This window comes from Peromyscus maniculatus, chromosome 20 (genome assembly GCF_049852395.1).
Source record: "Peromyscus maniculatus bairdii isolate BWxNUB_F1_BW_parent chromosome 20, HU_Pman_BW_mat_3.1, whole genome shotgun sequence".
Classification (NCBI taxonomy): domain Eukaryota; kingdom Metazoa; phylum Chordata; class Mammalia; order Rodentia; family Cricetidae; genus Peromyscus; species Peromyscus maniculatus.
Window position 1 is genome coordinate 44,876,027 of NC_134871.1, and position 69,996 is coordinate 44,946,022.

Below are 69,996 nucleotides of genomic sequence, written 5' to 3' on the forward strand. Positions count from 1 at the left end.
CTCTAAAATCTGTCTTGGGTCAGACAGGTCTCCTGCCTCTGACAGCGAAAGGAAAAACAGCCCAAGAAAAGACACTCAGTGCTTCAGAACAGCTGGAGTAACGATTCCAATAGGAATTGCTGCTGTTTATCTCACACTCCTTTCCTTGGTTTTACTTAACTCTCTCCAACTTTTGCTAAAATATAAATTAATCTCAAGATTTGTAAGACTATTGTATCAACTTTCTGTGCCCTAAGGTTTGTATGTGTATTGAATATGGTTAACCATCTGTAAAGAAAACAAAAGCAACCTGATGTCAACATTTCCTGAGTTCCCATAGATGTCTTGTTTTTATAGTTTTCTGTCTAATGGCCTCTAGGTTACAGGTACTTAAGTTATTCTGCAACCCGATGACTTTATGAAAAGATATTTCTGAAGCTTTTCAGGTTGTCTGCCTCCATCTGCAGACACACACAAACTGGTTATAAAGGAAAATCAAACCCTCTGTCTAAAATCCCTCACTAGTAACTCCAAATATACCTGCTTCAAATCAGACCTGGGCTTGTTTAAGTATTAAAGGTGTGATGGCCCATGCTTTTAATTCCAGCACTCAGGAGGCAGAGACAGGCAGATCTCTGTGAGTTCAAGGCCAACCTGGTCTACAGAGCAAGTTCCAGGACAGCCAGGGGCCACACAAAGGCATCCTTCAAAAAGGCCGAGATAGACCAGGTCACTGGGCCTTCCCCTGAGTGTCCAGGCCCTCCTCCCTCCTAATGTATGCACTTAGGCCAAACTGCATGAAGCCTCAAGGTTTTCTGGGAAAGCTAGGGTACACAGGCTACAAACTAACAAGGATGGGGTCACCCCTGCAGCAGTGGGAAGGCTGTTAAATACACTGGGCAGAGGCCGCAGGTATTGTCTGACACCCCCTTAGGAAAAAGTCCTCACAACAAATGGTGTATTTACTTGTTACTTATTTAAATTTTAATCAAAAAAGACATAATAAAAATTAAAATGGGGGCTGGAGAGATGGCTCAGAGGTTAAGAGCACTGGCTGCTCTTCCAAAGGTCCTGAGTTCAGTTCCCAGCAACCACATGGTGGCTCACAACCATCTGTAATGAGATCTGGTGCCCTCTTGTGGCCTGCAGGCACACATGCAGACAGAACACTGTATACATAATAATAAATAAATAAATAAATAAATAAATAAATAAATAAATAAATAAATAAATAAATAAAATTAAAATGGCTAAATATAATTACAGATGTCTACATCTGACTTCTTCCCCTTCTCTTGGTTCTTTTTTTGTCTTTTTCTTATATGTGCACATTTGACTCTGTGAGGTTGTTGGACCCCCTGGAACTGGAGTTACAGACAGTTGTGAGCTGCCATGTGGGTGCTGGGAATTGAACCCAGGTCCTCAGGAGAAGAGCAGCCAGTGCTCTTAACCATGGAGCCATCTCTCCAGCCTCATATTTGTTGGTTCTTGTTAACAACAACAACAACAAAAGTGCCCCCATTCAAGGTCATGTATATGCAGAGCTCTTGATAAAATGAAAGACCAGTGGGGAAGGGTGGTGGGCTGTAAAATTCCAAGCAAAAAATTGCTTACTAAGATTTCCAAATTCCTATGGTCAGAGCGGTCTGCTCAGGGTAACAGAAACTTAGATAAGTATGCCTAACTACTTACGTCTTTGCTGATTGTGTTCAATACCAGGCTTCTAAAAATTTTTAGATTAAAAAAAAAAGTTTGATAAGTAGGATATATTTGATATATAAGGTTTATAAACTTCTTAGGCCTACTTGGGCTAGCAGAAACTGACTTAAAGATATAGGTCTAGTCTCTCTTTGCTAACTTTGTTAAGCTTTAGCTATTTGGATAAACTGAGTCATTCGAAAAATTGTGATACAAAAAGATTTTTTTTTTCTAAAAAAAAGTAAGGCTCTCAATCTCTCTGTGGACTGTATTTATGATTTTGTAAATTTCCCAGTCCCTCTATGGACTGTATTTATGGTTTAAAGTTTTATTTTACTGCCAGAGGATTTTTAATTAAATCTTCTATTCAAAATTTGAAGGTTAAAGGCCGGGCGGTGGTGGCGCATGCCTTTAATCCCAGCACTCGGGAGGCAGAGCCAGGTGGATCTCTGTGAGTTCGAGGCCAGCCTGGGCTACCAAGTGAGTTCCAGGAAAGGCGCAAAGCTACACAGAGAAACCCTGTCTCGAAAAACCAAAAAAAAAAAAAAAAAAAAAAAAAAAAAAAAAAAAAAATTGAAGGTTAAAACTTAACAGGGATAAAAGTGTAAAGTCTTAATCTTGTAAAAGTTGCTAACTTGTTGTAAACTGTTACAGAGAATTAAGATATGCAAGCTAATGGTCAGTCACCTAATAGATGATGGAATTCTTGAATGTGCCTAGACTGTTTTATAGTCACGCTAAGTCATTCATTTACAGAATGACAAGCTTTAGCTTAATGTGTATGTTTTCAAGGTTAAGCCTAAAGCAAGTAACTGAAAAAGTAATGGTTCGAGTTCTGCCAGCACCTGGTCTCTGAGCCAGGGAAGCAGTCAGGGGGGTCTTCTAAACATAATCAATACAAACAAATCAATACAAAACAAACAAATAAAGAGTAAATTCCTCTCTATTTGGGGTGCGGTGGCCCAGAAGCAAAGGAAGGAGGTCTACACACCCTTTGCTGAACTCTGAGTTTTATGGGGGGTTTTGGTTTTCTTGTTTTGTTTTTGAAAGCCCTGTTTGTTTGGTTTTTGTTTGTTTGTTTATACCTGCCCAGAATTCTGAGGTCTGTAAACACAATGGAATTGTTTTGTTTGAGACAGGATTTCTCTGTGTATGTAGCCCTGGCTGTCCTGGATTTTGCTCTGTAGACCAGGCTGGCCTCAAACTCAGAGATCTGCTTGCTTCTACCTCCTGGGATTAAAGGTGGCTCACAATGGAGTTTTTAATCTGTATCTAAAGCTTTAGCTAGTAATTGAGAGGTTTTGGCTATGAAAGCCAGGCCATTGTTGGGCCCCACTGCTGGGGGCTGGGGGGAGTAGGGGACAAAGCAGGGGACCAGTTCCCAGAAAAGGTACCTATAAAAGCTAGCAAGTACTTGTCGACTCCCCTGGCAGGCCTGATCTCAGTGAAACTGGTTTCCCAGAGTTCACTGGGGATGCTGGCCTTTCATTTGGACCCCTTCCTGGGTGAGAGCTCTCTGTTTCGGATTTACCTGAGCACAAACCTGGCATCTGGCTGAGAGACATCCTGAGCCAAGGTGTCCGGTGTAGGCGTAACCGACCTTCATCTGAGCAACTCAGAAAGTTTTGTGGACCCCAGATGAGCAGCCTGGTGAAGGTCAGTTCCTAGAGTCCTGCAGTTGTTTCTGGGAGAATGATCCTAGAATCTTGCCCTCTGGTGTCCTCCATCAACCTGTGACTTTGAGTTGTCCATTTGTTGACATTCCCCTTTTTTCTCTGGGTTGTACCACGGGGTCTCAGGCAACAGTGGGTCGGGGCATGTCACCGGAATATCACGAGGCCCCATTGGTTTTTGTCAGGCAGCCTGGTTACCTCCTGCCTCAGGGGGAGTCATCTTCTAATGTTCTCAGGAGTGGATAGCAATTCATAGGGAAAGCCAAATAGCCTGTTGGAGGGCCCAGATTTTCTCTTTGTTTTTAATGTCCTTCCCGACCCCACCCCCAGTGGTAAGAAGCCCTCTTCTTCTGTAGATCATACCATGGACATGCAAGGTAGCAAAAGCAGAGCGACTATCTGTGTATAGTGTGATGGACTTTCCTTTTCCCCTGCCTGATCCATCTCTTCTGCTCTCTAGGCTGAGGTGCCTGGCTTGGGCCAAAATCACTTCAGTTAAACTAACTATGGCAGCCCTCCTGTAGCTGGTTTCACCTTTCACCTTTCTGTGAAAATTCTGGAGGAGCACCCGTGGGTCATTAGCGGGCAACAAGATTAGCAGGGTCGGTGGCAGTGGGTTTCTCAAGCCGGACTTGATGGCTGTGGTGGTTTGCAAGAAAATGGCCCCCATAGGGATTGGTACCATTGGAAGGTGTGGCTTTGTTGGAGTGGGTATGGCCTTGTTGGAGGGAGTGTGTCCCTGTGGGGGTGGGCTTTGAGGTCTCCTATATTCAAGCTAAGCTTGGTGTGGCACACAGTTGATTCTTCTGCCTGTAGATCTCCAGCACCATGTCTGCCTACATACTGCCATGTTTCCCGCCAAGACAATACATCTCTGAAACTGTAAGAGTCCCAATTAAATGTTTTCCTTCATAAAAGTTGCCTTGGGGTGCTGGAGAGATGGCTCAGAGGTTAAGAGCACTGACTGTTCTTCCAGAGGACCCAGGTTCAATTCTCAGCAACCACATGGTGGCTCACAACTGCCTATAATGAGATCTGGTGCCCTCTTCTGGTCCGCAGGGACACATGCAAGCAGAACACTGTGTACATAGATAAATAAATCTTTAAATAAAAAAAAAAAGTTGCCTTGATCACAACAATAAAAACCCTAAGACAAGTATGGACCAGGAGTAGGGCCTGGTACTGGGTCACATAGGTGATAAGATTTCTAGCCACGGCCCCATGACTGAGCATGTGCTTAGTCATTGGGGGTGGCCTTACATCCTATGCATTCCATGCGTGCGTAGTCACGCAGTTTGTGCAACATGATCACATAATCTATGTGCCTGCTTGGTGTAGCTATGAAAGCCCATATGCACATACTGGAGGTGGGGGAATGGGAGGTGGAGGGGATGGGGAGTAGGGGGTGGGAGGAAGTCCATAAAAGGCAGATCCCACATACCGTCTGCTGGTTTTAAAAAACAAGTGGAGCTGGTTGCCGCGCGAGGAAAGGTCAGAGGCACAACAAAACCCAGGGTCAGAGCTTTATTAGGAGGAAGTGGGGAACAGAAGAGAGTGTGACCAGGCCTGGGGCAGAGACACATGCAGGAGAGACAGAGAGAGGAGTGGGGAGGAAATAGCAGAAGAGGAGGGAGGCATCTGTGTCCGGCTTTTTAAGGATTCCCCTGCACATGCGCAGGTAGGCTTACGGAGCTACACCACGCATGCACTGATTGCGTGACCACGCTGCACGCATTCGCACAATCACGCGGTGCACTGATGACTAAGACCCCTTACTGAGCTACTGAACTGCGCGTGTGCGGTCATCCAGCTGAAGTGGCAGGATCTTAACACTGTCCCCCTCCTCTTCCTGCACAAATCTTTCAGTAGGCCTAAGCACACCTTTTCTGTCCCCTGTTTCTCCCAATAAACTCTTATAGTGGGTTTTGTTGTGCCTCGTGACTTTTCTTGCATGGTAAACAGCGCCACATCATAACTAACACTAGGCATTAGACAGCCTTTGTTCCGATGTTCCTGAGAGATGAGCCTCGACAGCGTGGGGGTGCTGTGAGTATAAGGTCCTGACCCCGAGTTAACTTGTTTCGTTAGACCTGCAGGTAGCCAGCCACCATAGCTCTTAGACAGGTGGACCGCCCTGTGGCTACAGGGTCCAAGCCTTTGGACAGGTTTGTCACAGGGCACTTCCATGGCCCCAAGTTTTGGTTAACCCCCCCCCCCCCCCGCCCCTTTGCCGTGTCTTTGTTCCATGGACAAACAGATGAAAAGGTTTTGAGGGGACTGGAGAGATGGCTTAGTGGTGAAGAGTACCGACTGCTCTTCCAGAGGACCCAGGTTCAATTCCCAGCACCCACATGGCAGCTCACAACTGTCTGTAACTCCAGTTCTGGGGACCAACACCCATGGCACAACACCAATGCAAATAAAGTAAAAGATTTAAAAAAAAAAAAGTTTTGAGACATCTAGGGCAGGAGCCAAAGTCGGAGCTGCTTTTAAAGCCTCAAATAGCTTTGGTTTTAGTCTCAGTCCAGCTTAGGGGCTCAGTGTCTCCATCCCCCCACCCCTTGTGCTGGTGTATACAGACCTAGCTACTTCCACAGACTCTGGGGTCCAGAGGCAGCGATACCTGTCCACACCTAAGGACTCTCGAACCTGCCTCTTAGTGTTTGGAGCTGGGATCTGAAGGATGGCAGCAATCCTGCTCTGAGACAGGCTCCTTTTGCTCTCCTCGGCTGGTACACAGGTATTCTCTAATGCACAAAGTCGGGGGCTTTCTTAGCCGACATTCTGTACCCCAAGATCTGTAACTCAGCAGTCCCTCACTGGCCCTTTAATAATTCATTTTAGCTTTAGAGGCCAGGAGGAGGTATGGTAAGTGTATATATTGTAAGAATATGGTTCCAGGAAACTTCTGATGGACGAGCAGGAGGTCAGCATTTAATGTCTCATCAAACAGGATTGGAGAATTTTCAAAACCTTGGGACAACTTGATCCAGGTAAGTTGCTCACTGTAACCTCTCTTTGGGTCTTCCCATGTAAAAGCAAAAATGGGTTGACTCACCTCTGCCCATGGGAGGCTGAAGAATGCATCCTTCAGGTTCAGGACCCTATACACCTGTTTCTCTGGAAGAATGAGACTCATGAGAACCAGAGGTTCCAGGTTTCTTCACAGGCAGGAGAGGTGTGTTCCAGGGTGACTGGCAGGGCACCAGGATGTCTGTTTCTCTAAGCCTGGCAATGTGGACCACAGCTTCCCTTTTTGTTTCCAGGGTCACTGGGTGATATTGAATCTGCATGAAAGTAGATGAACTGATTAGTTGAACAATTACAAGAAGTTGGTGTTTGGCCAGTCCCGGAGGGTTAATTTTCCCCATCCCCCAGGAGTCTTTATTGTCAATCTGAGAGATAGTCCAAGCATATCCTTTGTTGGGGGCAGGACGGCAGGACTTTAAGCTAGGAGATATTTTTCAGACAGAGGGCAAGACACCAAAATTTTGCTGGGGATCTGTAAGTCTAACTGTGTCTCATCATCAGAGAAGGTGACGGTGGCTTTCAGTTTATGGGAAAAGTCTCATCTCTCAATCTGTTCTCTGTTGTTAAACCCCTTTGAGCTACCTCCAGCAACCGGGACCTTTTATACCTTTAAAATTTTAACTTTTATATTAACTAATATATTAACTAATATCTGGGGCTGACTGGGTGACAAAGGAAAACTTTTCCGCAGCTGTTTTTACTCTTCCTAAAAAGGACCTGGTGAAAATTGTTTAAAATCTCCTTGGTCAGCATTGGACAGAAGGGAAAATCCACTCTGTCCAGGCTGCGTTGTCCAGCAGTGATCTGCACCCCCCCCACCCCACCCCCTCCAGCCTGGGGGCAGTTTTTCTACTTTTTTTTCCCCCCAGAGAATGATGAGTTTTGGTTGAAATGGAGACATAAATCATGAGAGACGAAGGAGTGGAGCTTCCTTTTTTCCCCTTCCTTGGGGCTGCTTAGAACAGGCTGGGGAGCAGAGGAATGCACCTCAGGGAAAGTATTTCTCTCTCCCTGTGTGCGCTCTGCTTAGATGGCAGGGGGCTCTGGATGAGAGGCCTGGCGCCTCCCCACCTCCACACGGGAATCATGAGCAGGAGTCAAGGATGAAACAAACCAGTGAGCGTCAGGGAGTGGGGCAGGCAGAGGGTTTTGGGGTGTTGTTGTTTTGTTTTTTGGTTTCTCTGGGCAACCTAGCAGAACCAAAAGGATTCAGGTCTCCAACAAGAGGCACAGTTCTTAAATGGTGTGTGTGTGTGTGTGTGTGTGTGTGTGTGTGTGTGTGTGTGTGTGTGTGTGTGTGTTACACCAGAGAAAGCCACTGGTCAATACGAGAAAACAGAACTCACAGAAACAACAGCAAGACAGACAAAGACACACACACACACACACACACACACACACACACACACACACACACAGTAAAGACAACCAGGGGTAGCCACCAGACAGTCATATACTTAGACAGGAGGAATCCAGTGATGTCTCACATGGATCCTGGATACAGCCATATCTGATCTTTCCTATATGTCCAAACAGAACCTCCAGAGGTAACAGACCAGGTGACATTCTAATTTGTTTCCTTTTGGGGTGGAGGTGTCATACCCCTCTGAAGCATTATACAGCAATTGATCAAAGGAAGTCCTGGGGACCTGGAACATCTCAGGTTGCGCACCCCCTAAGAGGGCCTTGACCTCTGCACTCTTCCCTGGTCCAAGGACATCTGAGACCCCACAATGTTTCGGTCTGGCCTCTGGGGATCTCAGTGGGACCTCCAGAAATGTTGTGGAGCACCCACCAGAAAAGACTGCTTGGACATGACTTTAAGCCAACAGAAAGTCTTTGTTAGCTGGCCTGACAGCTACACTGGGTGCTCAGGATCCCAGTGTCCCCACGAGCCTTTCTCAGGGTGAGCTTTTAAGCACAAAAGCCATCTTCTGGGTTGACACACTTCAGTTAACAAGAACGGTTAGCCAGAAACAGAACTCCAGAAGCCAAAAAGCAAGGTTGGTACATTTAGAGACTTTCCCAGAACTGTGGACTTTGATGGATGAGGTCTTTGCTTTTGTTTTGGCAGGTGGGTAGTACCTCTGTGCTTAATTTTGTGGCCTGAAATGGTACTTCCATCATAGAGTCAGTTGTCCTAAGGTCTGGGGGCCTGCTACACGACGACCAACCATGTGTATAGGAAGGGCTTCCAGAACCTCTTATAAGTGATGCTGGGGTTGACTAGCTCTCCTGCCTGGGGAAGCTTAGGAAGTTCATGTGATGACTGGGTGAGAGGAAACCCACTCTGCACTCCCAAACACACCCTAGAGGCCCAGCTGGAATCAAATTAAGCTGGGTAGTGTTAAGCTGAGTGGCCAAACCGAATGCGTCCCGATTTTCTAACCTAACAAACCCAGCTGAGGCCTTTTCTACTACTTTGCATTTAAGAGTGCAAATCCAAGCACCGAGCCTGGAGGTTCTGCATCAACATCTGAGTGCAAAGGCCAGGGTCTGTCTAGGCTGAAACCTTTTCTCAGTACAGCACAGACTTGATCAGGGCAGGCTACTAGATTAGTATCTCTCCCTGGGTGGGAGTGGGAATGAGGGCCCTTGAACTTTAACCGCAGGGATCACAAGAGCCTGGTGTGATGGCTAAAGAAACCCCATTTTGTGCTAGGCATCCAATTTGGTACCTAATAGCTGTTTGTCATTGACTCACATTCTGAAAGATAAGGTCTCCCCAACTCTGACTCCAAGGTCACCACCACCACCCCCCCATCTGTTTGCTATATGACATGACTAACCGCTGGTTTGGCTTCTGTAACAGGCTTATGCAGACATTCAAGGGCTATTTTGAGGTCACCTTGACCATCTAATCTTGACAGAACAAAACAGCTCCTGTGGTTTTCTCCTTTAAAAGCCCTTCTTCCCGCACCCGTTTCTGGGCAGCACATCTCTGGTTTGGGTTAGACACCGTGGCCCTGCTAGCAGCCTTAAAATTTTTTGCTGGGAGCCGGGTGGTGGTGGTGCATGCCTTTAATCCCAGCACTCGGGAGGCAGAGGCAGGCGGATCTCTGTGAGTTGGAGCCCGACCTGGTCTACAGAACGAGATCCAGGACAGACACCAAAACTACACGGAGAAACCCTGTCTCGAAAAACAAAACAAACAAACAAACAAACAAAAAAACAAACAATTTTTTTTTTCTTGGAGCCAGGGGTGGTGGCACACGCCTTGAATCCCAGCACTGGGGAGGAAGAGGCAAGCGGACCTGTGAGTTCGAGGCCAGCCTGGTCTACAAAGCGAGTTCCGGAACAGCTAGGCCTTTGTTATGCAGAGAAACCCTGTCTCGAAAATTATTTTAAAAAAAATTTTTTTTCTTAATTATAATTTGAATTAAGTCTGGAGGTCTTTTCCCGTGGTCTCGAACTCCACCTGGCAGTGCCTCAGTAACAGCAGACAGCAGCCTCCTCCATCTTTATGCTGGTGCTGGTTACGAAATCGCATCGAGAATTGTTACAACCACATGCGAGGATGCACCCCGGCAAAGTCTGCAAGACTGAGTAAGGTCAGCTGCAGTCCGTAGCAACATGTGTGTGGTCCTGGTTGGGGCCAATTCCAATAACGCTATGACATCCTCCGCAGCCCAACACCCGGACTCTGACGCCTCCGTCTCTGCCGGGCTTTTCGGCTGGTTTGAAAACAGATGCTCCAGACGGATCTTTGTTGGGCCGTAGGGCAGGGACCCTCCGTGGGGAAGCCACACGAGATAAAGAAAGGCTTTGAGCGCCCAGAGGCCACCGAGGCGTGGTCCTCCGGGGTCCAGAGCGGCTCAGAATCGGGGGGCGGGGCCTCCCGGAGGCGGAGCACTTCCGGCCGATGCGCGGGCGGTCTTCTGCCGCTCGCAAGGTGAGTGATCGCCCCTCCCAGTGGGTTCAATGCGGACCCTCCGGTTCATTCGTGCGGATGTCCGTTTGCTTCCCCTGCCCGGACTTCAGTCAGCCCCGGCCCCGGGCCTTTGAGTGGTTTCAACCTAGGGGACCCGGCACGGTGGCGCCACAGCATCCGCCCTGCGCCTGCACCCAGCGCCTCCGTCTTCTCCCGGCGGGTGCTGCTCCACCTCGTCCCATGTATGTTTCCTGTCATCTTTTCTGCCCGTGTCACTGAGGAAGAAAACCAGCTTAGCTTCTCTCTTTGGGCTCCATGCATTTATGGCAAACCAAGTTAAGGGGAGATGTCCTCCCCTTTTTAAAATTTTCTCGGGTCGATTAGCTCAGGCTGTCCTCAAACTTCCTATGTAACCAAGGATGCCCTCGAACTTTTGTTTCTGCTGCCCTGACCTCCCAAATGCTGGGATTAGAGGCATGCTCCACCACACCCAGTTTTTGTGGTGCTGGGAATCGATCCGTGATAAGGCCCAAGGCGTCAGGCATGCTAAGCAAGCATTTGACTAACTGAGCCTCATCCCCAGCTTAGAAACACGCCTTGCACGCACGCACGCACACACACACACACACACACACACACACACACACACACACACACACACACACACGCACACCTGTGGATGGTGCTGTGAGAAATCTGGGCTTGGGGGTGGCAGCCTCAGAGTCTTTGGGATCCGAGGAAAAGGTTTCCCTCTGGAAATGTACCCCTTCTTATTTTCATGAAGTCGCCCCGTTAAAAATGAGATTTAGAGTTCTCATGCCTCCCACTCCCCGGAGCCAAAGTCCCAGCTGTGGTGCAGGAGTATTCTCTGGAAGAGTAAGCATGCTTTTCTCTGCAAGCTGTGTTGGGAAGAACATTTAGGGTACTTTCCGGAGAAGAGCTTTGGGACCGCTGTGCCTTGCTGGTGGTGCTGCCAGAACTGATGAGGGTTTCACACTGAATAGGCAAGCATGCAGACCCCTGTACCATGGGCCCTGCAACTCCCCAGGAGTTCTGCCTTTTCTTGGCAACCTTCTCTTGCTAAGTAGAAACGCTAAGCGTCACCTAGGGCTGCTCAGAAGCTGACATGATGCTCTTCTTCAACAGCATTCTCCTTGGTTTTCATTTTCCTTAGGTCCCGGGTGCATACTCCTTGAGCAAGGTCTCAGGAAGATGGCAACCTCAGAGGCTGTTGAGGAGGCCACTCCTGTCTTGTCACCCAGCAGTCTCTCGTCACCAGGGACACCTGGAGACCAGCCCCATGTGGCACAGCTGCCCGTCCGTGGGCATCCTCACGGTATTTGCCCTCTGCCCCACCTTTACCCCCACGAGAATGGTCTGACTTGTGTCTTGGCCAGCTGAGGAAGGAAGGGGGCACTGGGTAGCTCTTTCAGTAACGGGGCCTCTGGGGAAAGCCCTGAGGGAGCGATGGAAGTCGGCAATAGTTGAGTCATGTTCTAACTCCCTGGGGAACAGCCCCCTGGGTATGTTTCTTCCTCAGTCTAGAAGGAAAAATGGCCTCAGAATGGGCCCTATGCTAGGAAGAGAGGATCCCTCCACCCCCCACCGCCAACACCATGTCCCAGGCCAGGAAGAGAGACGGCTTTCTTTCCTGGCTAACTTGGGTAGGCTTGCCTCATGACTTACAGGGACAGAGCTGCCAGCCTGTCCACTCCAGCGGGGTGGCCTCATCGGTCAACTGGTAAAGCTGAAGTGTAAGGGGTCCTGACCCTGTCACACCATTGGACACGCCTCAGGTCTCAGCTGTCATGTAGTCCAGAGGCTTCGTCCCCGAGGTCCATAGGAAGCATCACTGCTCACAGGAGGTAGTGCCAGTGAGGACAAGATCCCACATGGGGACCAGCGCTCCCTGCAGGTCTGGAATTCCGGAGGCTGATACAGTGAAGCTGAGTTTTATGGAGGGCAGCTGTGCTCTGTGCTAGGCTCTCTTAGGTGATGCCAAAGTCCAGCCACAGCTTATAGGTGGACACTCACAGATAAGGACAGAGAGATCTCACATCCCTAGAGAGAACCACAGGGGTCAACCCGAGACCAGATAGGAGCCCCAAGCCCTGTCCTGTTTGCTGCCTAGCGCCAGGACCCTTCCGCCTGTTCCCAGAACAGTTCTTGGACAGGGCCTTACAGCACCCTGCTGTGCCTGGTGGGCCTGTGAACGACAGGACCACAGAGGGACAAAGGTGGGTTCTGGGCTAAGGTGTGGTTGTTGGTGGGAGAGATTTTTACCAAGTCATAGTGGAGCCCTTGGGAAGGCCCTGAGGGTCTGGAGGTCGATGAGGGACTGGCCATCGCCCCTTGCACAGATATACAGGGGATAGGTGGTCTCTGTGCCTGTTTCCTAGCGACCAGCAAGGCCAGGGCTGCCTCCCAGAGCCCGAGCTCAGTTCTGCTGCTGCTTCTGACGTGCTTGAAGGGTCCACGGATTCCATTTTTGTTTATCTTCTTTTGTTTTTATTGAGAGAGAGGTCTCACAATGTTGCCCAGGCTGGCCTTACACTTGAAATCCCCCCAGCCTCCGCCTCCTGAGTCTCTGGAATTATCATGTTGCCACACCACTCCAGGCTTCTTCCAGATTCCTAAGACCCCCGGTGTTCTGAAACCTGCCTAGAGTTCTCCTGCCAGGACCCCTGGGAACCTTGGGCTCCCACATAGGCCCGGCCAGGATCTGTAGGTCCCAGCAACCTGCAGTGCCACACCTTTGCGCACAGTCATTTCAGGGTCCTTCGGAAGTTGTGTGAGGTGAGCACAGGGCAGCGTAAGCCAAGAGTGCACAGGGGACCCCGGGGTCCTAGAGGAAAGACTCCAAGCCACAGCCCCGCCCACCCTCTAACCACCTCCGAGCAGGAGGCCTGGCTAGGCTGTAGGGGATAAAACAGTCCTTATGGGACCTCTCTGACCTTGCAGACACAGATCAGGAGCCATGACTGGCTTCTGATGCCGAGAACCGAGAAGATGGGACCTTGGGGCAGCTGCAGGGCTGAGCGCAGTGGGCACTGATGGGTGGGAAGGAAGCCAGACCAGAGCCAGCCGGGACTTGGGCCAGCATGGGGTGAGCAGAGGAGCTGTCTGGGCAGCTTGTGCCTGCCTACAGAACTGAGGGAGAAGGAGTTCCCAAAGCCAGGGCCTCAGGGGGGCTCCCTGGATGGGGAGGCCAGGGCACTGGCCCCACATCAGGCTAATCTTCCCTTTGGGGGCATGAGGAGATGCTGGGTAGGTGAAGGGTGTTCTGTGTGTCAGGGTCTTGGCCCCAGACAGAGCCTTGGAGTCTGCTCTAATTTCAGGAAAGAGGGAAGGGTCAGGGATGCTTCTCTCTGGAGGGTAGGGCATGAGCCTCAGTCCCCTGCCTCCAGGCTCCCCCTGTTCCAGTCCTGAGGGGCCTTCCCAGGCAGCAGACCCGGACCTCCAAGACACAGAGGAAGTGGAGGTCAGCGGAGACACCTCGCGTGGTGAGTGAGCAGCCCCTGTCCCACTCTAGGAAGCCTTGGGGACCCCAACTGGATGCAGCACTCAGCACTTCCCTGGATCTGCTGGTGATCAGGGCCATCCTGCTGGGATCCTGATCAAGCCTAGCTACCAGTTTTGTCTACCTGCAGTGGCTGGGTGGGCGGGGTTTGATGGTGTCTGTGATGCTGAGGCCATAGCCAGCCCCCATGGAACTGTGGGTCAGTTCCATAGAGAACCGTGAACCCTAGAACCATCCAGACCCCATCCCTTCAGCAGAGCAGGCCTCAGAAACTCTTGTCACCTGACTTTTGGGGGGTTGGTTAGGCAAGTGTCTTCCCAGCCATCTCCGCCTCTCTAAGCTAAGCTCCAGGTCCTTGCTAGCCCTTATTAGCAACCTGAACTTCCTTCTCCCAGCTAAGAGAGGCATCACAGGTCTAGTTAACCACCAGTGAGTGAGGCTCCTGCACAGGCTCAGGGCCTCCAACTGACGGGGGGCCCAGCTGCTCCCGACACCATCTTTATAAGTCTCCCCAATCCCGCCTCTCCCTCCTCCTCTGAATAGTCCCCGTTCAGGCGTCCCCTGGCCTCAGCTCCCGAGACCACCATAACCACAGTCGGGGTGAGGCTGGGAGCCATCTGCCATTTCTCCTTTCAGACTCTGAGTGGGAGCCCAAGAAGACTCCAGCCTCTCTCAATTCCCACAGCCCTGGAGATGGGCTGGCCGCAGATGGAAGGGCACTGAGGGGCCTCCTGAAGAGTCTTCCCAGCGTGTCTAAGTGTGGGGACAGCCCTGGCCAGGAATGCCCCTTGGGGCAGCCAGCAGCAGCCCTGCCTCCAGGGACCCCGCCCTGCCCTCAGAAAAGGGACGCTTGGCGCGTGGTGCTCTTCCCACCGGGAGCCCAAGGGGCTGAGGACAGCACCAAGAAGGCTGCCGAGCTGGACAGGAGTTTGGGTCGCCCTCCCCGGGCCACCAAGCCTCACCGCTGCGAGGCCTGTGGGAAGAGCTTCCAGTACAAGTCCCTGCTGCTGAAGCACCAGCGCATCCACACCGGGGAGAAGCCTTACGCCTGTCAGGCGTGCGCCAAGCGCTTCGGGAGCTGGTGGGGCTTCATGCAGCACCAGCGCATCCACACGGGCGAGAAGCCCTTCGAGTGCGGCCAGTGCGGCCAGGCCTTCAGCCACAGCTCCCACTTCACGCAGCACCTGCGCACCCACAATGGCGAGAAGCCCTACAAGTGCGACGACTGCGGCCACGCCTTCAGCCAGAGCTCCAACCTGGTGCGCCACCAGCGGCTGCACACCGGCGAGAGGCCCTACGTCTGCAGCCAGTGCGGCAAAGCCTTCATCTGGAGCTCCGTGCTCATCGAACACCAGCGCATCCACACGGGCGAGAAGCCCTACGAGTGCGGAGACTGCGGCAAGGCCTTCCGGGGCCGGTCCCACTTCTGCCGGCACCTGCGGACTCACACCGGGGAGAAGCCCTTCGCCTGCGGCGCCTGCGGCAAGGCCTTTGGCCAGAGCTCCCAGCTCATCCAGCACCAGCGGACGCACTCCCGCGAGTAGCTGCACACCCCCAATAAAGTCTGTCTGTGGGCAAGCCTGCGCCTCTTGGGTGAGGTGGCGGGACGTGTCCTGTGTCCAAGTAGGATAGCTAAAGAAACTCTTGTTTTCAGCTAGGCATCCGTCTTGATACCCACTAGCCATTTGTCTCTGACTCCAGGCCCGGGAAGATAAGTTTCCAATAACCCTGACTCAGTGACTCCACCCAGAAATGTACAGCCATGGCCACCTATTTGTTATGATATGATTTTGTTGGCTTCTGTAACCTGCTTATGCAGACATTCAAGGACTATTTTGAGTTCTCCTTGGCTGCCTAATCTTGGCAGAGCAGAACGGCTCTGGCTTGCTTGTGCAGATACTTAAGGTCTTCTTGTGGGTTTTGCTTTTAAGAATCTTTCCCGCTCCCCCTTCGCACAGCAGTCTCTAGTTTGGCTCAGATTTTTGTCCTGCTAGCAGTTTCAATAAATTCAACTAAGTATAATCCGGATTGAGTCTGTGGTCTTTTCCTGGGAGTCTCGAACTCCACAACATTTGGGGGCTCGTCCAGGGTCCCTGGAAGACCCCAGACTCAGGGCCAGGGGTTTCAGGATAGGCTCTAAGCAGGGTGAGGCCTGGGAAAGCCTGAGACCATGGCTGCCACAAATTAAAGAGTCACTAGTTAAGAACAGGCCCTAGATCGGAGCAAGCACATTGTGGACTTGGAGGCCTAGGCTAAACCCAGACTGTGACCACTGTAAATTTGTAAACAAAATAAGTAAAAATTGCCGGCCAATGCACATTTGAAACCCAGACCAATTAGTTCTGTTCTGGAAGTCCTGACATCTGGGGAGATAGAGATCAGACATGATCACAGACCCGGTCTCCAGGTACAGAGTAGGAGGCGTCCTCCTGTCTCCGGATTTAGTATTTAAGTGAAGATGGCCACCAGATGTCTGTCTGTCCGGTCTCCACTGACTGCTTGGACGTTCTGTGTTTTCTGGTGAGTTTCGCTGCAGACATGGGAAACCAAACCTCGCGGCTGCTCTCTCCCCCGCCCCCACACACACACACAGGTTCTCACTTCTGGAGCTTCGTTTCCCAGCTCCCCTCAGGGGCTTGCTGTCTCTTGCTCCGCTTCCTCTGCCTCTAACCATGGCCAACCACGCCTTTCCTCATCTCACTCCAGGAGCTACCTGCTGTCTGTCCCTCTCGATGGCTGGCTCACTGGAGCCCGCTCTTTAAATTGCACAGGTACAATCCATGCCCTCCTGTTGGCCATCCTTTCTCCCAGCTCTGCTCTAAAGGGTCTCTTTCCAGTAGCCCACACCCAGAATCTCTGAGCCGACTTTGATCTCTGCTTGCTTTGGTGACTGGATTCGATTTTTGCAGGAATTCAGGTGTCTTTGGGGTATGGATAATATTGTTTTATGCTGTTCTACTTTATTAAAAAGCTGGCTCTGGAGTTGGGTTATGGCCCTCCTCTCCTGACCCAAGCATGCCTGTTTAAAAGTTTCCTCTAAAATCTGTCTTGGGTCAGACAGGTCTCCTGCCTCTGACAGCGAAAGGAAAAACAGCCCAAGAGACACTCAGTGCTTCAGAACAGCTAAAGTGACGATTCCAATAGGAATTGCTGCTGTTTATCTCACACTCCTTTCCTTGGTTTACTTAACTCTCTCCAACTTTTGCTAAAATATAAATTAATCTCAAGATTTGTAAGACTATTGTATCAACTTTCTGTGCCCTAAGGTTTGTATGTGTATTGAATATGGTTAACCATCTGTAAAGAAAACAAAAGCAACCTGATGTCAACATTTCCTGAGTTCCCATAGATGTCTTTTTATAGTTTTCTGTCTAATGGCCTCTAGGTTACAGGTACTTAAGTTATTCTGCAACCTGACGACTTTATAAAAAGATACTTTTGAAGCTTTTCAGGTTGTCTGCCTCCATCTGCAGACACACACAAACTGGTTATAAAGGAAAAATCAAACCCTCTGTCTAAAATCCCTCACTAGTAACTCCAGATATGCCTGCTTCAAATCAGACCTGGGCTTGTTGAAAGTATTAAAGGTGTGATGGCCCATGCTTTTAATTCCAGCACTCAGGAGACAGAGACAGGAAGATCTCTGTGAGTTCAAGGCCAGCCTGGTCTACAGAGCAAGTTCCAGGACAGCCAGGGGCCACACAAAGGCACTCTGTCTCAAATAAAAAAAATTACTATTCCTTCAAAAAGGCCGAGATAGACCAGGTCACTGGGCCTTCCCCTGAGTGTCCAGGCCCTCCTCCCTCCTAATGTATGCACTTAGGCCCAAACTGCATGAAGCCTCAAGGTTTTCTGGGAAAGCTAGGGTACACAGGCTACAAACTAACAAGGATGGGGCCACCCCTGCAGCAGTGGGAAGGCTGTTAAATACACTGGGTAGAGGCCGCAGGTATTGTCTGACACCCCCTTAGGAAAAAGTCCTCACGACAAATGGTGTATTTATTTGCTAATTATTTAAATTTTTAATCAAAAAAGACATAATAAAAATGTCTAAATTTAAATGTCTAAATATAATTACAGATGTCTAGTTCTGACTTCTGCTTTTCTTGGTTCTTGTTACCAAAAAAATTGTTCCCCCATTCCAGGTCATTTATATTCAGGCTCTTAATACAATTTAAACTTTTTCTCAGGATCTATAAAACCTTTTGGGGGGGCTGGAGAGATGGCTCAGAGGTTAAGGGCACTGGCTACTCTTCCAAAGGTCCTGAGTTCAATTCCCAGCAACCACATGGTGGCTCACAACCATCTGTAATGAGATCCAGTGCCCTCTTCTGGCCTGCAGGGATACATGCAGACAGAACACTGTATACATAATAAATAAATAAATCTTTAAAAAAAAAAAAAAAAAAAAAAAAAAAAAAAAAGAACCTTTTGGGGGGCAGGATGTAAAATTCCAAGCAAAAAAAATTACTTAATGATTAAGATTTTCAAATTCCTAAGGTCATACAGGTCTACTCAGGTTAACAGAAACTTAGATAGAGGTCTAGCCTCCTTGTCTTTGCTAACTTGAAGCTTTAGCTACTCGGATAAACTAAATCATACAAAAAACCTGTGATATAAAAAGTAAGGCTCTCAGTCTCTCTGTGGACTGTATTTATGGTTTAAAGTTTTATTTTGATTCTAAAGGATTTTCAATTAATTCTTCAATTCAAAAGTTTAAGACTAAAACTTAGAAAGAATAAAACTATTAAATCCTAATCTTGTAAAAACTGCCAGCTTGTAAACTGCTGACGATAATTAAGACATTCAAGTTAATGGTCAGTTGCCTTATAAGTGATCAAATTCTTTAATGTGCTCGAACTATGCTTGTAGTCACGCTAAATACAAATGTAATTCATTTACAGAGACACTTTTTTAACCTTCTGTATGTTTTCAAGGTTAAGCGTAAAGTAACTAAAAAATAAGTTTGTATAAAATCAGGTATACTGAATAGACTAGAAGATGGGCTCAAACTCCTCAGAGAGCTGCTAAATAGAACATTTAATATGTTCAACAAGAAAAAACTGGGTTGGAGATTTAGCTCAGTGGTAGAGCGTTTGCCTAGCAAGCACAAGGCCCTGGGTTCAGTCCTCAGCTCCAGAAAGAAAAAAAGAAAGAAAGAAAGAAAAAAATTTCCATAATAGACAAAAATGTCAGCTCCTAGAGACAGCCCTAAGGTCTTCTCCAAGGAATACAATGGGGCACTGAGGACTCCATCTGGATTATGGTGACACTAACCACTGAGCAAATAATTGCTCCATGCTGCGCCCACCCCCAGGACCCTTTCTGAACTGTGGACAAACTGGAGAATTGACTGCCGCTCTTTGCCTGGCCAAGGTAGGCCAACATCTCAAGTTCTTCATCCACAGGAATGTCTCTCAGAACTTCTGAGCCTGGCACCTTAAGGCTGATGCTACCCTGTACAGACCTTTTCTTTTGGGTCTACCAACCAGCTCCGAAATCATAACACAGACTTATTAGTTTTGAATGCTTGGCCTAGTTTAGGCACGTTTCTGGCTAGTTCTTTTAACTTACATCAACCTGTTTCTCTTGGTCTACCTTTTGCCTTCGGGCTTTTTACTTTTTCTTACTTTCTTGTCGTCTCTATGTCTGGCTGACTAGCCCCGAGCATCTCCTCTCTTCCTCTTCTGCAGATCTTCTCACTTGAGCCTAGCTTTCTCCTTCTATTTATTCTCTCTGCCCACCAACTCCACCTATCTCCTCTCTCTGCCTAGCTATTGGTCGTTTAGCTTTACATTAGACCAATCAGGTGCCTTAGGCAGGCAAGGTGAAACAAATGCAATACATCTTTACATAATTAAACACACATCCTTGCATCTTTAAACAAATGCAGCATAAACAAATGTAAACCCCCTTTACACAACATTCTGCACCATAAACAAATGTAACGTATCTTTGCCTAGTTAAAATATTCCGCAACACTACCCAGTGTGGCAGCCAAAGTTAGGGCTGTCCTGGGTGATGACCAAAGACTGAAACCACCTGACCTCTGCTCCTAATGAAACCATCGAGAGCATCATGGAGGAGCCATCCAGGTAACCATCCAGGTAGTGGGTAAGTCTGTCGTTTTAATTGATAGAGAGGCCATCTGGATGATACTTCTTGCTCAGATTTAGCCTGATCAGATCGCTGATGCTGCTGAGGGCTCACTGAGCTTTGTCAGTTGACAAGAGCAAGCACCCAGCCCCCTCCCCCCGACACAGCTGCAACTGCCTAGTCGGTCCATTTACTGTGTAAAAATCAGGCCCTTGCTTTTTCTGGAGCCACTAAATCGCCTAAAAAAGCAAACTTGACACTAAAAGAGATAAACTCTCAAAACATATTTCAATGTAACTTTTACTATTTATTTATTTGTTTGTTTGTTTGTTTTTTAAGACAGGGTTCTTTCTCTGTGTAGCCCTGCTGTCCTGGTTCCACATCTGCAACACCCCTCCCAGACTTCAAAGTGCTCACCAGTCAAGCAGCCGTGTGTCATTTCCGCAGAGGTGTGCCTTTTCCCTTCATTTAGTCCAGAGTGTCCTGAGCCCTGGCTCACTCTGTAGACCAGGCTAGCCTCAAACTCAGAGCTCTGCCTGCCTCTGCAGGTGTATGCCACTACCACCCAGCTAAACTTGCTCTCAGTAATTGGCTACCTATGTTTCGTGGTAAATAACTGGATTGAAAAAGCATTTGGAGTCTATAAAAGTTACGAGAGCCTAGAGAAACGATTTAGGGTAAGTAAATGCAAGTTGTAAAGGTCTAAAAAGTAATTTAAAGTACGTAAAAAATTTTAAAGTTTCAGATTTCTTGCTTGCTGTGCTATTGTTATACGAAGAGTTCAGAAGTTCAGGGTTTTAATATTAATCAATGGAGTTGATAAGCTATTAATCAATGGGGGTGATAAGCTATTAATCAATGGGGGTGATAAGCTATTAATCAATGGGGGTGATAAGCTATTAATCAATGGAGTTGATAAACTATTAATCAATGGAGTTGATAAGCTATTAATCAATGGGGGTGATAAACTATTAATCAATGGAGTTGATAAGCTATTAATCAATGGAGTTGATAAGCTATTAATCTAGCTCTGGAGAAGCACTGACCACTATTGTCATAGTCACACGCTCAATTCCTTAAATGTCCTTTCGTTGTTTTCTCAATATAGACTTAGCATTCCTCACTGTGCTGAAAACATTGCTGACCAGTCTACACACCCAGCCCTGTGGACGGAGGAAAGTGTTCACGCTGTTACCCCGGAACCAGCCTTCTGGGACCCCAGGTGCTACGGCTCAAAGGTGTGAGTCTACCCCAGCTGTTCACAGACACTGTTACCTGCTTTTTCTGCAACGGGTATTTCAATACGGATTACAACCAGTGGCGATGCTAATATATCTAAAATTTTCATCTCTTTTTGTAAACATAAACAATTCATGGGAGCTTCAGAGTCTCAACTTAGATCCACCTGTCAAATAGACTCCAGATAAGTATTCCTGTCCGTCACCAGCCTAAGCTTCATTCCTAAAGTCTGTACCTGTCCCAGCAGATTTCCAATCAACTACACACTGCAATCTGCTCCAAAACTACCGAGAGCCCCGTACCTACTGAAATCTGATGTAAACCAGATGTTTCTAACAAAATTTCCTACCAGCTTGAGCCCCGCTTTGGGCCAGCATTCCAGACTGCTCCAAAACTACCTGCACTTTGCTATCTCCACATGGTCCAGCAGAACCTGGGCAACAAACCAGACGTACCCTGCCCCCTCCCAGCCTTCGACCAGCTTTCTAGCCTTCTGCCCAATTTTAGCTGAAAAGCAGTTACAGAAGAGAGTAAGTATATCATCCCTCATCAACAGAAGGCTGGAATGTTAGGTCCAAAAGAAGTCAGTTCCCCTCTACCGAAAGGAGTCACTTGCCTTCTCTGGCAAAAGAGATAAATAGCTAACTGTCTATGATGCCTATTAGCATGCCAAAGCTCATGCCAGCCTCCAGGATCCTCCAGTATTACAAATACCTGTTAAAGTCAGAGTTACAAAAAGGGTACTCAGTCAGGTGGTGGTGGTGCACGCCTTTAATCCCAGCACTTGGGAGGCAGAGCCAGGTGGATCTCTGTGAGTCCAAGGCCAGCCTGGTCTACAGAGCAAGAGCCAGGACAGGCACCAAAACTACACAGAGAAACCCTGTCTCGAAAAACCAAAACAAAAAATCCTTCCCTCACCCGCTTCAAACGACAATCTCTAGTTTGGCTCAGAGATCACTGTCCTGCTAGCAGTTTCAATAAATCTAACTAACTGTAATCCAGATTGAGTCTGTGGTCTTTTCCTGGAGGTCTCGAGCTCCATAACACAAGCTCCTGGCCCGAGAGTCCTTGGGGCTGGACCCTGAAACTAAGGAGTGGCCAGGTCTGCCCACAGCCAGAATACTCTGGAATGGAGACCCGGGGAGTGGGCGGGTGTCTGGAGCAGATGAGGGTCAGCTTGCCCAGAGGTGCCCGTTCTCCAAGCTAGGCTTGAAGGCCAGGTAGACTGCCCTCCATCTTGGTGTAGGAGTCTGTCATTGTGTTCCCTCACAAAACTGGTTCTGGTGCTTTCTAAACATAGCATGTTCCCCCTGCTCGGCCCTCATGTGTTTGCCCTTTCATCCCCTTGACCCCCAATAAAGAGGCTGCATAGAATCTGGTTCTATTTGCAACACTCCAAACAAACTGTGCATAATTTCCACAGGTGCGCCTTTTTCCTTCATCTAGTGGACTAGACCGGCCCTGGCTACCGCTGCCCAGCGATGAAGCCTTCTGCCTAAGCCGAGGGGCCCTGGGTAGCACCTACATGCCGTGGTGGGCTCACCGGCATAATCGCCCCTGGATAGCAGGCCACGGACTGCAGGGAAGACTGCAGCTACTGAGGGACAGAGGGTGGAACTGAGCAAGGGGGTGCTGGGCAGGGCCGCGGGGCTTCTGGCTGCAATTGGCAGCCCTGGATTTGGGGGTGGGGAGGGGTGGGGGCGGGGCACAGAGCAGCTGTGGAAGAGCTGGACCCTGCTCACTGAGTCCTGTGATTGTGGCTGCTACTGGCACATACCAGCCATTGTGAGGGCGTCCTAGGCCTGGAGGGTCACCAGCAACCACCACACCATTCTGGAGTCCCCTGGGCTTGCCAGGGACTTGCGTGGGAAGCTGGGACTTCACTTTAATTCATGGAGTAGGGGACAGAACTCCAGGGAGGACACTGGAGCAAAGGAGCAGACAGCTGCTGGGATGCCCAGGCAATAAGTGGTCCCAGAAGGCCCAGAAACCCAAGGAGCAGGACAAGAATGAAAGAGTACAAGGCTGGGAAACTGAGGCAGAAAGACATGAACTGAGAGCTATAGATGGGCAGGGGTACAGCTCAGTGGTAAAGTGTGTGCATGGCCACATGTTTGAGTCCTAGGATCCATCTTGAGCCTGGCTGAGGTAGGAACTGGGATAAAGGTACAACTGTAACCTTGTGGAGAGCTAAGATGTGTGGTAACCGGTCCCAGGGGCCCCAGACCTTCTCTCTCTTCTGCTCCCTCCTCAAGCAGAAGCTTCAGCCTAGGGGGCTGCAAGCCGCTGGTGGGGGAGTCAGGACATGTGGAGGGGGCTTCCGAGGACAGTGTTGTTGGGGCCTTTGTTCTAGGTCACAACAACAGACTCCATCCCCCAAACATTTATTATAGAAAACTACAGTATTGCTTCAACTGCTTCACAGTGAGAAAGACAGTTCCATGGCAATGGGCTGCTTAGAACTCAAAGTCTTCGCCTGCCTGGTTGAAGGACCAGGCGAACCTCTCTCTCTGGGTCTTGCTGTAAATCTTCTCTATAGGCACTCCAAACCTCTTGCACCTGTAGGCAACAACATCCGCTGAGTCCTGCCCTGGAGGCCAAGGTGTGGAACGAGGGCGGTGGCCTCAGTACATCAGGGTGACCAAGACACCTTGTGCCATCCAGATCTGCTGTCCTGGGCACTACAACCAAAATTACATTTCCTCCCTAGGTATCAAGACATACCTGGTGTGGCCCAGGAAGCCACTGGGTAAGGCCCACCCCTGCCCGCCTCCCATTCCCAGTGGGAAGGACAAGCACCCACATGATTTAGTGTCCCCCCAGGGCACTGCCAGCTCCAGCCACCCCAAAGCTCAGAAGGACGAGGCCTAAAGACAAGAGGACTCGGTATCAGGGACATCCAGTCACGTGGTCCCTGTCACAGGAAGTTGTGCCTAGGTACTGGATGGGGCACCTATGGGAGTATACTGGGGCCTCCTAGAACCCCCAGGGCACACACAGGCACGGTGGCCTCAGGCCTACCCACCAGGCAATGCTGATCCTGGGGTCCAGATAGTTGAGCTTGGCGGTGCCCAGGGCCACCTGCTTGTTCTCCTCCTTGTCGGTGGCCTGCGTGCACAGTCGTACCAGCTGCTCCTCCAGCCTCAGCAACCGCCGCTGTTTCTGCAGCCAGCTGTTGGAAAAGGAGGTGTAGCATGCCTGCTGCTGAGAGCAAACCCCATGTCATGGCCTCCTCTGCCCCCGGCCTTGACGCCCCTCCTGCAAATGGCCTTGTTAGCCTTCTCCAGGCACAAAGTGAGAAGTCCAGAGGGGGGGGGGGGTCAAAGGTCAAAACAAGCCCGGCGAGGCCGCTGGCTCCACTGATGTCAACAAGCAGGCAGGCGAAGACAGGCAACATGAACAATGACTAGAGGTGTTCAGCCCTTATTCCTGCCCTTTGAAGAAAATAAATGGGGCTGGAGAGGTGGCTCAGCAGTTAAGAGCACTGGCTGCTCTTCCACAGAACCTGGGTTCAATTCCCAACACTCACACGGTGATTCAAAACTATCTGTAACTCCAGTCCCAGGGGATCCGATGCCCTCTTTGACCTCCATGGGCACCAGGCACACACATGGTGCACAGACACACGTGCAGGTAAAACACTCAGACATAAAATAATAAATAGATCTTAAAAAAAAACAAAGAGATTTATTAAAGAAAATAAATTTTAGCTAAGCGGTGGTGGTGCATGCCTTTAATCCCAGCACTCAGGAGGCAGAGGCAGGCAGATCTCTGTGAGTTCAAGGCCAACCTGATCTACAGAGGGAGATCCGGACAGCCAGGGGCCACACAAAGACACCCTGTCTCAAATTTTTAAAAAAAGTTACTATTCCTTCAAAAAGGCCGAGATAGACCAGGTCACTGGGCCTTCCCCTGAGTGTCCAGGCCCTCCTCCCTCCTAATGTATGCACTTAGGCCCAAACTGCATGAAGCCTCAAGGTTTTCTGGGAAAGCTAGGGTACACAGGCTACAAACTAACAAGGATGGGGCCACCCCTGCAGCAGTGGGAAGGCTGTTAAATACACTGGGTAGAGGCCGCAGGTATTGTCTGACACCCCCTTAGGAAAAAGTCCTCACGACAAATGGTGTATTTACTTGTTTATTACAGCCAAGGCTACACAGAAAGACCCTGTCTCAAAAAAAACCCTAAATAAATAAAATACAATTTAGAAAGAGGCATTCCTTTTACCCTTCTCCTTTACCTGCCCATGGCAACCTGCTGACAATCACGACACTGTGATACTCTGATCCCAACCCTAGGACTCAGTGCTCCACATACAAATGCGGGAGAATGGGCACACGTGGAAAGGCGCTACAAAAAAAGCACTTACAACACTCTGCACTCACAGCAGCAGGGGCCTTGCCATAGCAGCCCGCTCAGTGACGGGCGCGCTCCAGCGACGCCAAGGCCACCATCAAGTGCACACGCAGAAAGGCCAGGAGGCCAAGTGTGTCCTGGGGGCCGCCGGGCGCAGGAAAGGAGGCACGAAGCCTCATGCCCTGCAGAGCGCTTCTGGTGGCACGCGGGACATTTCACAGCAGCTGTTCTGTGACAGCCGCACGCCTCACTGAACGCCCTCTAGTCTAACTGACATCTGCAGCGAGCGTGCCACTGTAAAAAGACGCCGCTCTGCACCTCGGGAAGCTTGTCGCAAGGAAGAAAATGCTTCAGCCCTTAAGCACCACCATCCTGTGATCAGGAATGCTCAAGGGCATTACAGAAGCAGAAAGGACTGTAGGGATGCCATGGATAGCTGGACACAAAACTCTTACCGCTGACTGTAAGCCCCGGAACAACAGAACCCACGGACGCAAGAAGAAATAAGAAACCTGGACAGATATATCTCAAGCAGAGACCAGGGCGGCCCCTAAAAGTGTCTCCCAAAGCAAAGCCCCCTTAAGGGCATAGCCAGAGCATTCCACCAAACCACCACCAGGTCTTAAGAAGAGGGAAACGTGTCTCAGCCCATGTTCTCAAACCAGAATTACGCTGATCAAACCAGACAAAGGCATCCTTCTGGATACAGAACAAAAGCTCCAACGGAAACAGAAGGCAGATCCCTCAGGAGAGAAAGGACACAGCACCCAGCCATGGGAACTCAGGGAGGGCTTTACGTCTGAAGACAAATCAGTGTTGTGCCCCGCATGAGCCTAAAAGGACAAAGCCCACAATCATCTCAGCAGAAGACCATCTGACAAAGCCCAGCGCCCACCGCGATCACACGTGTGTACACACAACCCTGCGAATTCCGAGAGAAGCCTCTCTGAAAACCCACAGTGAGCATCATACTCTACGGTGCTGGTTAGTGAAAACTTTGCCTCTCAAGCCAGACACAAGACAAGGGGACCCCCACTGACTGCTAACCGTGTTCTGGAGGGTCCAGCCAAGTCAAGCAAAGGAAACGTAAGGCCTCCATGCTATGGATGGTGGCTATCCACCTGTGGCTACACACTCAATGGTAAGCAACCGTTTACCAGCGCAAGGAACGAAGCAAGCAGACCACCAGCAGCTGCATTTCTGGAAGTTAGGGTGGGACAAGAGTCACCACAACGGGCTTGGCTAGCCACCCACAGGACAGCCCACTGCGAGGCGAGGCCCCGAGGGGTGCCCGGAATTAGCATCTCAGGAGGACTCCTGCTAGTCCCGCTAGTCACTAGACTCACTAAGCTCAACACATTTCACAGACAGATAACGTGGTTCAGGCTGGGCCTGGCTTTCCTACTTAAGGTCTGGGTCTTTGCTTGTGGCAGAGGGCTGGGCAAGTCCCAGACATTTTCCTGACGGACAGACGGACAGACGGACGGACGGACGGATGGACGGAGTCTCACACATACAGCCCCTCACGTGTCATCCCATTTGTGGTGCCGGCAACAAAAGGAGCAGATGATGGAGGAGCCTGGGGCCTCTACCATTTTCTTCCCTTGAGAAGAACTTTCCCTTTGCCGATCCTGTCTCCTTTGCTGCCTGCTCAGCTCCCAGCACACGCGTCACCCTTGGGCATCAACCCAGATGTGGCCTGAGGACATGACAGCCGTGAGCATCAGAGGGGGCGTGCACTAGACCCTAGATCCTCTGAAACACAGCGAAGGGCCGTGGCAAGAGAAAAGACGGAAAACAGAGGACAACACTCCTGTGCCCCCGGGGCCTGGGCTCCGTGCATTAAACCACCATGAGCGGACCGGAGAGATTAAGAGCGCTGGCCGCTCTTCCAGAGACTCAGATTTGATTCCCAGAACTCACAAGGCAGCTAGCTCTCCACCATCTGTAACTCCAGTCCCAGGGGATCTGACGCCCCCTTCGGGTCCCCTTGGGCATTCCGTGCATAGACATACATGAAGGCAAAAAACATCCATACACATAAAAATAAATACATAATTAGTTTTTAAAAAAACACAATGGTAGGGTAAGATGTCAGGATCGCCTGTGGAGGACTGGGTGGGGTGGTGTACATCTTGAATCCCAGCACTCAGGAGGCAGACGGATCTCTGTGAGTTCGAGGCTGGCCTGGTCTACAGAGCGAGTTCCAGGCCAGCCAGAGCTATGATGAGACCTTGTTTCTACCTTCCCCCCAAAAAAACAAACAAACAAACAAACACAAGGAGGGGTAAATGGCTTCTGCCCAGGTGCACAGAGATGCTTACACTGCTTAACATTCATAATCTTCACAATCTCATGAATACAGAGGGCTCAGCTACCATGAAAGGAGCTTCGGGAGGAGATGGGGGTGGGGTGGGGGGAGCACCCTGAGTTCTGAAGCAGTAGAGTTGGGTTGCTTGTGAGCTGTGGGGCTGGTGCCCCCTGGTCCCCAAAGGCTGGGGATTCTGGGCTGCTATGCCTTTTCTGAGCAGGTCCATTCTAACTCTCCATGTGGAGGTGCAAAGGCTCAGGACTGGACTCAGCTCTAGGCCACCTCTCCGGAGTCATGAATTCACAAGTCTTCCTGCTGGGCATTGCCCACCATGGCAGCCCTACCAACTTTGAGCACTCCTCTGGAGTCCTAAGCTGCCTGCTGGCTGGGAGCCTAGCACTGGCCTTCTTGAGAAATCGGGAGTGGCAGCCTGTGATCATTGGTGGCACGTGGGTCCTGTAACTGCCACTACAGCACAAGGCACACCAGATGGGACTCAGCCCTCGAGGACTCTATGCTGACGTCAGCCCGCTGCATGAGCAGTTGGCAGCCTTTCACAAAGGGCCTGGGTACATCCTGCCTTCCCTGGGGAGGCAGTGTGTCTGCCAGACAGAGTTTGCTCCAAATGGGACTGGTCGTGGTAGAAGTGATCTGGAGCAAGGCCTGGGCAGGGCACATGAGCCCCCTTACACCTGGGAGAGTACACTTGGCCTCACTCAAGACACATTCTGCCTTCTAGTCACATCTGTGAAAATGCTCTTGTCCAGATGTGGCCTCTGGATGGGAAAGTAAGTGTTTGCAGGGCCACACTTACTGAATTCATATTCAGTGAATGTGGACCGTGTATCAAGGTGTGGAGGGGGCAGTACTGAGAACAGCTGTGAAATGCAGGTGTGCAGGGGCTGCAGTGAGAACAGCTGTGGAATGCAGATGTGGAGGGGGCTGCAGTGGGAACAGCTGTGGAATGCAGGTGTACAGGGGACTGCAGTGAGAACAGCTGTGGAATGCAGATGTGCAGGGGGCAGTACTGAGAACAGCTGTGGAATGCAGGTGTGCAGGGGGCTGCAGTGAGAACAGCTGTGGAATGCAGGTGTGGAGGGGGCTGCAGTGAGAACAGCTGTGGAATGCAGGTGTGCAGGGGGCTGCAGTGAGAACAGCTGTGAAATGCAGGTGTGGAGGGGGCAGTACTGAGAACAGCTGTGGAATGCAGGTATGCAGGGGCTGCAGTGAGAACAGCTGTGGAATGCAGGTGTGGAGGGGGCTGCAGTGAGAACAGCTGTGGAATGCAGGTGTGGAGGGGGCTGCAGTGAGAACAGCTGTGGAATGCAGGTGTGGAGGGGGCAGTACTGAGAACAGCTGTGGAATGCAGGTGTGGAGGGGGCAGTACTGAGAACAGCTGTGGAATGCAGGTGTGGAGGGGCTGCAGTGAGGTTCTGAAACCACAAAGTGCCACCACAGCCACAGAGAGAGGTTTGCATGGAGGCCTGGACTCGGCCCAGATACTCTGCCTGCCCCACTGCGGCAGATCCCAGCCACGAGCACAGCGTGTATGTGTTGAGCCTCTGATCTGTTATCACTGGACTCGAGGTGGCCTGGGGGGAACCCCTAACAAAACTAGCCATGAACAATCCAAATATGAGCTGAAAATCCCATTGCAGCTGCATAAAAACACAATATATAGCTTTTCCTCGACAAACTACAAATGTTTGCTGAGAGAGATTAAGGAAGACATAGTTTAGATTTTATACACACACACACACACACATATATATACATACACACAAATACATACATACACACACACACACACACACACACACACACACACACACACACACACACACAGACTCCCATGTAATCCAGGCTGGCCTTGAACTTGTTATGTAGCTGAGAATAATACTGACTTCTGATATTCCTGATCCTCTACCTCCCAAGTGCTAGGATTACAGGTGTTTACAGATTGTGTTCAGACTGGGTACTGCATGGTGTGGTACTCCCAAATCCATCGGCAAACCTAACACCACCCCTACATTCATGGGGGGAAATTTCAAGTGTCCCCATGTAGCCAAAAACAATCTTTAAAGAGAAAAACAAAGTTAGGGGTTAGGCCGTGGTGCATGCTGACGACCCCAGCCCTCGGGAGCCTAAGGCAGGACCGTTATTTGAGGCCGGCCTGGGGTGCACATAAGACTGTGTCTCAAACAAACAAACAGACCAGTTGGAGGTCTCATTCTTCCTAATCTACACTCAGCCAGCAGTATAGACTGGGGCTGACCCAGGACACAGATGAACAGAACAACACCAAAGTCCAGAAATGAACCCCACATCAACTAGTATCCAACACAGGTGCCGGGTGCATCCGGTCAAGGGCAGAGACGTTGTCTTAGCACACAATGCCTGGAAGTCTGGTATTCACAGGAGTGAGGCTGGACCCTCAGACCCCACACAAAAGCGAATTCAGGATGAACCAGGGACTGTGATAGCTGGAGCAACAGACCTCTCAGGAGAAAACTTGGGAATCCACCTGCATTATGGAGCCAGACAAAGCCTTAGGCACAACACTGATGGAAATGATACAAGAAAAACAAGACCCAGTGGGCTCTCCAAGCGAGGCAGCCACACCAGGACTCCTACCAAGCAAGGTAGCCACACCAGGACTCCTACCAAGCAAGTCAGCCACACCTACCACCCCAGAGAAGCCTGCTGGGGCCACTGGACGCAGGGAAGGGGCTGCTGATGGACACGGGTTCTGTTTCTGAAACTGGCCACACATCTCTCAAAACTGCATGCTTTGTTTGCTTTTTGTTTGGTTTTGGTCCTTTTTAAGACAGGGTCTTTCTATGTAGCCTTGGCTGGTCTGGAACCTATATGTAGACCAGACTAGACTTGAACTCATAGAGATCTGCCTGTCTCTGCCTCCGCCAATGCTTAAAGGGCGCTACCGTGCCCAGCAGAACTGGGCAATTTGAAAGGGTGAAATATGTGCCGTGAAAATTAGCTCAATCAAGCCGGGCAGTGGTGGCACACGCCTTTAATCCCAGCACTCAGGAGACAGAAGCAGGTGGATCTCTGTGAGTTTGAGGCCAGCCTGGTCTACAGAGTGAATTCCAGGACAGGCTCCAAATCTACACAGAGAAAGTCTTGAAAAAGCAAAAAAGAAAATTAGCTCAACCAAATGCTCAAAATAAAAACCAGAAAGAGCCATCACAGGCCTGCAGCCCACATCAAAGGCCAGGGCTGTTCCTTATACAACTCTGTAATTATATTACTTCTGTCTGTGAGTAATAAAGCTTTCAAAAATCACAAAATTAGCTACAGAAAGTCCAAGGCTGATTGCACGCAGACTGCTCGGGGCTGGGAACCGGGGTCACGGCTCTCAAGGCGGCAGCCCCTACACATACCTTTTGGACTTACTCTCCCCTCGAATTCTCAGGTCAGCCTTCGCCTTCTCCAGCTCCACCTGGGCCTCAGCCACCTGGGCCTTCTTTGTCTCAATCTGTGAAGAAATCAACCCCGACATGGCTGCTTCTGTCCCCGCCCAGACTTGTCCTCAGGATTCTGTCCACAGCTGCTGGCCCTACATTCTTTGAGGAGTTACAGCAGACAGAACCCAGAGCCTCATGGAGCCACCTGGGGCTGACCCTAGCCTGTTCTGTGGCCACAAGTGAGGTCAAGAGGCCTCTAGGGTCCAAGAGCGCCACCTGCACCAGCCACAAATTGATCCAACATGCCCGCCACCGCCGCTGCCCTGACCTCTTTCCTAAACTAGAACACAGGCTGTGTGTCCTAGCAGGGAGATGAGAGGCAGCCTAGCCAGCTCTGAACCCAGATGCTGGTTCCTCCCACAGCTGACCAGGTCATGGTCCCGCGATCCTGGTCCCAGCCTCCCGGAGCAGCTGTACCCACTACACTTTCCTGCCCTTCATGGTTGCCCGGCCCCAGGAAAGAGCAAAGTGAAGCAGTCAGTGCGGGGATAGCCTCACTACCGACGCCTTCCCACCTTTTGCTGGAGCGTCCGCATCGACTTCTCGAAGGTCTTGGGGATTGCTCTCCGATGGTTACAGAGGATGGCCACAGCCCGGTTCGCCCGTTTGTAAGCTAAGACTTTGGAGGTTAGGCTGTCTTCAGCTGAGCAAAGACAACGAGAACAGTCACCCGGCTGCAGCCTGCTCTGAGGCTCCTTCCTCTCTCCTAGTCGTTGGTGGTGCTGGCGCTGGATGCCAGGGCCTTGGCATGCCAGGCAAGCGCTCTACCCTAAGCTACGTCCTTGGCCCTCAAAGGGCTCTTTCTGGATACGTTGTCAATGTGGGTCCCTTCTATGACACAAAGTCCCAAGGAGGAAATGACCTAAGGTGACCCCACGAGCCACAGCCAAGGAGGTTTAGCCATAGCAATGGGGGCACCAGGAGTCCTTTGGACCATGTCCTGCTGGGGCAGAGGCAGGAGCCCAAAGCCATCCCAGGCTCCTCCATCTCCTGGAACAGGGTAACCTGGAAGCCGTGAGGCCCGAGGAAAGAAAGGCGAGGCAGTATTGTCTGAGCATGTGCAGTCCGGGATCCTCACCACAGGACCCCATAACACTGAGGCCCTACGCACACACGGTATACCTCAGCTTTGCCGAGCAATAGTCTCACCTGCAAGATCTGTCTAAGGAAGAGAGGCAAGACCCTACCTAGAGGAGGAGGGTTAGGACAGACAGCAGACCGGGTAGCAGCTAGAAGCGATGGAGCAGAAAGCGTGACATCTCCTTGCTGGGGGCCAGCAAGGCCATCCCTGCTCTGGGACTGACCTGGAGTATTCTCCCACCAACCGACAGCTGTGCCTGGCCCGACATCAGCTCGTGCCTAGGGCAGGCCAAGGCGCAGCTCCCACGGGGGACAGTCTGGGCAGCCCTCAGGGTCAGGTGTATGAACCTACTCACCCCTGGTCAGCACGCGCAGCTGCTCCTGCAGAGTGATGGAGGCATTGTAGGTCCGGAACACCTTGGCGGTCAGCCCCTCCATCAGGTCCTGCAAGTGCTTGTTCAGGCCGGCAGTCTGGGTGCAGAGAGGAGAAAGGAGTCACGGATGGTTTCCGTGGAGACGTGAGATGGGCTATTCTCAGCCACTGGGAGAGGGCATCAGCTGCTGGGTCGAAACAGAGAACACACTGGGGGCAAAGACAAGCTAGACGTGAACCCCCACTCTTTTTTTGGGGGGGGGGGATTGAGACAGGGTTTCTCTGTGTAGTTTTGGTGCCTGTCTTGGATCTCGCTCTGTAGACCAGACTGGCCTCGAACTCACAGAGATCCACCTGGCTCTGCCTCCCGAGTGCTGGGACTAAAGGCGTGCGCCACCACCGCCCAGCTCGAATCCCCACTCCCTTCCTGGACCCCTTGGCGCCCATCACACAGGCTTACGGTCAGTGCATCAAAGAGGTCGTCCTTAGGGTCTTTGTCCTCCATGAAGTGCTGAAGGTTCTGGAACACCTGAAACAGAGAAGAGCTTAACTTACTGGCACACTGAGACTCCTGGAGCACAAGCCAGCTGAGCAGGAAGGAGGTCTCACGAGGACAGGCAAGATCACGTCACACACACCCCGCAGAGTACAGAGGGGTGCATACACCAAGTCCCGGCAAGAGGTGGGGCATCAGCACAGTGCCAGGCCTACCCTCTGGAACCTCTGTCTGTGCCTCCCAACCCAAGCCTGGCCGTGGTCAGTGGTCACTCACTGCTAACTCACCCACGGCCATGTGGTTAAAGCTGGAGCGGGTCTTTTGTGCCTCTACAGACCCACTCAGTGACTTCAGCAGGCAGCTCACTCCTAGCTCCCTCTTCCGCCAGCAAGACTGACTTCCACCCAGGTGACCCAGGGCCCTGTGCTGGTGGCCAAATCAGCCACACCTAGCATCACAGAGCCTCAGGAGAACAATCTCCCTCCTCTGCTCACTTTCAGAAGATGGCGTGATGGCCGGCTGGTGGTGGCGCACGCCTTTAATCCCAGCACTTGGGAGGCAGAGCCAGGTGGATCTTTGTGAGTTCGAGGCCAGCCTGGTCTACAAAGCAAGTTCCAGGACAGCCAGGACTGTTAACACAGAGAAACTCTGTCTCGAAAAATCCTCCCGGCCAGGCCAACTTCCAAAGGAGAGTGCCCAGGCTGCGCTGGCCTCTCCTTAGTTTTAGCTTGCCCATCCTACCAGAGGTGCCAAGGGGGCACCAAATCATCCTTGGAACCTTATAATGTGACCTTCTGTAGAAACAGGGTGGCCACAGGTGTGGCTGTCAGGCTGGGGTTACACAGAGCACAGTGGCCCTGACCCCGGCAGGATAGCATTGTGTGAGAGAAGTCGATGGGAGAAAGCAGCTGTGTTCGACAGAGGCCAAGGATAACCAGCAGCTGCATCCAGTCTCATGGGGCAGACGCCAGGGGAGCAGGAAAGAGGTCCCACAGGGTGAGGCAAAGCCACGGCACTCATGGCACCAATGGTAGCAGGGAGAGGCAGGAAACAGATTCTCCCCATGCTCCTAAGGAACCAGTACTCAAACCCTGGGCGGCAGGCCTCCTAGACCAAAATGCTTGTAATAGGTGTGTGCATGTGTGTGTGTGTGTGTGTGTGTGTGTGTGTGTGTGTTCGCGTGCGTGTGTGTAAGCCCCGGCTGTGATGCCTCATCACACAGCCACAGGAGACACTGGGGAGGTGCTGCAGGCCACTGAACATCCCCCCGTGGCTCTGCCACGCTCTGACAGAGGTCCCATTGGGAGCAGGGTCGAGGAAGGCACTCACAAGCTTCTCCACCGGCACGCGGTTATTATAGCGGATGGAATCCTTCCCCAAGAAGTCCAGCTCCACAACATGCTCTCGGCCATCTGCCTTTTCGTGCAGCCGGACATGCTCCACGCGGAGCGAGCAGCAGCCCACGGTGTCGGCCGTCTCGCCCTCTTCCTTCTCATTTCCTGTCCGCAGTGCCAGCTAGATCGGGGTCGACACGGGTCAAGGCTGAGGTCTGCGGCAAAGGAGCACACTCACGGCACTCATGCATACACAGTGGTACATACACGGGCATGAAGTCAAACTCTCTCTCTCTCACACACACACACACACACACACACACGCATGCACGCACGCACGCACGCACGCACGCGCCTATGATGGAGGCTCCAGCTCCGGGGAGAAGCCACCACTGTCCTTGCTGCCCAGCTCTCAAGGTCCCCTCACCATGCTATACCTTATCGATAAAATAAAGCGCCACAGCCAGCTGTCTTTTCTTCCTTTCCGGGGACTTCCAGTCGGCCTGGTACTGAGCACGGATCTCGTCAACGACCCCCTTCAAGCGCCGGGCCACCTCATACTTCTGCCAATCCATCTCCCCCTAAGCGAAGACAACAAATGTCACTCCACGTTCCTAGGGAAGTGGGAGAGCAGGTGACTGGACTCCTTTCCTGCTCAAGCAGGTTTGATTGGGTGAGGGGTGCGGCAGCAGAGCCCAGCCTCAGAAAACTATGAGCCCCACTGTGGCCACTGGGCCCAGCTGCTCTCAACACTGGCTGCCTGACTAAGGGCTGAAGAGTCTCTCGAACCTGCCACCCTGGGACAGCACAGAGGGGAAGGCCTGACACTCGTGCTCTGGGGCCCAGGGTTCCCCCGGAAGGTCACGCTCTCACCTTCAGCTTGGAGCTGGGGTTCAGTATGATGTACTTGAATGAGTTCTGGATGTTCTCCGTCCACGCAGCCAGCCACGTGACTGTGTTATCTGAGCGCACCTCTTTCCACTGGTGACCGGCCGGGGGCTCGGGGATCTTGGAATCCCTGCAGTAAAAAAACGGGGGGGGGGGGGAGGGGGGGGGTCATAGTCTCAAGTCCTTGGTCCTCAAATACAAGCAACTCAAGGTCCCCAACTTCCCTGTGTGTGTCCTGCGGCCACGCTCCTATGCAGGTATGGCTTCGGAGCTGGCTCCAAGCTCCCCAGACCAAAACAGCTGCCAACTTACACACACACACACACACACACACACACACACACACACACACACACACACCAAGATCAGAACAGAAAGCTCTCTGCAAAGAACTCTGAAGCCCCAACTCACATACCAGGTAGATGCCGTACACCAGCTGTCACCCAGGGTCACTGCAGTTTGAGAGGTTACACAGAACTAACAGTAGGTAACAGCAGCACAGCACCAGCAGAGTGCAACAAGCCCCATACCTATCATGCCTTTAGGTATTTGGCAAGCCAAACGCTGAAAATGCACAGCACACCTCCCAGTAGGAGAACCTCAGCCCTGCTGAGCAAGATGAGAGAGTCTGCTGGTGCAGAGAGATGCTGTCCACAGCTACACCTGCTGACCCAGAGCCCTGCCAAGACCCCGGATACATGGGAACAGTGTCTGGTGTCACATCCAGTGAGGGGTCCTACCCTAAAGAGCTAAGGACAAAAGTCACCCGACCAGGCAGCCCGGGCTAGACTCAGCCGGGGTCCAAGGCTCACCCATGAGAGCCTGGCCGGCTGGGTCCCACACACCTGCTGCAGTTGATGACCACATCCTCCGGCATGACTCTCCTCTTCAGCATGCCCATCTTGGGATGGTCCCCTCGGCCGCAGAACAAGCCAGGTGGCTCCGTCTTGAAGTTGCCTATTTTTTCTCTGTGGCCATCTAGAATACAGTAGCCAAACTCCTGCTGAAGCTCTTCTGCCTCTTCTTTTAGCTTCTGAGTTAACACAGTACGTGGGCATCAGGAGAGAAGAAGCTAAAACCAACCCAGTTCCTGCGCTGACCGAGGTCCCTGCTGCTGCTGCTGCTGCTGCTGCTGCTGCTGCTGCTGCTGGAGGCCTCAAAGCCCTGGCTCTCCAGCAGGTGTGGGGGGCACACGGCATGAGGCTCCTCAGGCTGCAGCTCAGCAGCAACAGGGCAGCCTTCAAGGTAGGAGGAAATGAGGGAGGCAGGTTCTGGAATCACCCCAAACCCCCTGCAATAGCTGGCCAAGAAGTACACAACTGAGAGAGAACTACATGGCGGGAGGGCTCCGTTACATAGAGAGGAGATGTATAGACCTGATGGCGGTGGCAGCGCATGCCTTTAATCCCAGCACTGGAGGGGGGGGGGGCAGAGGCAGGCGGATCTCTGTGAGTTCGAGGCCAGCCTTGTCTACAGAGGGAGTTTCAGAACAGCCAAGGCTACACAGAGAAACCCTGCCACTAAATAAATAAATAAATAAATAAATAAATAAATAAATAAATAAATAAAGTAAAGAGGGGGGAGATGTGGAAAGAAGCAGAGCAGAATCAACTCCCCCCATATTCCTGCTCTTGGGCCCCTGTGCTACCCATGATGTTTCAAATAGAAGTGTGCTTCCTCTCTCCCCCCAACCCCCACCCCTTTGGTTTTTCAAGACCGATAGCCTTGGCTGTCCTGGAATTTTCTCTGTAAACCAAGCTGGCCTCGAACTCAGAGATCCACCTGCCTCTGCTTTCTGAGTGCTGGGATTAAAGGTCTGGACCGCCCCCCACTCAGTGGTAGTGTACTTTCAAATGTGCCCTAGGAAAATGGAATTATATCCTGGACACATTTTTTTAAAAAAAGGGGCATAACTTGAAAGTACTCAGTACCTGCTGTGACAGCACCCAGAATCTGGTCCACCTCCTAAGGCTTTTGTGGGAGGAAGGCTCTGTGGGGGACTTCCTGCAGCTTGCACCCACCAGCTACCTCCCGAGTTTCCCAGAACCCACTGCTGACCTGCTTCTGCTCCCTGGGCAGGGTCCTGCGGGCCTCAGTTCTTTCCATGAAGTGCCTGTGGATCTCCACGAAGTCGCATTTGTCAAGGTGTGTGATAAGCTTTCTCTCCTCGGCTGTCATCTCCTGGACCAAAACCAGCAACACGTGCTCAGCACTCTATTACAGGCACCGACCCATGGTGCAGGGAGTCCACACTTGGGGCCCACCACACAGGATCACTGTGATAGACCACAAACATGGGGCTGGAGTCCAAGCAGAGTGCTAAGGCTGGGCCACTAGACCAGAGGTTCTCAACCTGTGGGTCATGACCCCTATAAGGGGTTGGATGACTTTTTCGCAGGGGTCACATATCAGACCTTTACATTATAGTTCGTAACAGTTATGAAGTAGCAACAAAGTAAGAACTGTATTAAAGGTTGCAGCATCAGGAAGGTTGAGAACCACTGCCCTAGACCCTCAGGCTCCAACAACTATTATACCAAAGATCCAAGTGCACAGTGGAGTCCTGTGGACAAGTCACGTGACCTCCGCTGGAAACAGCTGCCTCCTGGGCACATGGGAAAGCCCAGATGCATGACGAGGTAAACCCAGGAGGAACGGGGACAGCTTAGAGGGCAGTGTGTGTAGTCTCAGCTTCAGACTTGTGGCCCTGACTCACATCCTGAGCCTTGCTCCTTCAGAAAACCACCAAATGAAATCCCCAAGTGAGCCCCTAAATCCACACCCTTCCCCAGGACAAGGCCCCCCATGCCCTACACCACCAGGGGCCAAAGATTCTGCTGACAGAGCAGCTCACCCCAGGCTCCCAGTGACAGAACCACACCCACCCCCCAGACGCTAGTCAGCACGAATGGACTCTACTAGTATGACCCCGGTGGGGACTTGCTGTGGGATGTTCTGTATGGCAAATGTGTTAATAAATAAAACACTGATTGGCCAGTAGCCAGACAGGAAGTATAGTATAGGCGGGACTAACAGGAGAACTGAGGGAACAGGAAGGGAAGGGAGAGACAGCCTGCAGCCGCCGCCAGGACAAGGAAGATGTAAGGTACCAGTAAGCCATGAGCCACGTGGCAAAGTATAGATTAATAAAAATGGGCTGAATATAACAGTAAGAGCTAGACAATGATAGGCCTGAGCTAATGGCCAAGCAGTTTAAATAATATAAGCGTCTACATGTTTATTTTATAAGTGGGCTAAGGGACTGCCGGGGCTTGGCGGGACCCGGAGAGAAAACTCTAGCTACAAATGGCGCCTAACGTGTTGGCAAGAGTTTCCACCTAAACCTAAAAAAAATAAAAATCTAAAACGGACCTAAAAACATCTTCCTAGTTGTCTCTCTCGTTAGCTACAGGGACGAGCCAAGGATACCATTTCCAAATGTAATTTAACATTTCAGTAATGAAAGTGGTAAAACCCCTGACCCCCCAGCTCTGCTTTGGAGATCCCCATCCTATGCAAATTATCCATGTTGATGGATGACAATTGTGCTTCAGGGACAATTACAGAAGAAACCTATTAAGCACTGGATAAACTGTGGCAAATTCACTCAACGGAATATTAAAAATCCCTCTTGCCTTTGAAGGTTGGAACTTCTGCCAGACTGTGCAGCCCAGTTAATAATATGCCTTAAGACCACGTAAGGCCATGTACTTGGGGCTGGAGAGATGGCTCAGCGGTTAAGAGCACTGGCTGCTCCTCTAGAGGACCCAGGTTCAGTGCCCAGCAGCACATGGCAGCTCACAGCTGTCTGTAACTCCAGTTCCAGGGGATCCATGGCACCAGGCATGTGTGTGGTACACATATCTGTGCATGCTGGGAAGATACTCATACACAGAAAACAAAATGGAAAAGAGTATATACTTAACCTGCCTTCCTACTGTGTGCTCAGCCTGCTTGTAACCATCCTTACTATGCCTTGGATTTTCTACACAGTCAGCTTTTACAACCCAAGCTAATGTATAACTGCTATCTTGAACTATGTACTCTTCCATTCCCCTGGCTTATAATAATGTGTGTGCTTTCGGTAACTGTTCAATAAATTCGGAACGAAGCACTCTGCTAGGGACAGACACAGGCACGACAGACAGACCACATACCACAAAGCAGAGACAGGCAGAAGACACAGGGAGAGAAGTGGAGAATTCAAAAGTTGGGCTCGCTCTTGGTCAAAGCTACTCATGTGACATCAGTGCAATCATATACATTAAAGAAAGAAGCAAGCTGGGTGTGGTGGCGCACACCTTTAATCCCAGCACTCTGGAGACAGAGGCAGATCTCTGTTTGAGGCCAGCCTGGTCTTACAAAGGGAGTTCCAGGACAGCCAAGGCTACACAGAGAAACCTTGTCTCAAAAAAAAAAAAAAAAAAAAAAAAAAAAAAAAAAAAAAAATTAAAAAATCCAAATGACAAACCATACAGGAAAAGATGCTCGACTCTGTCAGTCACTAGGGAAATGCTGGGGGTGCAGGCTTGTGGTTGCTAGGTAACAAGATGCAAAGATCAGGCCAGGCTCACATGTAACACGTGTCTTAAAAAAAAACAAGGGAAGAGAGAAACCTCACACAATACTCTCATCTCCACACTGTGTGCTTATTTTCACGGGGCAGAAAACGCCCTCTGGACTGCTCCGGCCTCCCACTCTGAGAGCCGGATGCTGTCATCAGAGTCCCCAGGACAAGGTCACCACGGCCTGCCACATGCTGGGCCAACACTGTGGCCACTGAAAGCTGGCTGGGCGATAGAGATGGCAGCTGGCTGGGCACCCACCCCAGAGCATCCCCACCAAACCGGTCCAGGGCGGCTGCTGGGGCCGCTGGGGCCGCTGGGACACACACCTTCCGCCAGTCACTGAAGAAGTTCCTCTGGAAGACTTCCTTGGTTGTACACTCAAGATGCAGCATTTTCCCATACAAAGTGGCGACCTCCTCCGCTGGCAAGCTCAGCTTCACCGGCTTCCCTGCAGACACCACACGTGCTGACTGAGGGACTGCCACAGTCCCCGTCCGGGTGACACAACCCCCTACTTTAGTACCCGGTACATTCTGAGAACACCCTAAGTCAAAATGACCAGCACTTGAGTAAGGTAAGGGCCACACACTCCTGGAGTGGCACCAGGAACATCACTGTGGGGTCTGCAACAGCCCCAGCCTCCCACTCCTTTATTATGCCGCTTCCTGCTACTCAGTTTGTATTATGTGGAAGAGCAACACATGCGTTTCATTATCATTGTGTGTGTGTGCGCGCATGCGTGCGTGCGTGCGTGCGTGCGTGCATGCATGCATGCGTGCACACACATCTCGCTTGGGGGTAGGGGCACCACACATGCCATGGAGTGCCTGCGGAGGTCAGAGGACAACTTTGTGGAGTGGGTTCTCTCCTTCCATCTTTATGTGGGTCCCAAGGATCAAACTCCAGTCCCCAGGCTTAGGTGGCAAACGCCAAGACTCACTGAGCCATCTTGATGGTGAAAAAAAAAAAAAAAAATTCATTTTATTGCAATTCTGGGGATGAACCCAGGACCTCATGCACACCAGGAAAGCACGCCACAGGAGCTATATACCCTTGGCCCGATTCTAAAATAAAAGATTTCCACATAGGAAATTACAGGTACAAAATAAAAGTGAATGCGTCACAGTGGGAAAATGTGACCACTGGAGGGGTAACCCCTCCGTGCTCAGGGACTTCCTGTACTTCATGAAAAGGTCAGCACGACAGAAGAGCACACAGAAGCCCAGACAGAACACCAGGTGGGCACCCAGGCTATTCCTGACGGAAACCTTTCAATCAAATGTCGGAAGAGTTTCAGAACAAGAATTTTAGAAACGATGTGTGCGGGTAAAGGCACTCGCCAAAAAAACCCCGGAAGAAGAAAATTGGCTCTACAGAGCTGTTCTTTGACCTCCACAGTGCACTCCGGCACATGTGCCTGAGGCCACATCACAGGTACATATGGGCCCAGCAGGTGTGCACACAATCATAAGGCAAAGGCAAGAAAATCTCCGTGAGTTTGAGGCCAGCCTGGTCTACATAGTAAGTTCTAGGACAGCCAGGGTTATGTAGAGAGACCCTGTCTCAAAAAAGTAAAAATTAAAAAAGGAGAAGGAGGAGGGGGAGAGGGGGAGGAGGAGGAGGAGGAGGAGGAGGAGGAGGAGGAGGAGGAGGAGGAGGAGGAGGAGAAGGAGAAGAAACAAACTGTGCTAGGTGTGATAGCCCACACCTTTAATCCCAGCACTCAGGAGGCAGAAACAGACGGATCTCTATGAGTTCAAGGTCAGCGTGTTCTGCATAGAGAGTTCCAGGCCAGCTATAGTGAGACTCGGTTTTCAAAATACCAAAAACAAACAGGTAGGAACAGGTTCAGTGTTCCACACCGTGCAAGGACACACACAGCACACACTGTGTATCTCCACCACCACCTCTCACCAGGCGGCCAGCCTAGATGCAGATATGCCCTGTCATTGTGTACTCAGGAGAGGTTGGGAGACCAAAGCAGCTCACCCCAACCTTCGGCAAGTCTGGGTACAACGTGTGTCCCCGAAACACAAACTTGTGTTTCTCCTTCCTTGTAGCAGCCTGCCAGTGGCCATGCACATCTGTGAGTGTGTTCACACACACACACACACACACACACACACACACACACACACACACACACACACGAGTTTCTGGGGGGCTCCAGGGTCGTCCCCTGCCCTCTATTCTGTCAGCCAGTCCATCGAGAAGCAGGGAAGAGGAGGACTTTGCACCCGATGCTGGGAAGGTCAGCACGTCTTCTCCGCAGGCCGACCAGGTAAGGAGAGAAAGTCGGCCCAAACCCAAGAGCACACACACCCTCGCCCTCACCGTCGTAGAAGAAGCGCACTCCATCCGGAAGGGGTTCGTAGGCAGGGGTGAAGTACGGGCCTTTGTGTTCCAGCTGCCTCCACTTCACTCTGTTCCTGCTCTTTTCTTCCCACCTGAAAAGACAGGAGAGTGCCAGAGTGGAGCCGGGCTCACATCCACACCAGGCCACTGGTGGATGTCCCCCTTGGCCTATTTACCGAGGAGGAAGACACCATCTAAGGAGGCGGGGCAAACCGACAGGCTGTCACACTCCAGTGTGTACCCGCCAGGGTCCAAACTCAAGGGGCCTAGCTGAGTAGAAAGGGGGGCGATGCCCCTTTCTGAGGCTCAAGGGGTCCCCAGCTTGGCTCCTCTGGAACCTCTTCACGGGGTCTGACAGAGAACCCTTCAGTATAGCCATCACACCTGGCAATTAAAAGAGTGTGGCTGCTATGGCCGGGTGGTGGTGGTAGCGGCGGCGTACTTTAATTCCAGCACTTGGGAGTTCGAGGCCAGCCTGGTCTACAAAGCGAGTTCCAGGACAGCCAGGGCTGTTACACGAAGAAATCTCTCTGTTACACAGAGATCCTCCTGCCTCTGCTTCCTGAGTGCTGGGATTAAAGGCGTGCCCCACCACCATCCAGCTGACAGATACTTTCTGAAGAGCCTTTCTCGATGTCCCCACAGTGAAGGGATCAGGTGGAGAGGAGCTACCCAGTGACTGAAAGTGAGTGTAGGTGGGGAGGTCAGGGGACGAGGGACCAGGTTCTGAACCATAAAGCAATTCCAGGTATGCCCTGAGAACGGAGGGAGCCAGAGCAGGCTTCATAAGCACGGAGAGCTCTGGCAGATTTGGATGCCCGAGGCGGGCGTCCCATGAACAATGCAGGAGGGGAAGGGAGAAAGGATGGCCAAATCCCATGGGTCTAGGTGGGGAACAGTCCCTGCATGACATGGGCTCAGACAACGCCTTCCTCCAGCGTTCTCCCTTGTCCAGCGTCATAAAACGTGGACAGCACTGAGCATCAGGCTCCTCACCACAACCGCTAGGTGGATTCTACCAGCATCTCCATTTCACGGTCAAGGACACAGAACTCATAAACTCATTGTGGCATAAGTGATATTCCCTTGTCCAGTCAGAGACCGAGTACCAAACAAGTTACCTGGGCGTCCTGCTGTGCCCTGCTTCTCCAAAAGGACACAATCCTGCCCCATCCTGTCTTTCCCTGGAATCCCTGAGGCCCAAGAACTTAGCTCCCGCAGCAGAGGCTGAGCTACCAAAGGCAGGTCAGCTGGCCTGCTGTACAGGCTGATCCTGGAAGAGCTGTCTTCACTGTGAACCACGCCCCCTTCCCCGACACACACACACACACACACACACACACACACACACACACACACACACTCCTGCGATCATACCAGGACACCCCTTTCTTAAACACTAAGTTAGCAACGATCCCTCATCAGAGAGCTGGATGCTTCTGGGAACCTCCGTGCAGAAGGAGCAAGGCTAAAAAGCCCGAACCTCACAGAGATGCCCAGCCTGGACACCCATCCCAACCCCAGAACGGCCCCAGAAGTACAGGGCCTCTTCCTCAGTCTCCAGGAAGTCCAGCAGGACAAGCTAGTGACCTGGCCTAGGGACGGAAAGCTAAGGCCACGTGACAAAGAGCGTAGGAATCCTGAAGTGGGCCGGAGACCAACCACGGAACCTGGGAACCACACTCCGAGAGGACCTCCTCCAACCAAACGCGGCAGCTCAGAGACCCAGCCCAAACACATGGGTGATCGAATTTCCCAACGTGTCTGGTGTGACCCGGCACAGGAGCAGGATTCGGCAAGTCACTAACAAATGCTGCACCCTGTCTATCTATCCTGAGCTCCGTTCCACTCGCCTTACCCTGCTCGGTTGGCCTCGGCGCCCTGGGACGCCTGGCGGCAGGGGACGCGGCGGGAGACATGCTGGAAACGCCGGCGCAGGACCCGCAGAGGTAACAGCAGCATGCGTGTGCGTGCGTGGGCTCGTCCGGCTCTCTGGAGGCCACGCCCTTCGGGCAGAGCCCCGCCCACACTCTCCCCGGAGTCCCGCCCAGCCCCTTCCCTCTTGGCGACAGCTGCCCTAGCCTGGACCAAGAAGTGCCATTACTCTCTCCTAGCGCCTCTACCTGCCATGGCAGCCTGCAGAAGTCGTGACTAGGCCGACATGGTCAAAGGCCCCTACCTCCGTGGTAAAACACCAAGTGCTTGCACTTCCAGAAGGACGCGGTTGCAGGTACCAAAGCAACCTTCCCCGGGCAACTGACCAACAGCACTGAAAGTTATGCAAAGATCGTTGTTGCCCAGGCCCGCTACCAAGAGACCAGCGACTCAGATCTCAAGGCATCTGTACCAAGCAGCAAAAAAACTCCCAACCAGCAGCCGGCTGGGCCCCAGCCAGCAGCAGGCAGCCCTATTTCCCCTAAAGCAGCCATACAGGCCTGCAAGAAGCTGGTGAACTAACAGGAAAGGTGGGAATGAGGCGGAGACCTGCAGGGACGAGCAAGCTGGGCCTGTTGGTCCTACCCATAGCCACCAACTTACTGGATTCTTACTGACATCTAGCGGTCAGAGGCAGGAACAGAGGAGAGGAAGGGCTAGAGGGCCCCCTGCTGGACATATCCAGCACTACAGAAAGTCGGCTAGGTATGATCAACAAACCCCAAGAGGTTCTGGGAAGTGCACTGGGCATTCCAGGTCTGTAGCTGCCTTCCCTGGACCCTTGTCTTCTTGAAGACCAGCTGGGGAGCACGGCTTCACAGCTTTCAGGTTATCACAGCAGGTAAGAGCAGCCCTGCTTTGGACATGAGACCCAGACTTGAGAAAGCGTTTCAGGTGGACGGTGATGAATGCTGGAGCTCACAGTCAGACCTCCTGACCCCAATCGTGTCCACTCACAGGCCGTAGCCCCTAGCAGAGAGCTGGGTGTGTGTGTGTGTGTCCTACAATGTGGAGGACCTACAGTTCAGGATAATCAGGGGCATTTGACTTCAACACACACTCAATACAACCATCTCACTATGACGAACACACAGGACAGTTCATGTGGCTTTCTTCAACTTGATGGGCTACCGTGGCTTGTGCCTGCCTATGGGACACAGTTCAGGCGGTGTCTCTGAGGCCATCACCTGCTCTTCTACTAGACAAGTTTAATTTCCCTGAATCTCAACCTCCTCCGGCACCTCCCTCATGAAGTTTGATCAGTGCAAGGCAGACATAGTAAGAGACTTCAACCACCTCTCTCCCTGGTGCCCCTGAAACCCACAGCTCAGAACTCCACTGCAGCAGCTGGGGAGACGGCTCAGTCAGGACACGCTTGCTGCACCGGCACCAGGGCCTGAGTTTGATCCCCAGCACCCATGCCGAAAAGCCGGGTGTGGCGGCTCACACTTGTAACTCCAGTACTGGGGAGGCAGAGATGGGCAGACCCCTGGGGCTGGATGGCCAGCCAGCCTAGCCATCTAGAGAGTTCCAGTAAGTCGGACTGACATCTGAGGTTGTCTTCTGGTCTTGGTCTGCACACAGACGTGCTCTCATAGACATGTGAACATGGCACACACATGCACACACACAGACACAGACACACAGACACAGACACACAGACAGACACAGACACAGACACAGACACACAGACACACACACACACACACACACACACACACACACACACACACACACACACACACACACACTACATGCTGCCCTAGCCCACACAGTCCCCCACAAGCTCACTCCCACAGCACATATGTCTCCGGGCGGGCTGTGTGTCCTACACCAGGGTTTTCTCTTCCGGTTTCTCATCCTGTGGTCTCCCCTGCCTTCCCTCTCCTCTCTCTCCTGGAAGCCGGAGTCTCCAGTTTGGACTCACCCAACCCTGGGACTCATCTCCTAACTCTGTGTTCCCACCCAAGCTGCCACGTTCTCCTCTCTGGGTCCCTTCAGCTCACACATGAAGCCCCTCCTTCCCGATGGTCCCCGCTCCTCTCCAGCCCCAGCCTTCCTGGCTCCTGCTGCAGCTGGTCTGGCCACACTTGCCATGGGCACTGCTGTCCTTGAAGCCAGCCGCTGGCTGTCTCCTGACACAGTATCTTCTGAGACCCTTTCTTTTCTCCCTCTCCGGGTCTCTTCTCTTTCTTCCTGTCCTTTTGGATTTTCACACAGCCCTTGCCCTGGCTGTCCTCTCCGAGGGTGCACACAGCTAGTGTCTCTTTCATGCTCTGCGCTTGTGTCTTGAGGTACAGCCCAACAGAGACCCCCTCGTGACCGTTGAAGACCACCTTCCTCTTGTCTGTGGGATTTCCTGAGAGCCTGGGGACCTACCTAAGGGAAAATGTACAGTGAGTTAACCACATCCTCGGGCAGTACCTGACTGAGGCCATCAGAGGAAAGATGTCTTCACCATGCCCTCACTGCTTGTCTGCTTATATTGGCAACTGATTTAGTCTGCAGGCCGAGATATTATAAAATTAGGACATATTTGCCCAGTGCGCATGCATGCCTAGGCATGCACTTTCCCACATTTCTGAAAGTCATTTACAGAGGGGTTGACAAGATGGCTTCAGGGAGGAAGGTACTTGCTGTACGAGGGTGACTTGAATTGCACCCCAGAACCCATGTAAAGGGTGAGGAGCACCAACTCCACAAAGCTGTCCTCTGACCTCCATAAGTAGACCATGGCACGTGTGCACACACACATAAGCGATAATTTATTTATTTATTTATTTTTGGTTTTTAGAGACAGGGTTTCTCTGTGTAGTTTTAGTGCCTGTCCTGGATCTCACTCTGTAGACCAGGCTGGCCTCGAACTCACAGAGATCCGCCTGCCTCTGCCTCCCGAGTGCTGGGATCAAAGGCCTGCACCACCACCGCCCGGCTGTGATAAGTAATTTTTAAAAAGCTGTTTGCACAGTGTGATTCCACTATTTCTACTGTAAAATATACCAAGTATTTCTACACTTGACCTCAGACAATCAATGCATCAGTCACTTCTAAATATCTAGGACTGGATCGTTCATGTAGAGCTTGTCTACTCTGCACACAACATTGGTAAATAAAATCATAAGCAATGGTTACAATCCAAGAACTCATTGGTCTTGCTGCCACTTGGGACCATGCTTCTGCCACTGAGTTTCCAATGAACTGCTTCCCTGTGCAGTGACGGACCTCTTTCTCACACCAGTCACTCCCATTTTCATACACGGAGACAGGTTGTTCTGGAACATAGCACTAACGAGAAACGAATTCTCTACCCTGCCGTTTTGTGGAGCAGCTCTGTCTCGGCTTGGGACCGTGCAGGGCCCAGGATGCATGGTGCCTGTGGAGTCCTGCAGGCAAGCCGCAGCTACTGAGCGCAGCACACCTGGCCACACTCTAGTCACCGGCCAGGCCATCCTTGAGACCCACCTTTACATGCAGAGCTACAAGCTCAGAAGAATCAGAGGCAGGACAGTCCTCCCAGGGCCTAGGAGAGGCAAGCACTCAGGATGAGCTGGCATGGATGCTGGATGCAGGGATCCAGGACACCAGCCTGAGTCTGCGGCAGAAGCAAGGCCAAACCACGGAGAACTGGCTGGCCCTGCCAGATCTCTCCGAACACATGCACACATACACACGTCCTCGTCGCTGAGAGGTGTCGCTCACACCCACGCAGAGCAGAGACTCTGGCAGCCCCAGGCTGTGCTCCCACACCACTGGCTGGCACTTCAGCAGAGAGTTTTTCTCTGTTTTAAATTAAAACACAGTTACGTCTTGCATTCATTTGAGTAGTAGAGTTTAGCACCCACTCAGGGCTTTCATAAAATATACAAAGAGCACATTACACAGTTCCAGAACACAAGGGAAGGGGGAGTTCACACTTGAAGCGTGCTGATTAAAACTGATCACCAGAAAGACGGCAAAGCTCCACATTAACTCCAATGGCTGGTCCTGCTTCTAGAAGAATCTGAATCTCTTTTGATCCACCTGACTATGCATATAAAGCCTTGCCCTAGGGGCTGAGATCACTCTGAGAGAAGGCTGCTTTTCCGCGGTGGGCACACGAACCCACCATGTCACGCTGTCCTGGCCGGAGACAGGGGAGTGGGGCGTACCTTGCTTTGAGGCAGATTTTCAGAAGGACATTGCCATTTGTCACGGTGCATGAAAACTTACGTGAAGCTCATTTCTCAACGCCTGTGTGACTGGGGCTCTGCTGAGGGTCCCTGGAGCTCAGAGGTCCTGCAGCGAGCTTGAAGGCTTCGGGGAAGGGCGAAGAGGAAGGCATTACTCCCAAGACAGCTGCTGAGACTCCCTGCAAGAAGTCTGAGGCAGAAGACCTTGCTAAGTCACCTCCAGAGTAGAGTGAGAACTAGGCCGGAAGAACCAGGGTTTTGATCAGGCCTTGCCTTCACATCTGCTTTCCAAGATCCCAGGAGACCATGAAAAAAAATTTAAGGCTGGAGCAGTCGAGAACTGAAGGCCTCCAACCAGAAGTGAGGTCACATCCCAAGAGGTCTTCTTTTGCGGGGAGGGGGGCTTAAACAGGGTCTCACATAGCACAGGCAGGCCTCATACTCATTATGCAGCTGGGGATGACCTTGAACTCCTGATCTTCCTGCTTCCACCTCCCAAACCCTGGGATTCCAGGGGTGAGCCTTCCAGGCAGTTTTTGAAACAGAACAGCCTGAGTCAAGGCTGTGAGGTGCCACCACTGGTCAGGCTGGGTGCTCAGGACCAGAGGGTAAGGGTAGACCATCCAACTCAAACCTCGGACTCATTAAAGAGACTGAGGACATCATTCCTGTCTGGTGGCCAGGAGTCTCCTGATTCCGGGGGTGGACTCCTGGGGTGGGAAAGCCTTTCTCCCTATCCCAGAGGCTCCATCAGCCCTCCCTTTCAGGGAAGGCCCAGCCACCAGCAGCTCCACACAAGCTTCCCACTCCGAGTCCCTATGGCCAGCACAGTGACCAGCAAATGTGCCGTGAAAAACCGACAGAAGACAAGAGATGACACCCTCAGGTGCACACTTCCAGCCCTGCTTTGGTGCCCTCTGCCACAGGCTCAGCCCAGGGTCCCTTGTGGCCCTTGTGATCCTCACAGCCACTCTCACTGGGCAGACCCACGCCCCAGTCCTCCGTCAGGCCCAGATGTGGGGTGTACTACCAATGAAGCCTGGGCAGGACAAGGTGTGCCAGGAGGGTCCCGAGCCGACAGGACCTTCACTCAGTCAGCTGTCAGTCATACAGCGGGTGACAGAGGGAGGCCTCTCAGAGCATCCCTTGAAAAGCACTTGCCTTCAGGGACTGACCCAGGGACTCAGAGTGGGACACACACACACACACACACACACACACACACGCACACGCACACGCACACGCACACGCACGCACGCACGCATGCAGGCACGCACGCATGCACTCACTCAGGCCCCATGCCTCCTCTCCCTTCTCCCACATTTTGAGGACAAGGAGTCTCATAGAAGGAATAGAGAAGATCTGGCCAGGCGTTATCACAGCTATGAGGCTAACAATAGGGGAGTCCAGCCCGCCACACCTCTCACCTGCTGAGACAGCTGAGCCCCGCCTTTTGACTAGGAAACTCATCTGACAAAGCACAATGGATTCCCCTGCCTCTCAACCCTTGTGAACCCGCTGCTCTACCATAAAGATGATCCCCACAGTGTGGTTGCTCAGAGCACTTCCTCACCATCCCCAGGAGTCCCGCCAAGCAACTCCACCCTGCACAGCGCCTCACCCGCAGACACCTCAGCATCACCTCACATGTCAGGGCTGATCTGTTAAGCAACAGCCACGATGCCATTATCACGTTCTAAAAAGAGACAAAAATCCCTTAAGAGCATCAGATTCCCAGAGAGCGCTCACGCCTCGGCTGCCCCTGGGTTTCCTAGTTTTGACTTTTACAGGGCTGGGGGCTGAACCCGAGGTCCTGAACATGCTAGGCAACCATTGGACTTACTGCCTCTGAACCTTGGTATATAAATCAGAATCAAAACTTGTGGTGATGTTTTTGTTTGTGCTCTAACAAATAAAGCTTGCCTGAAGATCAGAGGGCAAAGCCAGCCACTGGTTAGCCATAGAGGCCAGGCAGTGGTGGCACACCTTTAATCCCAGCACTAGGGAAGTGGAGACAGGAAGTGATATGGCTGGGCAGAGAGAGGAACATAAGGTAGGAGGAGACAGAAGCTCACCCCTCCTTCAGGCTGAGGAGCTGGTGAGGTAAGAGGTGGCTGTGGCTTGTTCTTTTGTCTCTCCGATCTCCCAGCATTTACCCCAATATCTGACTCCGAGTTTTTATTGTTAAGACCAATTAGGATTCGCACTACAAAAAACACCAACACATTTGGTCATACTTTCTGACTCCCTTTAATTAATTTATTTCTTAAAGCATTGACTGTTCTTCCAGAGAACCTGGTTTCAGTCCTGTGCTGGGTAGTTTATGTCAACTTGACACAAGCCAGAGTCATCTGAGAGGAGGGAACCTCAGTCAAGAAAAGGCACGCCTGGAAGGCATTTTCTTGATTAGTGATTGATGGGGGAGGGCCCAGCCCATTGTGGGTGGTGCCATCCCTGGCCTTATGGGCCTGGGTTCTATAAGAAAGCAGGCTGAGCAAGCCACAATGAGCAAGCCAGTAAGCAGCTCTCCTCCATGGCTTCTACCTCAGCTCCTGCCTCCAGGTTCCTGCCCTGTTTGAGTTCCTACCCTGAATTCCCTTGAAGATGAACTGTGATGTGGAAAACTGAACAAACCCTTTCCTCCCTAAGCAATAGTAACCCTAACTAAGACAAATTCCCAGCCCCCACATGTCAGCTCACAACCTTTTGTAACACCTTCTGTGTGTCAGATTCCACAGACACCAGGCATGCATGTGGTACACAGACATACATGCAGCAAAATACCAATACATATCAAATAAAATGAAAATGAAGAGATTTAGTGTGTGTTCATGCGTGTGTATGTATGTGCAGATGCATGCAGAGACTCGAAGTCAGAAGAGGATGTCAGAACCCTGGTGCTGGAGCGGTTGCAGCCATCTAATGTGAGGCAAATTGTAAGAGCAGGAAGCACTCCTAACCACTGAGCCACCTCTCCAGTCCCCTTCCTTTTCATTTTTAATTAAATATCTTTTTTTTGGGGGGGGGGGTTTTCAAGACAGGGTTTCTCTGTGTAGCTTTGAGCCTTTCCTGGAACTCACTCTGTAGCCCAGGCTGGCCTTGAACTCACAGAGATCCGCCTGGCTCTGCCTCCCGAGTGCTGGGATTAAAGGTGTGTGCCGCCGCCGCCGCTGCCGCCGCCGCCGCCGCCGCCGCCGCCGCCGCCGCCACCACCACCTCCCAGCTTTAAATATCTTTTAAACTTTTGAAAAAGTTCAACTTGAGAAAAATCCCTCACAGGCATGCCCAGAGGATTAGGTCTTAGTTAATTCCAGATCCAGTCACAGTGACAAACAAGACCAGCCATCACACTGAAGGACAGCTAAACTTTTCTCAAGCCTTCCTGTCATGTTACTTGAATATATTCATTTGAAATGGGAAATGTTGGGATGATCTTTTTGTACACCGTGTGAAGATGTACCTATGTCCTTCCTCATCTGCCCAAGGCACCTTCTGATTGGTTTAATAAAGAGCTAAATGGTCAATAGCTAAGGAGGAAGAGGATGGATAGATGGGACTTCTGGGCAGAAATGGGAACTGTGGGAGAGAATCTAGGGTGGGATGATTTGTCAGCCAGATGCAGAGGAAGTTGGATGCATATACTAAAGAGAGGTAACAAGCAATGTGGCAGAATATAGATTAATATAAACAGGTTAATTTAAGTTCTAAGAGCTAGTTGGGAACAAGCCTAAGCTAAGGCCAAGCTTTTATTATTGATAAAAAGTCTCTGTGTCATTATTCGGGAGCTGGCAGTCCAAAGAAAGTCCGCATAGGGAGAAACCCACCCTAAATGTGCACAGTACCTCCCGGTGTCTGCCCAGATACAGGCAAGTTCAAGGGAAGGCTTTGCTTCTGCCTTCTTATGGTTCTAGTTATTTTCTGTTGCTGTGATGAAACACCATGACCTAAATCGACTTACAGAAAGAAGGGTGTGCTTGGGCTTACGATTTCAGAGAGACAAATGTTCATCGTACCAGGGAAGCCTGGCAGTGAGAACAGGAAGCTGAGAGCTCTCCTCTCTACCCCCATCATGAATCAGAAAGAGCAAATTGGAAGTGCTGTGAGGCTTTTAAGCTCAAAGCCCTCCCCCAATGACGGCCTTCCTCCAGCAAGGCTGTACCACCTAAAACCTCCCCCAAAAGTGCCGTCAGCTGGGGACCAAACAAAAGTTCAGGTTCCTGGGACTGTGGGGGACATTTTTCATTCAAACCACCACACTTGCCTTCACATATCTGGAGTTATCCTGCCCCGACATTCTTCCCCAACATCAGAACCATCTATGTGGACTGAAGATCAGCGGCTCTCCAAGAATCTTCAGGCTAGCACCAGGTTGGGATGGCTCCATCATTCAGCGGTTCTCTGTATCTCTAGTGTGAGACAGCCATTATAGCTTACCCAGACCACGCTGTGTAAGCCAATCTAAGGAGTCGTCTTTGTAATATGCAGATACTCTCTCTCCATTCTGTCCCCTGAGAGAACACCACCTGGACTTCTGGTAGTGTGAGACGAAAGCAGGTATTGAAGGAAACACAGTTGTACCAAAGTTCACAGCTGTCGAAAGGAGAAAACAGCCTGAGTGTCGGACAGAGGAAGCGACAACACACAAAGGCGTCTGTTTACGCACCCTGCTTCCAGCCTTGAGAAGGAACGATGTCCTTGCAGCGGCCACGGGGACAGAACCTGAAAGTGTGCTGAGTGGACAACTGTGGGCCCAGAAGGACAAGTGCTGTAGGAGTCTGTTCGTCTGAAATGTCCCGACCAAGTACACCCACAGACCGGAAACAGAGCAGTGGCTGCAGACGGAGGAGCTGGGGAGAAACTTCTGTAGGGCCCTTGGTCTCATCTTGGGGTGATAGGGAAGCTTCGGAAGCAGAGAGGGGTCGGGGCTGCATGCGGCTGTGAATACAGCCCAGTGAATACAGCCCAGTGTCTGCTGTGCTCAGACACCTTGGAGTGGCCAAGACGGGGTGGGGGGGTGTTCATGACATGTTAGTTTTATCAAAATTTAAAAAAAGAACATGAAAGTCCCTACACTGTCCTGGCATTTTCCAGGAGGTAACAAGATGAGCTGGGGAGCAGCGTGGGTCACAGAACTCATTTTTCTTCTGGCCCCTGGCCCGGAAGCTGAGGACTCAACCAGAGCCACATCTGCCAACACGATGTTTACATTTCTGCAGAACTGTAACAGCACTTGAAACTCGCAATATTTCACTACGAAAATTCCAACCTCGGTCTCTACCTAAACGAGTAGCCTGAGAAGCATGGGCATGTGGGCCAGCACGCATCCCTAGAAGTGAGCATATGGCTCACCACCAGGACTGCAGCTGTGGCCGACATAAAAGGGAATGGCCCATCTCCTCAGCAGGAAATTAGCACCTCATCTTGGCTGTTGCAGATGAGACAGCAACCGAAACTGCTCCAGTCCCAAGGCCAGGCACGTGGTTCTTCAGTGAGAATCCTAAGACATCAGCTCAGACCATTTAAATCCAGCTCCACCCACTAGGGGCTGAAATGTCAACGCTGCCGGCAGGCATCCACTATGGTTCCACCGTGGCAGGCATCCAACCTTTCAAAAAACAAAACCCCCGTGCTTTCCCCCTCCAGACCTGTGCCTGTCCCGCTCTTCTCGGCTCACAAGAAAGCAGCTGAAAAAATAGCAAACTAGCCAGGAGGTGAAGACACTCGTTCGCCTCTCCAGCTCCTGCCACTGGGCTCTCAGAGAAGCCTGGGGTCACGGGAACTGTCAACAAGTTACAGCTTTCCCAACAGGATCATCTATGTAAAACAAAACCAAACACACACACACACACACACACACACACACACACACACACACACACACACACACACACACACAAAGGGCCCACAGCACACGAGGGAGGACAGTCCCCTGAGGCCTATCACACACATCTTCAAGGACTGGGTTTCCTCACGTGTCTGAACGCAGCTCACATTACCAACCTGTTGGACCATCTCTGGATTCCTATGCAACCCAAACAAAGACTGCAGCCGGAATTCTATGGCATGGCCAGGCTCTCCAAACCAAAGCGAGGTCTCTCCTACCCACCCTTCCCACACTGGGAAGGGGCAAGAAGACAAACTTCATTTAGTGACCGGGTCACCCTGGCCTGAGTTTCTTTTCTTCTTCTTTGGATCATAACTTCAAGTCACGCCAAGGGCATGTGTATGTCGTGACCCGAAGTGGGAATGCCTTGACAACACAGGAAAGGCGACCGTTGTGTGTCCACAGGAGGCCAAAGTAACTCCTGGGGTGAGAGTCATGTTAACCCCCCCATGGACGGGACAGATGGCCCACCCAGAGTCCAGTATCAGCTCCTACACACGGGAGTTGTGAACACCTCCCCAAAGCAGGGAAGTAGCAAGCTGCAGGCAGTTGCAGACCTTCTGAACTGTGGAATAAATGCACTTGGCCAACACACAAAGTGTGTGTTTTTTAAAATTACGTGTATTTACTGTGCTCATCCATTCTCATACTCGGACTACAGCACACATGAGGGGGATCTGAAGACAGCTTGTAAGCACCGGCTGACTCCTTCCTCCAACAGGACCCAAACCCAGTTTATCAGGCTTGGTGGCAAGTGCCTCTACCAGCCAACCATCTTACTGGCCCCCTGCGTTTTCCAGTTCATCAGCACATGACCAAAAAGGCTTTCCATAGGCTGGAGAGATGGCTCAGAGGTTAAGAGCACTGACTGCTCTTCCAGAGGTCCTGAGTTCAATTCCCAGCAATTACATGGTGGCTCACAACCATCTACAATGAGATCTAGTGCCCTCTTCTGGCCTGGAGGTATATGTGCATAAAATACACATATATATATGGAGGTATATGTGCATAAAATACACATATATATATTTGTATAAAATACACAAATAAATAGATCCAAAAAAAAAAAGGAAAAGAAATTTTCAACAGATAGCTGAAACCAAAAGGTTTTTTTTTTAAATGCCTTTCACATTCAAAATACAGATTTAAAAGCTCATGAATAAAAATTATGAACATACTGAATCTTGTGAGTTTGGAACAGAACACTGAAGTACATAAAAGATTCAAATCCAGGGGCTGGGGACATAGCTCAGTGGTATGGTATGTCCCCAGCTATGAGAGGACCTGAGTTCTAGGCCATCCTTAATGTTTCTTGTTTGGGTCCTCCTGCATTTTCTGTTTCTTTATGGTTTCCAGTTTCATCTGCTTTCTTCCTTGAAAAAGAAGAAAAGAAAAGAAAAAGAGAAGAAAATGTCACAATGTGTCTCCAAAGGGAAAACCCGCAAAGCTGGTGTCACAGTAATACCTCTGATGAGAAAAATCAGAAGCCAAGCCACATCCTTCCTCCTCAGTCCAGGCCCCCCCTGGTGGTCTGTCACACCAGGCCCCCGACTGCCTGCCCCATACATACCTTTCCCTCTCTCAGATGTCCCCACCATTTAGGGATGAGATTAAGGCACGATGTGGTGACTCAAAAGCTGAGTCAGCAAAGCACGGACCCTGCGTGAATGAAACTCACAACTCACAGGCCAGCAAAGGCCAAAGCACAGGAGCAGGCTTGTTCCTCGCCGAGAACTTCTTCACATCAGGTCCTGGCTGTTCCCTGTCACCCATCTCCATAGCTGAGAAAGTACGTGGGCTAGGAGGTGCTGAAGGGGCCCTTGGGGGCAGCCACGGGAGAGTTCTGAGGGACCAGAGCTTAGACCCCACAGCAAGGACAGCCCTGTGGCCTGCCTTTCTTGCAGCTGATGTTCCGACTAGCTGAGTCCACATGGAGCACCCAGGGATGGCTTTCTCCTATCAACCCACCACCCAGAGAACAGAGAAGTCATTTGCTTCTGACTGTCAGTAAGTATTATTTCCTGTTGATCCCATTACCATATAACTGGTCTCTCAGGAGAGTGTGTGCCAGTTAACTGGTCCTGAGTTTTGCTTGGGTCTGATATGTCATGCTCATATTTTCATATTAAGTATGAGAAACAAGATGAACATGCCATACTGAAAAAAGGTACCACTACATGGTAGAGGATAGATAAGAAATATGAATTAACTTAAGATGTAAGAGCTAGCCGGCCAGTGGTGGTGCACACCTTTAGTCCCAGCACTTGGGAGGCAGAGCCAGGTGGATCTCTGTGAGTTCGAGGCCAGGCTGGTCTACAGAGCAAGATCCAGGACAGGCACCAAAGCTACTCAGAGAAACCCTGTCTCGAAAAACCAAAAAAAAAAAAAAAAAAAAAAAAAGTAAGAGCTAATTAGTAACAAGCCTAAGCTATTGGCCGAGCATTTACAATTCATAATAAGCCTCTATGTGCTTATTTGGGAGCCAGTGGTCCCAACAAAAAATTCTGCCTACAGTCTACTGAAAATGCCCCATTCACCAGGCTTGCCTGAGTGCTAAGGCTTTCAGACCAAAGGCGGAGAAAAACAAAACAGCTATAATTAGAGGGTTACAAGGTGATGGAAGAGGTCGGGTCTGAGTGTGGGGAAATGGAGAGGGAACAGGAAAGAGCAGTGCACAGGCCAAGAAGACACAGAAAGTGCAGGAGCCTCCATCTCTAAGGTGAGTGGGAGCGAGGTGTGGGATCCAGGCAGAAGGCCTGCAGCACAGGAGGAGGAGTCACTGGGCACCTCCAAAGAGGTCCCTAGGCTGGGACAGAGCCAGATTCTCATGCATCTTGTTCCCAGGCCTTGTGTGAAAGGGACAGCCACGGCAGAGCAATTCCCAGGGGCTGGGCCCAAGTTCCTGCATAAAAAGATGTTCAGAAGTGCAGGATACCAAAAGGACACCAAGGAAAGGGGACACCGAGGACAGAGTGACACCAAGGAGCAGGTCATCACCACCGGTAGACTGGTCCCAGGGAAAGAGTGGCACCAGGGACAGCTGATGACCCTGCTGTTTTCTGTGCCTTGTCCCCAGCACAGTGGCTAGGTCCCATCTCCTCTACTGCAAGCCCAGAGCCTCTGTGGTAAGGCAGGACACGGCACCCACACATGGATTATAAGTTACCCAGACAGATGTTGAAGGGTCACCAAACCCTACCGTGCGCGCACACACACACACACACACACACACACACACACACACACACACCATGCCCATAAGAGACCTAGTGCTTTACCTCCTACACACACACACACACACACACACACACACACACACATCATGCCCATGCAGAGGCCTAGTGCTTTACCTCCTACACACACACACACACCATACCCATGCAGAGACCTAATACTATACCTCCTACACACACACACACACACACACACACACCATGCCCATAAGAGACCTAATACTATACCTCCTACACACACACACACACACACACACCATACCCATGCAGAGACCTAATACTATACCTCCTACACACACACACACACACAGACACACACACACATACACATCATGCCCATGCAGAGGCCTAGTACTATACCTCCTATACACACACACACACACACACACACACACACACACACACACACACGCGTGCACACACCATGCCCATGCAGAGACCTAGTACTATACCACCTATCTCAACCCCACAAGTGCTGCATACGGCACATGCACGAAGCATGCATGGCAGAAGAGTTCAAGAGGCGTGAACAAGATGTTTGCTGCCCTGCTGTGCTGGGTTCACCCGCAAGGAATCACCGATGTAGTCTGAAGCATTCGCAGCAAGCCAGGCACCATCTGCTGTTCCATCGCACTGACCGGAAGAAGGCATCGGAGAGACCACGTGGAGCTCACTCTGGACCGTCAGTGGATACAGCCGGAGGATAGAGTGGACAGAGATCCCAAGCGAGGGAACACACAGACCACGGTAAGTCCTGAACACTGCCAGCTCAAAAGCAGGGCCTTGTGCACGTATTGAATTTCAGAGGTGGGTCCGGGAAGCACAGAAGGAGCCGGAAGTGAGGCCGCTTCCCCTGACTTGAAACCTCTTGCAGCCCTGTGACACACTGTGACAATTCCCTCTGGTCTCCATCCACAAATGGATGGAGCAGTGTATGCGGGCATCAGCCTTGGCGGTTCGGGTAGGATGTGGGCCCCGACTAGCCTCTTTGGACCTTGAGAGGAGCCCTAGGGGCCTTCAGAAGGGATGGGCTGGCAAGGTCCTGAGAGCACCACACACTGTGAGTGGAGGCTGGGTAAGTGCAGGACCCACTCCTGACACGTTCTCACCTCCCTCAGGGGAGGATTGGCATCAGCCAGGGCCCTTAGGCAGGAAGTCCTTGCAGCAGCGGCTCCATTGCTGGGTCTCAGACAGAAGGGTCTGAACGCTGGGCCTGGCGGGAGGTCAGAGTGGGCTGAACATTGATCTCGAGAGGACGTAAGAACAGAACGTGGACTCCAGTTTACAGGTCTCAGGAAAAATGGACACAGGAGGAAAGCGGCTATTGCAAACACGCTCCCTGCCTCTTCAGTGAGGCTGCCTTATAAATCGTAGCCCATGTTCAGGGTTATTAACGATGCTATCTTCCTGTCTTCTTTACAAATAGGTGTTAGGCAAATAGCTGTTTTCCTGGGCTGGTGAATGATGAGGACCAGACGTCACCACGGAGATGGCCGCCTGCCATGCTCGGTGGAGCCTTTGCATAAAGATAGCATCTAATCTGCATTCGTGCCTGGATTCGCTGAAATCACATGGAGGCTGAACTCATTTTATTCACAATGCCACGGGAACGATCGCCAAAAAGGATCCGGTGAAGGCAGCATATATCACACGCTTCTTAAACCCCGTCGCCAGCAAGTGACAACGGCCTCACCACTCAGTCACTGAGATTAAAAATTAGTCAGACGTGGAAAATGGAAACAGGGCTTCAGAAAGAGGAGGGATGCTTGCGCTGAATAATGCCCCCTCTTTTGCGTAGTAAATAAATGATACATATTTCCTGATGACAAACACTTCCCAGGACGGCTATGCCTAGGTGGTCTCATTGTCAGTTGACTGGCTAGATAAGGATCAAAAATGCATTACAACTTGTGTCCAAAAGCAATGTCTGACAATACACAATAGTGACATCAGAGTCACCTCCGTCCAGGTCGAGTCCAGAGTAGGCCACAAATGAGAAAGGGCCCTTGGATTTGGGGTTGGGGGGACTGGATCTGGAGCCTTGTCTGCTGAAGGCAGACAGGTTCTGTTCTCCCACAGAACTACATGCTCAGCCCCAGTAATATTCCTTCCAGGTGTCACTGACTCCAAAAGGCACAGCTATCTGTGTGTGTGTGTGTGTGTGTGTGTGTGTGTGTGTGTGTGTGTGTGTGTACATGCCTGTGTGTGTGAATGAGTGTGTTGGGGGTGTGCATGTGTCTGCATAGATGCCTGTGCATGTATGTGCACATGATGTGTGTGTGCATGTGGGGGGATATGTGTGTGTGTATGTGGGGTGTGTGTACATGTATGTGTGTAGGGTATGTGGAGGTAGGTGGGTGGGTGAGATGTGTGTGTATAGGAGTAGGTGGCTGGCTCTTGCTTCTCTTCCTGCTGCCTCTGAGCTGTTTAGATGGGCCCAGTCTACATTCCTGTTTCTTCCTCCTCCTTTTTTTTAAAAAGATTTTTATTTCAACTTTGTGTGCGTGCGCGTGTGCGTGCACGCGCATGTGCAAGCATGTGTACATGAGTGCAGGTGCCGACAGTCCAGGGGAGAGAGAGCATTAGAGCCCCCTTGAGCTAGAGTTACAGGTGGTTGTAAGCTGTCCGATGCAGGTGCTGGGAACCACACTCAGTCCTCGCTGCAAGAGCAGTATGTGCTCTAACCCACTGAGGCATTTTTCCTTCTGTGACTTCCTATCCTCCCCCTTACTCAGCCTCTCTCAGAGAGGACAGACAGGAGTACCCAGACCAGACACCACAAGTCCCCTGCCCGTGCCTCCACCCTATAGCTCTTCCTGCAGATCACCAGGCCCTAAGCCTCCCCCAGCCTCATAGCCAGGAACTGTACCGACTCTTTGAGTTCGTTGTGTTCACCTCTACACCCTTGGCTCGTGTAACCCCAGGCAAAGCGGCCTTGTTCTCACACCCACTTACAGCTGCCAGGGGCTCCTCTGCCTGACCTCAGATGGCACCAGATTAGCACCACAGCCACTGCCTCTACCTGAAGCCCACCCTTCCCAAGTCTGTGGGTCCTCCAGGTTGTCCCTCCTTTTCCGAGCACCGCCATGAGCTGGCATGCATTTTGTTCCCAGACAGACGCCACTCAGCAAGAACAAGCCGATGTAGACCTCTGCCTCCAGGTAGCCCCCCGAGCTCCAGGCTCAACAGTTATTGGACGGGGAGCCATTTGGGCAGCCGCCCCTCCAAGCACCCTAAACCGGATTCTCCATGTGGTGGCCACACCATTAAATCCACGGAGTGGCATCCACCTCCCTTCCCCACAGCCACTTTGGACTGTCAAAGCGCCTCTGTACGGGTCGAGCTTGTTATGTAGGCACACTCATGGGGTCTTTGGGTGACAGAAGGTTGTGGGGGAGCTTCAGTCTTGTAAAGTGTGCTTCAGGCTAACCACTGTGCCCAGTAAATGCCAATTCCCAACACAATCCCAGTGTTCCAGGCCTTAACAAGGCACAGTCCTAAAGGTGAAAAGTGCCCATGAATTTCGCCCCTCTGCTCAAGGCTGAGGGTCAATCATTTGTGTGTCACCCTGCCCCATTTATCCTTTTCCTGTTCTGACCCCGGGAGACCTCAAGCAAACCACCTTCCTGCTCTGAGAACTTCTCCCTCCCTTCTTGCGAAGGCGTGTAGGCCCTTGGGAGAGGCTGCAACACTCTGCCCTCTCTGAGTCTCGGGGAGCTCACTGTGGCACCTGATGCAAGCCAGTGCTCTCTCAGGGAGTGCCATTTTGTTTTCTAAAGTGACTCAACTTGTCTTCAACTAGGAATAAACATTCCTGCGTTTCCCAGGGCTTCTGACAGCCCCGCGCTGGCTGGGCCCATGATGTGGCAGCGACGGATGGCCCGTCTCACCGGGAAGCCAGGTACATCTTTTACCAAATGTGGCTTCCGAATGACAAATGGCTTTCTCACAAACACGGAACTGTTGATTGTATTTACAAACAGTTCATTTTTCACATGCTGCTGGTCCTGCCCCTCACGCCTGGGACCCCTCCACATGATGCATGGGTGGCTATTACCAACATTGATTAAGGCTTCCTGTCTTCCTGCAATACCTGTCCCTCCATTCATCACAGACAGGCGCTCACACACACACAGTGCACCGTGCCCCCCCCCACTCGGTGATGTTCTTCAGCTGTGTTGTTCCGTGTGACCCCTGAAAAAGGCGCATGCCACGGCTCTGACATCTTGATGTCTACAGCGGTGGACAAACAAACCACTAATTAAATCCTTTGGCTTCATCCAATCTTGGGCCTTCAAAGACAACCGCCTCTGCTCCTCACTCTGGAAAAATGCAAGTGTAAATAAAGTGTCAGCACGACAAGCAATTGAGCCAGGAATCCTGACGTAAGTGTCACCCCTGAAGTAAGTCACCCAGGGTTTAGTGTCTGTTTTGGCCTTCCATCCCTGTGACCGGGAATAATTGGAAGGAACAAAGGTTGATTTTGGCTCTCGATTCCAAAGGTTTCACCCTTACGGTCAGCTAGCCTGTTGCTTTAGGGATCTGTAGGGGGCAGGGCATGGTGAGTCCATCAGTGGATAAAACTACTCACCTGACAGCTGGGGAGCAAAGTGAGACTGACCAGGTCTCATTTGAGGGTAGACTCCCAGGGACCTCCCCTGGCTAGGCCCCCACCTTGACCTCCCAAGTTTCCACCTTCTCCCAAGTCTTCACACATAGGCCTGGGCAGACATTGCATATCCAAGCTGTAGCAGGACTGATCCAGGGGACCCAGAACCAAATTCCTCAACACCCACTGAGGAAGGGAGAATTACCAAAGTGGCGCACGATCGGGGCCAAGCTAGGATGACTTTTTTAGATTCCCCTGCGTTCTCCACGTTGCTCTCCAGCCTATCTCTTCCCGGTTGTAAGTGTGGTTCAGTGGTGGTATCCCCAAGGCTGACCCATTCCAGGAGATAGGCTGGTATTTGTGGAAGGAGCCAGACGTGACTAGGGGTCGCTAATCTCTTCGCATGGGATGGACCACTGAGCACTCGGTAAGTCAGCGATCTCTAGGCTTCCAGGTCCTCACATAGCAGCTCAGAAAAGAGCCATTTTCTGCCCAAGTTGAAAATCCAATAGTCTCGATGACATCAAAGCCTACCTGAGACTGAAAATGCAGCTCAATAATGGGGTATTTACCTAGCATACACATGGCATGGGTTCCATTCCCAGCACCACACACACACAAACACACACACACACACACACACACACACACACACAAACACACACACACACAGAGCCCATTTGCTACCTCCTGACTGCAAAACACTCCTGCACAAAACTCTTTTTGAGGCTACTGCCCCACACTCTGTCTTCCACAGTGAGTTCATCCGCCCACTCACCACCTCTCATCCTCCTCTCATTTTTCTCTCTCTTTCTTTCTTTCTTTCTTTCTTTCTTTCTTTCTTTCTTTCTTTCTTTCTTTCTTTCTTTCTTTCTTTCTTTCTCTCTCTCTCTCTCTCTCTCTCTCTCTCTCTCTCTCTCTCTTCCTTCCTTTCTTTCTTTCTTTCTTTTTTTGTTTCCTTAAAAGATATGCCATGCCGGTGGTGGTGGCGCACGCCTTTAATCCCAGCACTCGGGAGGCAGAGGCAGGCGGATCTCTGTGAGTTCAAGGCCAACCTGGACTACCAAGTGAGTCCCAGAAAAGACGCAAAGCTACACAGAGAAACCCTGTCTCAAAAAACAAAAAAAAAAACAAACAAACAAAAAAAAAATCCATTCATCCGGGCAGCGGTGGCACACACCTTTAATCCAGCACTCAGGAGGTAGAGCCAGGCGGATCTCTGTGAGTTCGAGGCCAGCCTGGTCTACAGAGCAAGATCCAGGACAGGCTCCAAAGCTACACAGAGAAACCCTGTCTGGAAAAAAAACAAAATCTTGTTGCGACCATCCCAGTGATGCAGAAGTTGGTGTCCTCCTGCCTTCCCTGAGGACCATGATTTGACCCCTGTGAGGAGGTGACCTCACCAGGAGGGGTGGTAGAGTTTCTTCATCTTTCCTTGTTATAAATATCAACACAGGCTTCTCTCCTCTCTGTCTAGGTTTGTTTTAGTCACTTGAATATATGAACTGTACTTCCTTCTAGCTCACTGCCTGCAGCTGTGTGTGTGTGTGTGTGTGTGTGTGTGTGTGTGTGTGTGTGTGTGCTTGCACCTCACCTGTAGAGGTCAAAGACTAACCTAACCACCAGGTGTTTGTTCTCACTCTCCTACCTTTATGTGAGGTCTGGAGTTCAAATGCAGGTTGTCATGCCAAGCCCCCCTTTTGTTGTGACCATGTTGTATGTGGTACCCCAAAGCATGGTCCAGCTAGCAAATCATTCTGATAGTTATAAAAAGATAAATTGGACCGTGGTTGGTGCACACCTTTAATCCTGGTGCTCTGGAGGCAGAGGCAGGCAGTTCTCTGATCTTGACAGAGAGAGTTGCAGGCCAGCCAGTGCTGAATAGTGAGACATTGTCTTTAAAAACAAAAACGGAAGGTCAGAAGGTTCAAAACCTCTGGTTGGATGTTGACTGAGCTGTATTAAGGATACCAGCATTGCATCCACATTTGTGTGGTTTGGGGAATTTTTTTAAAAATAGTATTATATCAGCCGGGCGTTGGTGGCGCACGCCTTTAATCCCAGCACTCGGGAGGCAGAGCCAGGCGGATCTCTGTGAGTTCGAGGCCAGCCTGGGCTACCAAGTGAGCTCCAGGAAAGGCGCAAAGCTACACAGAGAAACCCTGTCTCAAAAAAAAAAAATAGTATTATGTCTTCTCTTAACTTCAACATGTCTACTCCAGAGGTTTTTGACTGCTAAAAACCAGACCAATAAAACAGTGTGTATGGTTCCTAAGATGAAATCCTGGTAGCATCTCCTAGTTTCACGCCCCTCTGTCCAGTAGGGACTCAGGCCCCTGCTTTCCCCACTCTCATAAACTCCGAATGTTCTCAGGCTTCCAAGTTTTTGGTGACATTCTGGATCAGAGAAGGCATCCCCATGTCTGGCTGCCTCCCCAACACCTGATGTGGGAGTTTGTCTGCATGGCGACTGTATTCTCTTTGTGACTGCTCATGCGCAGTCTGTATAGACAGCTCAGCACTTAAAAGTCTGTACAGTTCTGGCAGAGGACCCAAGTTCAGTTCCCAGCACCGAATCCAGGCCATGCACAACCACCTGTAACTCCAGTTCCAGAGGACGGGACACTCAGGCCTCCACGGGCACCTGAACTGATGTGCTCTGGCTCCCATGTGCGCATGTGCGTGTACACACACACACACACACACACACACACACACACACACACACACACACACAATTAAAAATAAAATGAACCCTTAAGCCACCTTTGAGGAGAGTTGGTATTTTTATATTATTGTATATGTTCAAGGTATGTGGCATATCCAACCATTAATGTCTGGTTTTAAGCTGCCCAGTTAAAAATATACCTACTCATAGATGCCTTATTCAGTATCTTCCTAGACAGCTATAGTTACTTTATATTTTTGATTAAACACCCCTCTATTTCCATGCTTTTTTTTCTTTTTAAGCAATTGTACTTTGCGTCATATCAGTCTGAGCAGGCTTCAGTAACAAGCGCCACTGACGGGCAGGCTCAAACAGGAACCTCCTTCCCACCACTCTGGGGCATTGGGAAGTACCCGCAGATTCAACTCCTGGTGAGGGATCCTTCATTTGCATATTCATCCTTTGGGGTGTGGCCTCCCCTGAGGGTATAAGGAGCTATCAGTCCTTAGAACTGTGGTAGCTCCTCTTGCCCTCATTACCCGCAAAGGCCCCATCTCCATGGCACCCCAAGGGGGAGGGGAGATAGGCCTCAACATGTTAATCTGGGCTGGACACAGATATTCAGTCCATGATCTGGTTAGCTTACAGCTGGCTGCCCTACCCAGCTCTCCAATTAGTTATAATTGGTTCTTTTGGTTGAACTTCTTAGGATTTTCAGATTAAACAGCCCAGTGACCTGATAATAAATATAATTGGCTTCCTCCCAGTGTTAGCACCTTACCGGGAGCTACAGAGTATGCAGGCCTCCATCCCTGCCCCTTATCCTAGAGGGCTAGTGTGAAGATTGCCATGTATGATCGCCTGTGTGATCTTTATACGCCATCTTTAGGGCTAGTGTGAAGATTCCCATGTATGATCGATCACCTGTGTTCAATATGCCATTTTTATCAAGCTCAGCTGACTAATCTCATTAAAGGTGACTTGCGGGGAGCCCTTTCCTGCCCTAGAAGACTGGAGGAGAAGCAGGCCCAGCATGGACTTCCCAGAGGCCCATCCTCCCTACCCCTCTCAGGATGCCCCAGGACACTGCACAGCTCTTGGGGTGGGCCTGGCCATGGTAGTGTCCAGCGCAGAAAACATGGTCATCTTCTACAGGATTCTCTAAGCCAGAGAAGCCTTTCTCAGGAGCCCTGAGAGCCTCCTAGAAAATGAGTTTCTGTTGCATAAACCACCAATGAGTAATTATTTCCTATGGCAGCCTGAGTGGACCCACCACATAAAGTTCAATTGCTTGAAAAGGGAAATGGAAATTGAGGGATTCTTCACTCACAGCTATGACAAATATGTTTAGAATGAGACAGGATATAGGACTCCCCTCTGGCCTCAGATACCCTGGCAGTCAGAGGCACGTGCTCACCAACACAGCCTCCCTCTGTCTGGCCTCCCACCTTCTCCCCGACCATGAGCTCTTCACTATGTGACAGATGCCCGGGGCCGCTCAGTGCATCCTATCTCCTTTCAACTCGGCTCGCTTACTTAGGTTACAGAACTTCTTTCAGTTATACACCACAATTTATATATATGGTACTTGCTTTTTTTTTTTTTTTTTTGGTTTTTTGAGACAGGGTTTCTCTGTGTAGCTTTGCGCCTTTCCTGGGACTCACTTGGTAGCCCAGGCTGGCCTCGAACTCACAGAGATGCGCCTGGCTCTGCCTCCCGAGTGCGCCACCACCGCCCGGCTGGTATTTGCTTTCTAGGTAGCATGCTATTCCTTTCTGTTAATTTCAGTCTTATTAGGCTACAGCTCTTCATTTCCAAAGGTTTACATTTTATGTGGGGGCTTTTTTTTTTTTCCTAGACATCTAGACTTCTCTTAAAAAATATAAAAAAGTCCAGGCCAGTAAACGCTGGAATAAACCCACAGTTTAAAGAACCGAGCAGTTCTGCAAGACAGCTTAGCAAACCCAAACCGCCGCCGCCACGCCCCTCTTAGATGCTACCCCTAGACTCTGCGAGCTGCCGCTTTGGTGTTTAACCGCATGGCGGCACTTTCCACCTTCCGTTTCCATTTCCAGGGTTCTCTGCCGCCATGTCCGTGGTGCTGGATGGAGCCTGAACCCTGGGCCTCCTGCTGTGCTATGTGTGATACAAGTTCTACCACTGACCTGGTACCCCCACCTCCTGGCCTGGGAAGTTCTTTTCTAATTTGAGCATCACTTACTGGCTCTCCCCAAGGAGGAGGTTAAGACTCCACATCCTCTGCCTCTCCTGTCATATATCACCTCCCCTTCATAACCCAGTACTGGGAGGATCTGACCCAGGACCTCACACATTCTGGGCAAGGCCTCCTAGTGCCAGTGGATGCTTCTGTCTCCTCCTAGCTTTTTTTTATTTTTTCCTGGAATTCACAACTACCTCGTCCTCTCATATACTTTCCATGAGTTCAACCCCAAGCTCTCTGACAACAGAGACACACGAAGTACTCTACTGATTTTACCTTCCTGAACAATGCTATTTTGCCCTGTGGTCCACAGACCTAGTTGCCCCCCCCCACACACACTCCCAGGAACTACCCTGGGTAGGGCCCCGGCCTGAGGTTTCATCCAGCTGAGTGCTGCCGTGGCCCTCAGAACCTTCTCTGCCCAGAGTGGGAGTAACCACTGAAGGCAAACATCAAATGCTGAGAACAGAATGTCCCCGCTGAGGACCAGCTGTCAAATGCGTCAGCACCTTCGCTGGTTTGACACCTCAGATGTTGACCGTCATCTTCTATTGCCTTCCTTAGAGATGGGGGCAGGAGGGGGGGGCAGCCGGGGCCGTGGCGCACGCCTTTAGTCCCAGCACTCGGGAGGCAGAGCCAGGAGGATCTCTGTGAGTTTGAGGCCAGCCTGGGCTACAGAGCAAGATCCAGGAAAGGCTCAAAGCTACACAGAGAAACCCTGTCTCAAAAAAAAAAAAAAAAAAAAAAAAAAGAAAAGAAAAGAAAAAAGAAAAAAATGGGGGCAGGGAATATTGAGGCTACATTCTCATTCTGAAAATGGCTTTATTCTACTCTCCGACCTGGTTGGTTTTGTTGTTGTTTGGTTGATTGGTGTTTGTTGTTTGTTTTTCAGACTTGTAGTTCAGGCTGACCTCAAACTCTCCATGTAACTGGAGGATAGCTTTGAACCTCTGGTCCTCCTGCTTCCAGATCCTCTATACAGGGGTTCCTGGTGTTTTATGAAGTGCCAGGGACTGATCCTAGGGCTGTGTACATACTAGGTAAGTGTTCTACCAACTGAACTCTACTTCCCTGGCCCCTCCAACCTGAGTTTTGACTGAGTCTAGGGTGCTCATTTGAAAATCCCCGGAGTTCTTAGGACCCTCAACAACTGAGAGCCGCCCTCATCTCCTAACAGCCCTGCCCTCTCAACTGAGATGCCCTGGGGGACCACTGTAAGTGTAACCTGGGGACTGCAGCAGGGTATCCCTAAGAGCCCTGAGTGGAACCTAAGGAGAAGCCACTGTGGATCCCTGCGGTTGTCTGAGCAAGCTGGGCAGGGGTGAACTTTCCCAAGGTTTGGGACAAGAACAATCCTGCGGAGAGAGAAAGGAAGAGTTAAGAGCCAGTCTGGGAGGGGTGGAGAGACGGTTCAGTGGTTAAGAGTGTGTACTGCTCTAACGCTGGACCAAAGGTTAGGTAGGATTCCAGCCCCTACACCTGGCAGCTTACAACTGCCTGTAACTTGTTCCAGGGGATCTAGTACACTTCTGGACTCTGTAGGTGCTGTACTCTTATGCAGACAGACACACAAACACACAAACACACACACACACACACACACACACACACACACACAGTGAGTGAGAGAGGAGAGAGAGAGAGAGAGAGAGAGAGAGAGAGAGAGAGAGAGAGAGAGAGAGAGAAATAAAACAAATCTTTAAAAAAAAAAACCAGACAGTATTTAGTCCCACGTTTTCCTGGGTGTAGGTCTATACGTGCAGGGTTCTGAGGTGGTGCTACACTCAGGCAGGATGGTAGGAGCCCCAGTGACGGAGGGAGCTGCCCATGAAGATGTCAATGGAGGGCGAAGTGAAGACAGGCAGAGCTCACCAGGAAGGTGCAAGAAAAAGAATGCCCTGGACTCAAAAAGGCCATTGGGGAAAGCCAGGAAGTTTGGAGTGGCTGTCAGGGGCCCATGAGAGATATATTTCCGGGGATGCCCACTGTAAATGTTCAGGGACGTCCAAGAGCTTAGCTGAGAGGATTTAGATCTGGGGATGACAGAGTCGGGTGTGTGAGACGCGAAGTGGGGGTGGGATGGGGGAGGGCATGGAGATTGAGCCTACTCAGTAAGGGCAAGCAGTGACCAGGGTGGAGGGCAGCGTGGAGGAGGCTGACCTTTGGAGCAGCTTGACAAAGGGCTGGCCACTCACTTCTAGGATGTGTTCTCAGTTCATCCACTGTGAGCCAGCCCACACGGAATCTGAGAAGAGAGAGCTTCATTCAGGGCAAGCCCTGTAAGGAGCTCGGGTTCTGGAAAAAGTCCAATTCTCAAAACAGGAGGTCCAGGAAGTAAGCAGGTTCTGGAACTCCAAGCAGGTCGATGAGGGTGCATGCTCTGGAAGCAAATGCATAACCAGGTCCCGGAGGCGAGGGTTTCTGGGGGCGGTTCTGGAAGCTAGGGGACGGTAGCAGCGCTCTGCTCCGCAGTGCGGGGAAGAAAGCAGGCATTGTTCAGGAATCAGCACAAGAACTTGTCTCTAACAAACCGTTTAAAAACCCCATTGTAAACATTTTTGGAGCAGTCCTGGAGGGTCCCGTTGCCGGGGTGACGAGATAAAGTCCCAAAGTCCCAGCAGGGACCGTGGCCGCGCCCCGTCGCCGCCCCCAGCTCTGCAAGTCTTTCCCCTAACTTTCCCGCACGCCCAGCAGCCAGCGTGGCGCATGCGTACCGTGTTCGGCGAGCGGCCCTGGTTGCTAAGGGTTACCAGATCCCTTACCAGGAGCCCGCCTCTCTCTCACTCTGGTTAGCAGTACTTGCTGTCGATCGGAGCAGCTGTCACCTCTGATTGGACGGAGTCAAGTTTTGCTGGCGGGGGCCCGCGCCCTGCAGCGCCGGTCAGTCGGACCCTCCAGGACCCGACAGTTCGGGCAGCGCGGCT

The 69,996-nt window shown here is 51.1% G+C and overlaps 3 protein-coding genes across 11 annotated transcripts in view; 2 read left to right on the plus strand and 1 right to left on the minus strand.

Moving 5' to 3' along the window:
- Nucleotides 1-10,162: 10,162 nt before the first annotated feature.
- Gli4 (GLI family zinc finger 4) lies at nt 10,163-15,793 on the plus strand. 2 transcript variants are annotated; one of them, XM_016007669.3, is made up of 4 exons: nt 10,163-10,272; nt 11,426-11,587; nt 13,659-13,754; nt 14,408-15,793. In XM_016007669.3, the coding sequence occupies exons 2-4, from the start codon at nt 11,464-11,466 to the stop codon at nt 15,313-15,315; spliced, it is 1,128 nt and encodes a 375-aa protein (XP_015863155.1). In that variant the 5' UTR covers nt 10,163-10,272; nt 11,426-11,463; the 3' UTR covers nt 15,316-15,793. The 2 variants fall into 2 exon arrangements, with proteins under 2 accessions (XP_015863155.1, XP_015863157.1); XM_016007671.3 differs by having other exon boundaries at nt 10,242-10,493.
- Nucleotides 15,794-23,471: 7,678 nt separating this feature from the next.
- Top1mt (DNA topoisomerase I mitochondrial) lies at nt 23,472-44,884 on the minus strand. 3 transcript variants are annotated; one of them, XM_006989284.3, is made up of 14 exons: nt 44,212-44,884; nt 42,333-42,445; nt 40,325-40,446; nt 37,489-37,611; nt 36,276-36,463; nt 35,416-35,560; nt 34,980-35,123; nt 34,538-34,723; nt 33,173-33,241; nt 32,696-32,810; nt 31,775-31,902; nt 31,176-31,270; nt 24,132-24,278; nt 23,472-23,665 (listed from the first exon to the last, which is right to left on the minus strand). In XM_006989284.3, exons 1-14 carry the CDS (start codon nt 44,313-44,315, stop codon nt 23,563-23,565), a joined length of 1,782 nt encoding a protein of 593 aa, XP_006989346.1. In that variant the 5' UTR covers nt 44,316-44,884; the 3' UTR covers nt 23,472-23,562. The 3 variants fall into 3 exon arrangements, with proteins under 3 accessions (XP_006989346.1, XP_042120630.1, XP_076412217.1); XM_042264696.2 differs by having other exon boundaries at nt 23,472-23,787; nt 44,212-44,365; XM_076556102.1 differs by lacking the exon at nt 40,325-40,446 and having other exon boundaries at nt 44,212-44,346.
- A 24,912-nt stretch (nt 44,885-69,796) lies between these two features.
- Nucleotides 69,797-69,996, plus strand: part of Rhpn1 (rhophilin Rho GTPase binding protein 1) — an 11,052-nt gene continuing 10,852 nt past the window's right edge. For 2 of the 6 annotated variants that reach the window (XM_016007661.3, XM_076556104.1), the window contains exon 1: nt 69,955-69,996. This exon is cut by the window's right edge and continues 144 nt beyond it. The gene's annotated coding sequence lies outside the window, so the exon portion shown is untranslated. The other 4 variants (XM_076556103.1, XM_016007662.3, XM_006989285.4 and 1 more) reach the window with 4 other exon arrangements.

Coding starts and splice junctions, on each gene's coding strand:
- Top1mt (XM_006989284.3), bottom strand. CDS start 44,315: ATGCTGCTGTTACCTCTGCGGGTCCTGCGCCGGCGTTTCCAGCATGTC. Junction 36,464..37,488: donor TGCCCAGGGAGCAGAAGCAG/GTCAGCAGTGGG, acceptor GTGTTAACTCAG/AAGCTAAAAGAAGAGGCAGA. Junction 31,903..32,695: donor GCTGCGCGTGCTGACCAGGG/GTGAGTAGGTTC, acceptor GTCTTTGCTCAG/CTGAAGACAGCCTAACCTCC.
- Gli4 (XM_016007669.3), top strand. CDS start 11,464: ATGGCAACCTCAGAGGCTGTTGAGGAGGCCACTCCTGTCTTGTCACCC. Junction 11,588..13,658: donor CGTCCGTGGGCATCCTCACG/GTATTTGCCCTC, acceptor CCCTGCCTCCAG/GCTCCCCCTGTTCCAGTCCT. Junction 13,755..14,407: donor CAGCGGAGACACCTCGCGTG/GTGAGTGAGCAG, acceptor TTCTCCTTTCAG/ACTCTGAGTGGGAGCCCAAG.